Source organism: Rosa rugosa, chromosome 7 (assembly GCF_958449725.1).
Source record: "Rosa rugosa chromosome 7, drRosRugo1.1, whole genome shotgun sequence".
Classification (NCBI taxonomy): Eukaryota; Viridiplantae; Streptophyta; class Magnoliopsida; order Rosales; family Rosaceae; genus Rosa; species Rosa rugosa.
The window spans coordinates 7,961,262-8,033,001 of NC_084826.1; the positions used below are offsets into that span (position 1 = coordinate 7,961,262).

At 38.7% G+C, this 71,740-nt stretch overlaps 5 protein-coding genes and 2 long non-coding RNA genes across 9 annotated transcripts; 4 read left to right on the forward strand and 3 right to left on the reverse strand.

The window, feature by feature from the left end:
• The first annotated feature begins 1,327 nt into the window (after positions 1–1,327).
• On the forward strand, positions 1,328–5,642 carry LOC133720038 (uncharacterized). The gene is made up of 2 exons (XR_009851641.1): positions 1,328–2,850; positions 5,041–5,642. It is a non-coding gene; the product is annotated as an uncharacterized LOC133720038 (long non-coding RNA).
• Positions 5,643–7,387: 1,745 nt separating this feature from the next.
• On the forward strand, positions 7,388–8,850 carry LOC133720455 (senescence associated gene 20). The gene is made up of 2 exons (XM_062146756.1): positions 7,388–7,910; positions 8,098–8,850. Exon 1 carries the CDS (start codon positions 7,465–7,467, stop codon positions 7,897–7,899), a length of 435 nt encoding a protein of 144 aa, XP_062002740.1. The 5' UTR covers positions 7,388–7,464; the 3' UTR covers positions 7,900–7,910; positions 8,098–8,850.
• Positions 8,851–9,594: 744 nt separating this feature from the next.
• LOC133720454 (uncharacterized) lies at positions 9,595–17,816 on the reverse strand. 3 transcript variants are annotated; one of them, XM_062146752.1, is made up of 24 exons: positions 17,357–17,813; positions 17,141–17,212; positions 17,016–17,059; positions 16,820–16,931; positions 16,646–16,717; positions 16,464–16,526; positions 16,083–16,160; positions 15,890–15,982; positions 15,572–15,691; positions 15,314–15,400; positions 14,950–15,159; positions 14,815–14,862; positions 14,213–14,455; positions 14,013–14,119; positions 13,314–13,558; positions 12,771–12,839; positions 12,619–12,683; positions 12,327–12,496; positions 12,145–12,223; positions 11,344–11,599; positions 11,199–11,244; positions 10,655–10,763; positions 10,320–10,382; positions 9,595–10,004 (listed from the first exon to the last, which is right to left on the reverse strand). In XM_062146752.1, the coding sequence occupies exons 1-24, from the start codon at positions 17,699–17,701 to the stop codon at positions 9,894–9,896; spliced, it is 2,907 nt and encodes a 968-aa protein (XP_062002736.1). In that variant the 5' UTR covers positions 17,702–17,813; the 3' UTR covers positions 9,595–9,893. The 3 variants fall into 3 exon arrangements, with proteins under 3 accessions (XP_062002736.1, XP_062002738.1, XP_062002739.1); XM_062146754.1 differs by having other exon boundaries at positions 9,595–9,983; positions 17,357–17,811; XM_062146755.1 differs by lacking the exons at positions 9,595–10,004; positions 10,320–10,382; positions 10,655–10,763; positions 11,199–11,244; positions 12,145–12,223 and having other exon boundaries at positions 11,437–11,599; positions 17,357–17,816.
• A 5,929-nt stretch (positions 17,817–23,745) lies between these two features.
• LOC133723678 (uncharacterized) lies at positions 23,746–25,753 on the reverse strand. The gene is made up of 4 exons (XR_009853193.1): positions 25,564–25,753; positions 25,262–25,393; positions 24,692–24,755; positions 23,746–24,017 (listed from the first exon to the last, which is right to left on the reverse strand). It is a non-coding gene; the product is annotated as an uncharacterized LOC133723678 (long non-coding RNA).
• Positions 25,754–44,667: 18,914 nt separating this feature from the next.
• LOC133719865 (pentatricopeptide repeat-containing protein At2g38420, mitochondrial-like) lies at positions 44,668–48,589 on the reverse strand. The gene has a single exon (XM_062146053.1). It carries the CDS (start codon positions 48,459–48,461, stop codon positions 46,986–46,988), a length of 1,476 nt encoding a protein of 491 aa, XP_062002037.1. The 5' UTR covers positions 48,462–48,589; the 3' UTR covers positions 44,668–46,985.
• Positions 48,590–55,126: 6,537 nt separating this feature from the next.
• On the forward strand, positions 55,127–60,092 carry LOC133722323 (uncharacterized). Its single transcript, XM_062149205.1, has 2 exons — positions 55,127–55,836; positions 57,104–60,092. The coding sequence occupies exon 2, from the start codon at positions 57,602–57,604 to the stop codon at positions 58,493–58,495; it is 894 nt and encodes a 297-aa protein (XP_062005189.1). The 5' UTR covers positions 55,127–55,836; positions 57,104–57,601; the 3' UTR covers positions 58,496–60,092.
• Positions 60,093–63,762: 3,670 nt separating this feature from the next.
• On the forward strand, positions 63,763–64,642 carry LOC133722758 (uncharacterized). Its single transcript, XM_062149627.1, has 2 exons — positions 63,763–64,403; positions 64,615–64,642. The coding sequence occupies exons 1-2, from the start codon at positions 63,763–63,765 to the stop codon at positions 64,640–64,642; spliced, it is 669 nt and encodes a 222-aa protein (XP_062005611.1).
• The last annotated feature ends 7,098 nt before the right edge of the window (positions 64,643–71,740 follow it).

Sequence of the window (71,740 nt, forward strand, 5' to 3'; positions counted from 1 at the left end):
TGATGTTTGTTGAAGTTATATAAGTGAGACTTAAACAAAGAAAAGAGGTGGTAATTAAGTGAGCAGATCAAGCGCAAAGAAGTTAAAACAAGATATTCGACTTGTTACTTAACCTCAAAGAAACCAAAGCAAGCAAAATGAAATTGCAAGTCATTTCATTCTATGTCAAAAAAAAAAAAAAAAAAAAAATTGAAATCGGTATAACGACTATAACCTCCCGTAAAACAAGACTTGTCAATAGGATAACATGGATTTAGTGGACGAGAAGCTGTGGATTGGAGATGCCAAAACGTTAAAAACAATTAATGCATACATATCACATCAAATTGAAATTTTCCAAAACATTCCATATATGAACAGAGTCATCAGACAGCAAGATTCGAGAATCCAGAAAAATGATGGGTAGAAGACAATAAATATAAAATAGTTGGTTCAATGGTTCCCATCCCATATGAGTTTTGAGTTCATTGTACAACTCGATCAATAATTTTGCTTATGTGGGCTTCCCTTCTAGATTGGATTTTAATTTGGAGAATGTCTATCTCCATGTACACGAGGGCTTCCTTCCCGGTTGGATACAACTGGTTTTCATCAATGCGTGGCCTAGTAGTACTACTGTCAGTTGTCACTGAACATTTCCATCATTTTTCTCGTTAATTTCTTTTCCTTACAACTTTTTCAAGTCATGGCTAGGTTTGGTCTACACCTTAAGAAAGAGAGACTTCCACAATTTGGGATTTTGGGTTATGAATGATCACCGTGAATAATAGATGGATGTCCTGCAAAACTTTGTGTCGGTGAGCCTTCAGTAGTTGAGAATGATTCATATCATCATATCTATAATTAGTATAATTTGGATCCATATATCTATTTATAGACAAAAATTTTATTTATAGAAGACATTTTTTTTTTAAGAATAGACATTAGATTATAATACGTTTGATTTTCATGAGTCGACTTTCCCAAAGAGAGGAAAAAATAATGAGATTGAAAATTATTCGGTCATCTAATCTACGTAGAGTACTATATGTACTACATATACATAAGAAAAGACAACTTGAAAAATAAAATGAATAATTTGGTTTTTGCATTTCTTGTATGAGCGATCCTTGAAAATACTCTTAAATGTGAATGATTTTGAACATTATCTTAGATGAGGATATCAATACTTTAGTTTTTTTTATTTTTGTTATGCTCTAGTTAAATCCTTTCCCTAGCTATGTCTGTTTTTCTCTTCTTCTTCTTTTTGTAATTAAAATCATCTAATTAGGTTTTGATTAAGATAATAGATGGAGAAACGGAAGAGTAATTGCAAGATCTTGGCGAGCTTAACATGAGCCTAGCTCTAATAACTTATATGTCATATCACTCATATGTACGTACATATAAAACCAAATTCAAAGTTCCTCCGAGTTTCAGAAGCTCACTTACAATATGCAAGATCGATGGAACAATTACCTATAAATTAACGAGATCACGCATTAATGCCTGAATACACGAAGACGTCTAGTGGGTGAAACCGTGAGAGTGGCCCTAGTGGGACTGCATCGGAGGACATGCCAAAAGAACACCGACCTCCATATTTGAAAGCTTTAGGGTCCTTGACAAAGAGAAGGATATTTATGGAATTTCGATGTCACAGGCAGGCGGAAAGTGACGGCCGCAGCTACTTGCTACCTCCACTAGATAGTGGTTTCCTTAAAAAACGACGAGCCAATGGAGTAAAAACGGTCGGACTCAGACATACAGCTTGGCATCTCCCGACTCCTGAGCCGCCACCGTCAAGCATTCTCAATAGCAATTGCAGAGATGAAAGCAAATTTAACCTTCACCTTGGCTCTTCCAAATTAATTAAAATGGCTTTGTTGATCTCAGTTCAGTAAGCATAGACTGGCTGGAGTGCAAGTACTGGTTCTTGGTGGGTTGTCTCTTCATCGATATATATATCAACCTTTCGAGAAGAAGGTATACATGCATTCATGTCTGAGATGCAAAAACTACGGTGATTAGGGAGCCAGTTGCAATTTCAGAAAAGGAAGATGATTGCTTTTGTTTTCTTTCTACTAGGATTAAGGAATGCCATGGGATTGAAAGAAAACGATATAGCATACACTACAAGAAAAATAGTCTATGACAACATCATATTTACAACATGCTGTAAATGCTCGTTGTCATCTCTAATATTCTACAACATGCGCAGAAAGAGTGTTGTATTAAATTATTTACCACTACATGCGTCATTTGCATGTTGTTAATTTCGTTATCGATAACTCAGTTTGCACGTTGTTGTCTACTTGTTGTCAATTAATGTATCAACAAGTAGGAGTGCATGTTGTTAAATATTTTCAAAACAACAACGTGCAGCTAACGCGGTCGAAACTTTGAGATAAAAGATTAAAAAAAAAAAAAAAACAAAAGGGCCTGTTGACTAAAGTCAGTAAAAAAAAGAAGCATCAGCTCTCTAAATCCATCATAGACCCAAAACATATAAAATCCTGGGCTTGAAGAATTGAGCTCTGAAGCTCTCAATTCTCAAACCCTAAACCGCCCGAAACGATCGCTTCCCTCCGTCGTCACTCTCAATTGGATCGACGACTTCACTATGGAGCAAGACTGCTTGTCCGGCGTCGCCGCCGTCGAGCACGTCCTGCTTAGCCGACGGCAGGGTCGAGTTTGCCTTTGGCTGAGCTCCTCCAATCCCTCCCGTAGTCCCATACCTCCCAAGCGCCGCCCAGCGTCGGCTACGTCCTTACTAGTTCATCCTCTGCCTCGGCTCCGTCGACCGCGCCACTGACTCCGCCGACCTCGGTTGTCAATCTCTAATGCATTTCCGGCGTTACGGCTACGAAGGTACTTCTTTCTTTCTTCATATTACCTGTTCCACCGTTTCGCACCTTTAATTTCATCATCTAGCTAGGTTCCTATTTCATTCTAATCATCATGTTCTTGTTTGAAAATTGTTTGATGAACTCAGGTTTTAGTCTCGCAGATGCAAAACACTGTTATTCATTCGCTTGTTCATGTTTTGCTTGTTCTTCCTGATTTGGCATTTTGTCGAACACTTGGTGTGCATTGAAAATAAAGATGATTCATGCTAGATAGTGAGTTTTATGTAAAAATTCGATAGTATCACTAAATTGTAATGATTTATAGCCAATATTGCGACTTTCTCAGTGATAAAATATGTTTTGTGTTTCTTCTTGGGAGGATTAGATTTGCATAATGTATAAGGGTTTATTGGTTTCTTGGTTGTTGAGAAATGGTGAGAAAAGAGAACAATATGTCTAGCATGGAAGGTCACCAAGTAAAATATGTTGTAAGAGCATTGCTAAATAGGGATCTACAATTGTGTCACTACTCACTACTGTTTTCAGCAAATGTGGTGTTGATTTTAGAATTAGTATGAACAACACTTATATGATGTCTTAAGGTCGATCAAAAGTGGTTTATATTTGAATTAGTTGTGAGAATTTGTAAAACATATCCTAAATAAGGTACTTAGTAGGATTTTGTGGGTATCTCAGAAAAAGAAGATGAGAACCTGGGTATCTCATACATGTTCCACTGCTATTTGGTTAGTAGATTTCAGAAATAGTTAATTCGTTATACCTAACCATAGACCTCTTTACCAATTTTTTGGTCTGAAAAAGTGATGGCACTATATACATTACTATAATGTTGTTTGAGTGTTAACAGAAACATAAAGCCTTGGTGGTTAGCAAGTGCTATTTTCATACTTTTTTTAAATATTGACATGAGAAAAGAATGCAGCAGGGGATGTGATCTGAAAGCCATAGACACACCAAACCCTACATTAATTATATTATCAAAACAGATTATGCCACCACAAAGACAAAGTAGTTGGTTTTATTGCTTCTGAGGTCATTGCCAGAGAAGGAATTAATTATAGTTTTCAGCAATGTCACAACTTCAAATCAGTGGCACCTACTAAACTGCCAAAGTGATAGCATCCAAGACTCAAATTTGTATGATTGATCCGCTAATATAACCGAGGGAAAATTCATACCCTAAACCAAGGCTAGTTTCCTGATTCCTAAAACAAACTAGGATTTAAGCTATCAAACCTATAACGTGCACTGTGTGTCTATGTGTCTGTCATCTATTGCATTGATTCAGAACCCTTGCTGTAAATTCATTGTTTCTTTTCCAAGTCTTTTTCTGTTCACCATTTCCCTCCTGGTTCTTTGTTTGGATCACATTGTTTCCAACTTCTTATCTCTATGTGTTTGGGCAAGCATACTCTGAATCTATACACCCTTAACCTTGTGATCAAATAAATTTTTATTTAATCTCCTTGAGTTATCATTTTAAAAACCAAGTAGATATTAAACTACTTGAATGGATTCTTCTGTACATATTGATCCTTGAGTTATATGCTTTTTGTCTAAAAGGGATTGGGGGGTTTCCTTTCTGGGCCAAATTCCAACCCCATGAGACAAACAAATAGCTACTTCTTGACTACTCCTCAGCTTATAAAGTCTTTTATTGCTGTCAAAATCTTTATTACTCCTCAAAAATATATGATGTTTCATTATTCTGGCTTTCCTGCTGTGTGTAGTTTTTCATTAAGAGACTCTACAGAACAGGAATGCAATAAGTCAGCCATTCTCAGTCACTGGTATCATGTTGCATAATGAAATTTACAACTATTTATTGAATTTCCTTTTCCTTGATAATCTTTAGAAAGTTCTTATCATTCATATAATGTCCACATAATTTCCTTTTCATTAGTCTTCTTGTACCTTGTTTTACAGAAAAACTACCATCGATTCATGTATCTTGGTTGTTGCACTGAAACTTATTCTACAGATTATTTCAATTAGAATGCATGTATTATTATTTGTGATGACTGTAACTTGTGCTTCTGTATCTGTGTAGTTAATACTTGTCCTTGTCAAAGTGTTAATTAGATTAGAAGGAATAGCAATTGAGTGGTACTGTAGTAGTGGTTCTAAGTTCTAAGTTCTAAGTTCAGAAGGACTAATGTGCCTATGCTATATATGATTTCGTGCCTTCTAGTTTGAGGTACAGTTTCTGTCAAGATGGAGAAACAATGGCTGCAATTTGATAGAGAAAAGGAACAGACAAAGAAGAGGAAAAGAGGTGATGAAGAACAGAAAAAGAAGGGGAAAAAGAAGAGGAGGAAGTGGACCAATCAATGCTCCAAGCAATGATCTTGAAAATAGCAGATGTGCACTTTTGAATTGGAACAATTATGAAGAAGATGAAGTGGTAGCTGAAGGAATGATCTCTTCAACAAATCCAAGTACAAAAGTTCATTGTGTGCCTCTTGGACGAAATTGTTGGAAGGTTTGGGTTGATGTGGTGTTTGATGAGTATCAGACTATGGAAGTGTACAGATTAACCATGGATGCCAAACAACTTGGTGAAGCTATAGGAAGCACTCTTGCATGGCCCAAAAGCTCCATTGAAATGCTTCCTTAGTAGTTGAAGTAGCAGGTACATTTTGCTTTACTAGAGAATTTATGTAGGTCAGGAAGTACCATGCATGTTTTGTCAATGCTGGTGAACAAAGAATCCAGTACTTTGTCATGCATGTTTTGTAAAGAACATATGTATAAGAGAATGTGGCACTCCTAATGAAATGTATATTTTTCATACATGGTTAGTGTACGTGTACTAATATTGGCATGTGAATGTGTTTAAGTAATGGTGAATGTTTATAGAGGTACAGGAAAGCATAGCCCAACAAATTGGGTGCAATAATATATGCTGAAACGTTGTAACAACGTATGTAATATGACAACATACCATGTATGCTGTCGAAAACTAAAGACAACATGCTGAGAGTGTTGTTAAAACTTACAACATGCACTTGAAACGTTGTTGAAAATTTATGACAACGTGCAGAGCTCATTGTTGAATAATTACAACAACGTGCTTCACCTCTTTTTGACAACATGCAAAGCGCGATGTTAAGGACTCGAGGACTTTTAATGACTCTGGCATCTACAACATGCGCCAAACGTTGTCAAAAGTGATTGACAACGCTAATTGCATGTTGTTAAACATGTTTTTTCTTGTAGTGATATATATCTTAAGTGCTAAATGAATTGAGATAGTATAGTGATTAAAACATTATTTTTTAAGAAAATGTTGATAGAGGTTTCAAGTTTGATTTTTCTTCTTTCTTGATAAATGAGCATAAAAGATGTTTTGAGTTTATTTCTTCATAGAATGAATCATTGTTGGATTTATATTTTGTAGCTTGATATAAATTATTAATTGTTTTATGATATGTACTTTTTCTTTGTAAATAAGGTTTGGTAACTGTCCTTTCAAAAAAAAAAAAAAAGGGTTTAGCAGCTTTAGTTTTAGAAGGAAAAAGGAAGTAAAGCTAATGATATATATATATATATTAAAGAAATGTGGATTTCATTAAACGCATGTTAAGATAGTCATTACATATCTTATTGCTGTTTTCGACTAGACAGATCAAGAAGTTGTAGTAGAATAACTGTTGTGATACATAGAAGATAGACTATCTATATACTTGAACTAATCGCTCACTTATTTAAGTGAACTTATAAACTATAGAGACTTGTAAGACATAATATATAGACCCCTAGCTACCACACTAGGCATATTTTTTTCTTGCCTTTTAAGGTAGGGCTAAATGAGATACTTTATAGAGACTGAAAGTAAGAGAATACAACAATTAAACATGTGAAACTAATTAAAGAACACGTGAAATTAGTTCCGAGTCCCGCCTGACGAATTCGATCAATTAAATAAGTTTGATTGATACAACTAATATTCGGCAGAAATCCTAATCGAAACAAACACTACACATACACAATTTGATTAAGGAATATTGCCACCTCTTCCCAATTTTCATTCATGCTTAACTCTACTGATCGAGTAACTCTATACAGTTCTTTTGTATCTCTTCGTTAGCTTTAACTAGCAAGTTGTTGGTCTAATAGGTCTTGCATGACAATTGACAATGGATTGACATAAGATTTCAAACTGGTCAATTCTAACACAACGATAATATATATAGATATGCTCATGAATGATGCATAAGTACAGTGACGTGAGGAACCTTTTGGGTTTACAATGGTCATTTCAAGTTTCAACTCTTGTATATTTACAAACCCTACTTGTCATTTACCCCCAAAAACAAATTAAGCATAGAGCTTTACGATTACTATTGTTTTTTAAGAGAAGCTTTACGATTAATTTAATACGGCCCAAAAATATATATCTCATATTATTAAATGATCGAATTATACATCCATGCCCTTGGAGCAAATCCCCGCCATTCAATCTCTCATCCCATCAAGAAACCCAATCACCACCCTTAGTTTTAGCTCTCAGTTCTGCTATAAAAGGAACTCAAAACTCTCTCAACTCAGCAATATCATTAAGCATAAGCACACAAAAAGCTAGAGCTACTCATTCATCTCTAAGCTCCCGAAAATGCAGAACAACAAGGCTATTTTGGAGGCTTTGTACAAGGCATTGGCCCAAGGGCAAACCGAGACGGTGGCAAAGGTTCTAGCAACTGACCTGGAATGGTGGTTCCATGGTCCTCCGAAGTGCCAGCACATGATGCGGGTGCTCACAGGGGATTCCAGCCACGTTGGCTTCAAGTTCGAGCCGAGAAGCGTAACGGAGATTGGCGACTACTGTGTGATTGCTGAGGGCTGGGAAGGAGCTCAGGCTTATTGGGTGCATGTGTGGACGATCAAGGATGGTTTGATCACTCAGTTCAGGGAGTATTTCAACACGTGGCTGACAGTGAGGGATCTGAAGCCGCTAGGGTGGAAGGAGAGTAAGAGCTTCACTGTGTGGCAGAGCATGCCAAGGGACCTGTTCCACCGTTCTTTGCCAAGCCTTCTCCTAGCTATTTAGTACAAATTAAAGTAAGACTATTTTGTTGTACTTAATTAGCAAGAAAAAATATGAAATTAAAAAATAAGGGCGCTAGTTGTGGCCGAAAGTTCTTGGATCAACAATGAAATGGCAAAAGATATATACTTTTGCTTTGTTGAAATAAATACACATATGATTAATGGCACTTAACTTGAGAACAATTAATCTATGTTGCAGCCAAAAGTAAACTTCTATTAAAAGGACCCTATCTGAACCTGGATATGCTTATTACAATGGAGTTCAGACAGCAGTACCTGGCAAATCACTTGGTATATTCAATTAGAAGATCAATGGCAGTGAATCTGAAAAAATATTGAACTGCCGCTGAGACATCCTTACCGACAATATCCCAACAAGAGACGAATGAACTCACCGAGTGCGGGTTATGGTGGAGTTTTTCGATCGAGACTATTAGGGTGAGGTTCTTGGTGCTTTCTCCTCCAGTTTAGATATCCCAAGCTCAGTTGCAGCTGAAGTAATGGCGGCAATCCAAACTATTGAGTTGGCTTGGGTTCGGGACTGGAAGTATGTTTGGCTAGAAGTTGATTCATCTCTTGTTCTCACATTCCTTCGCTCTCCTCATATGGTGCCTTGGCAACTTCGAGTGGAGTGGGGTAATTGTCCTAATTGGATTTCTCAGATGCACTTTCGTTCTTCACATATTTATAGAGAGGGTAATCAAGTTGCTGATGCTTTAGCTAATTTTGGTGATTCTTTGTCTGATATGATTTGGTGGGATTCGATTCCTCCATTTGCAATTTCTTTTTGTGCTCGAGACCGTTTAGGTCTTCCTAATTTCCGTTTTAGCTAGTTTGTAGTGCTTTAGTTGTTCTTGAAGAGGCATGTCTCTTCAATCTTTCGAGGGGTAAGGTTGTTGCCCTTGCACCGTCTTGATGTACTCGTTTTTCTTTTTCTTTCAATAATTTTCCCTCGCTCTGTCGAGGTTTGCAAAAAAAAAAAAAAAAATCTCTTTAATTTTGTTACACAACAGTGTCTCTCAAATGCTTAACAGAGGATATTTAATTTGACAATAATAATGGGGATGCTTATAACCCATAATGCCATGTCGAGGCTAACTCCAGACATTGCAGGTCATTGTAATGGGATTATTTGTCCAGTAGATCGATTTGCGATCGAAGAATGATTCCTTATGTAATGTAGCAATCAAGGACTTCAAGCTACTTCCGGAATCGGTATGATCACAGGTAAATGTTTTCTTATGCGGGCTTTTGGCATCGGAGAGCATAGACTTATGGTAGCCAAAGATGTCTCCCACAATGTTTACTTAAATGTTCGGGGGGAAGTTGTATGTTACATCAATGTAGCAATATATCAAATAGAGTTCGATACAGAGATAAACTCGTTTGATACAGAAAGAGAGTAGTCTCAAACTAGTTTAACAATAGAGTCGGTCTACCACCGAATCAAATTACTCAAGTGAATGTATGTATTGATACATTGATGTATCGTGAACAAACCCATGTTTGAATATATCCTATTCAAAGGCGTGCTCATAAAGCATTTCCAAGCTATTTTGTCCATGTTCATGAGCTTGAAAGTAGTCAGCAAGCCGCAGACTCTTCTCGGCCTTGTCCTGCATAGAATTTTAGTAAAGGCACTCATCTGACAGGCAAGACACTCCTGAAACCTTTGAAAATTTTGGAAAAGTAGGTATGAAACTTTGAGGCAGAATCATCAGATCGGAGAATTAAGAGAAATTGAATGTTGGAGCACCAGCCAAGATGCCATACACTTTCCTCTGAATGGACAAAATAATGATACAACATATGGATTTAGTACAACATCGTTATTGTAAGGCTTTGCCTTGATTCTTTACCTCACTACATTACACAGCATGTCTTCTGCTTACTATACAACACATTACAAACATCAAGCGCTGACGGAATGGTGCCCCAAGGGCCAAGCCACCTAAAAAGAGTTTATAAAGAAAAAAAGTGGAGATATTGACAATACTAAGAAACGTATATTGTCCTCTCTGAAGCCAAATTAAGCAGTGTCCGGAAGAACTGGTGAGGATACATGGGCGGTTCCTCTGCTAGTGCCTGAGATGTACAGAAAAAGGTCTAACTAGTTATAAGTTCCTAGTAAGTGATGATCTCCATTGTTTGTGATGATCTCCATTGTTCCTAGTAAGTGATGATCTCCATCTGTGTGCTTTATGACATGTAAGCCAACAATAATTCTAAAGAGGTTCATTTGGTGATTTGGTCATCCTATTCAAAATTTCAAGTTTCGTAACCAAGTTTGAAATACCATATGTTTTTGACTACCAATAAAAGCTTTTATTATGAAAAAATATGTTTCCGTTAGTGCAATGCAAAACCAAAATGAGCCAATTCAATTTCCCCCAAAAGAAAATGTGTTTCCAAATTGAATACCTGATGAATCAGAACAGTGGAAGGTGTCATTCCAGGCACTGTATTGACCTCTATAACCAGCACCTACGAAAAATGAAATTGACAAAGGAATTTAGCAGAGTCCGGCATTGATACATACTTGTTTGAAGATAGCAAAGCAAAAGAAGTACATCATGAAGGATGTATTTTATTTAAAATTTGATACTATAGTAACAAAACAACAACCAGGTTGTGGACTAGTGTCAAGGAAGAAAACCTGATAGTTTCAGTTCACAATAGAAAAAATCCATATAAGCTTGAAAATTGCTCATGTTTCAGCATAAGAAAGAAGGAAAGATGCTTGTTTAAGATCTTACCTCTCCACTATCCACGTTGACAAAGGCATCAATTCGTGAAAATCCTTCTAATTCTAAAGTGTTGGCAATCATTTCAACGTGTTGTTTACATTTCTGCAAGGCCTCGTGGCTGAATTACGAAGGAGAAAGTACATTAGAACGAAGATTCCAACAAAGAAAGTATAAAAGAAAGATCCTTTAAGTCAAACATGAGACAGGTTTCGTACATTCTGAAACACAATAAGCAACATAGTGCCAAAGTTTCACTTTAAATGAAATTAAGAACGACACCACATCTAATCTCAAAACCTTACAACCCATGTACGGAACTTGTTTCAATACAACTCTAATACCCAACTTTCATTTATTTAACAGAATGCAGAGGAAACATGTCATGCATGAATGGTGTTATGAGGAACGATAAAGGGAAAAGAAGAATGGGGAATGAAGAGCCCACCAGCAATAATCTGGCTCCTTTGTATATATTGTTTTGTAGAACGTAAAAGTACTTATTCCTCCCTAGATAATACTCTTTTAACAAAAGGAAACATTTTTATTGACAAACCTAATGATCGATGACGGAGGTGGAGTAAGATTGATGCCAGTCCCACCTGCCATTGAAGTAATTTATTATAAACGAGATGTCTGCAGGAAGCTTAGAAAGAATAAACTGAACTATGGAACATACAATAACGAGAAAAAGGGCTTACCCTGAAATTTCTCCTCAAGTGATAAAATATCACCACTCTCCTTCACGGTGATACTGGGACTCAATGAGTGCATTGATCCTTGTTTCCCAATAACACCAACAGTTATTTCAACCCATCTACTCTGTCCATTCCACATGAGGTGATGTCCATTTTCATTCATGGACTTCAATGAAACAATTATATCATCCGTATCAATAAAAGGTTCAAAGATTAGGAGCTCTGGAGGGGGGTTTGGCATTTCGATCATTCCGTGTTCCTACAAGTGAAATACTGAGATCAAAACTCGAAGAAGGCATTTAGTTTCTTGTAATGCAATACTTGTAATGCAAAATACCAAAATATAAGGGTCACCACTCATCCCAGATGGAGAAGTCAAATTCAGTGGCAATACACCACTTTGTGAGAAGAGGAAACAAACAGATACTTCTAATGATTAAATATACATAAGGCTTATCAATTGCTTAAGGAAGCCATAGAATGGAAGGACAACTGAATTAGCATAGATCTCAATCACATTAACAGTTACTTGAAGGCACCTGTGCAAAATTTCATACCACTCAAGGAACATGTGACATTCTAATTTCTCGATTTCACTGATGCTATTTGAAGCAAAAAAAAATAATTATCTTTATGAAAAAATTAAATAAATTCAGTTGTGACTGTGGAGTAACAATACTGTTACATATGATTTGTTAAGAAAAAGGAGTTAAAGAACGTCTGACACAATTATACCTCAAACGAGATGCCATGAAAGGACAGAGGTCACACTAGCAAAAATCAATAATTAAGACCATTCTATACCTTTGACAAACTATTAGGGGGAATCCGAAGGAGACAGTCCTCCAATGCTTTTACATACACTGAAAGGTCTTCATCACAGCTAAGGAAACATAGGAAACATGATAATGAGTGATAAAAGAGTTTGTTCGTGTTATTATCACTGACCACTCATGGAAAGAAAAAATAAAAGTGGATAAACCTACCATAACCTTGCAACTCCAGTTGAGCATCCATCTCTTGCTGGTTTAACACATAATGTTTCACACTGAAGCTTGGAGGTCAATTCATGCCATACATTTGGTATTGGTGTATTAAGGAGCTCATCTCTTCTTCTCAAATCTTTGTTTATGGTAAGAACTCCCAAGTCCGATAGCTGTTCATTAGAAGATTTCAGAATGCTTTTCTACTGAGCAAAACATGCGAGTCATATCAAAACCAAAAAATATAAAAAAAAAAACCAATTCCTCTTGTTGGATGTGTACTATGTATTCGTACATGTTGAAGAGCAACTGATGTTGCGACTTTGTCCATACAAATCTTTGAAGCCAAAACACCGGGACCTTCAATTGAAAAATAAAAAAGATAGTCAGCAATGGAACTGAAATAAGAAAATCCTTGTAAACCAAGTCTTGATTTTAGAAAATAACCTGTATGTGGAATCCCTTCAGCCTCCAACAAAGACTGAAGTGTACCATCTTCACCAATGCCTCCATGCACTATAAACAATTATAAACAACATAAGTACTTTCAATTTTGATTCTGCTCTCCATGCAAAATTGTATAGAGCCTGATCACATGCTTATATATTGTTCTTGATTCTTACCAGTTGTCATCATAAAATGGTGAGGTATACAACTTGCAAGTATGGAAACCAATTAAAAGTCATACCTGCTAAGGCTACAATTTGAGGGGTTATGTCTATGCTACTAATAAGTTATAACGGAGAACTATTTGACATTATTCTGATAGAAACATTTGATTTGACGGGTTGTGTCTATACTACTAATAAGTAATAACTAAAAGCACCCTACAATTTCTGTCTGCAATGATATTCATGACCCGATAAACTGAGAAACTTTTTAAGACACTCACATGTGTCAGGCACTGGTAATGATGTTGCATAGTGTATGATGTACTGAGAAAAATTAAATGCTACTATTCAATCATGAGAATGGTTAAAAAAACAAAACCTGCAATAAATACTGTTGCCTTGACTTCCTTGGCTAGCTTTATCCACTCTTCAATAGAAAATTTAACAGGCAGTTCATCAGTGATATCAAATCCTGTAAACCAAGAATGTTTCTTGAAGCCTTCCATAAGATCATCAATAACTCTGTTCCGTAATTGAGATGTAAGTGCAGCTCGGTCTGGTTCTATTGCCTCTACACATGCAGCAAGAACTTCCTCCGTGGTGTGTCTTAGCACAAGAGAATAACTGTTCAGGAAGAAACCATATTAACTTGTATTAAGCACAATGTACTGGATGACTTCACAGGACTGTTTATACCCCTATGGTTCATATCAAAAGATAGTGAAATATAAGTTATAAGTAGCCATGGAACTTCATGCTCCCCCTGAAATGTTTTAATGCATCAATGCTTATTGTGTTGCGTTTTTAGATATCATGGTTTCAAGGTACTGCCTAGCAGATGATACAGTAGTAAATAACTCAAGATGTTGATAGACCTTCCAGAGATATGTAGAGGCACATGGAGAATTAAATGGCTTATATTTAAAGAAAATAAAAGTTCTCTATCTCACAAAAATGATTTGTAGGTTGCACTGACGGATCACTACAAGGGCCAAACAAGACAGCACCTCTAATTTTCTAAGCCTTTTGTCTCATTACACCGGCTGCACACCATCCAGAGAGAGAGAGAGAGACTTACGGTAATGACCAAACTGTTTTGGAAGTTGCATCAACTTCATTTTTGTCCACATCAGTACTAGATGAATATCCATTCATGGGGGCAAGCAAGCAAGGAAGCACTTCCAGCTGCAGCCAGCAAGATTGTCAATTTCAGGGTTTAGCATATCCAAACTGAGCCATATTTGGAAAATGAAGGTCCCCCTGAATTTGGATACTTACATCATCAAAAGCTTGCAAATTGAGCCAAACATTTGTTCCGCTCATAAGAGATACTTGCCTCTCTGACGTGTCTCCTCCAAAAATAACAAAAACTTTCTGAGTGCCTTCCCAATCATCTTTAAGCAGTGGGGATTTTGATGTTCTAGGCAAATCACTAGACACATCACAAGATGCAAGATGTGGAAATCGCAAACAAGCATGATTAATGATGCTCCGGAGAATATTTGCATGAGAAAACCCAACCTGGATCCAAAAAGGGAATTTTGAGGCAAAGTAGTGGCACCAAAAAGGATTACTGTAACAACTACTGTGTCAATGAAAAATACAGATGGGATGATTTCATGCACAAGTAAGATTTTCAATTCATGGTTTGTCTATTTGAATATATATTATGACTTGACAACAAGAGCACCGCTGTAAGTAGTCCTTAAAGGCATATAAAATTGCCACAACAATGCTGAAGATGCTGTTCTAGAAGTGATTGATGTAAAATACCAAGATACAATAGAATTTTTGACAACATGCAAAATACTTGAACAGTGACAAGCCATCAGTCACACCATAAACGACTTTCATTACAGACCAAATTACAACTGAAGTACCTTTGAGGCTTGCTGGAATAAAAAGCTGGTCTGCTCCATACCACTAATCTGAAATATTAAACAAAGATAATATGAAATCTAAGAAGAACAAACACCCAGCATGCAGATCATTGGGTGAGTAGTCACCCTTCTTACCAGGTTAATGTCAGTGTATAATATTGTGCCCATCTCAGTCCTTCCAAACTTGCTATCTGGCGATGATGGTACATGAATAGAATTAGGCAGAAACCATCCATCAATTCGAGCAAAGTCACGAAGGCCAAGCTTTTGGAATAACTGAGATGCTCCATCTCGAATATTTTGGATGACATCAATAGGAAAACGAGGTGGAGTATGATAAGCAACCTGTTTGGTATCCATCAAATGAAAGTTAGAAAGATATTACAAGAGGGTTTTGCATATCTCACACTTAAAGTCCTGAGCCCTTTCAGATAATACAAACATGCAGACATATACACCAACACAGTATGTGATTCTGTAAGGTCCACTGCTGATCTACCTGTTGTGTTGGAAGATATTTCCTGCGGTAGTTGAAGATTGCATCCTTCTCTCTAACATCTACACTACCAAGGAATTGAAGTTCCACCTGGTCATTTCAATGAATACTATTAATTATGCACATTACAGTATTTGCATAACTAGTGTGCCTACATCATTTCTACAATAGATGGTAATGATATCCACAATACTTCAACCCGTTATTTGTAATACACTAATACTATAGAATGAATCAAACAAAACCATAGAGCATGCATACCTCAGTTGGTAATAGTACAACAGGATGAGAATCTGTACCATACCCCACATCAAGAACAATTGCTGTAAATTCACTCCCTCCTTCAAGAAATATTTCAACTAGGACTTTGGAATCAATTCCCTGTCAAATAGCAAGAGAGAGCAATTTTCATAAGGGAAGGCTTTCCACTCTGAAATTTATAGCCACATCTTTTCAAAAATTAATTGCAGGTCCAACACCTTCCAAAGTCATCTCCAAACCAACATGTTCCAAGTTTATGCATGAATATAAGATTTTCCCGAACATTTGGGACAGTGTAAATCCAAGAAACAAAACTACCTCTGTAATAATTGCATTAGCCTTGCTAAGAGAATCAGCCAAGCCATATGCAACTGTAACACCAATGCTTGAACCTGCTCGTGCTGGTTTTACCTGGAACAAGTATTAAAGAGGGATATATCATAATCAGCCCTAATCAAAAAGCTATTGTACTGGATTTTTTTTTTCCTCAACAGCACTAAATATGCCTTACCACAACTTTTCCAGACTTAGGATCCAGTTGATTTTTTGCAAACCATTCCGACAGTTCAGGTTCATCTGCTTTACTTCCCTATAGGTCATTAAAATTAGAGAAAATTGAAAAATACATAAATTATAAACAACTAAATTGAAAACTATGGGAATTACTTTATCATCATTCCTCAATAAAATATCTTAGATATCCACAATTGGTGATCACAGACATCAAAAGATCAACTAATGATGTCAGATAATTCTGGGTATTAGAAATGTCGGGACTTATTCACACAAAAAATACATGATGCTGATCCCTAGTGGTTAGAATTATCTAGACAAAGAAAAATTTGACACAAGTGTGATGATTTATTAGCACACAATAAAGTTCAGATAGTACCTGTACTAAACAACTTGGTACAGTTACGAATCCATGTCTGCTGAGCTCCAATGAGGCATTGTACTGCCAATAACTCAAAAGCAAAACAGTTAGAAACTTATTATCGTCTTCTTACATTTTCCATATTTTATACTATTGATAAATAATATAATAACAGTCACTGTCAATCAGACATCTCATACCTTGTCGAATGCTTGACGACACTCATTTGATCCCGTGCCAACAAATGGAATGTTATACCTTTCCAACACCTCCTGAAACATCACATTTTGAGATATACATAAGTGAAGGAAAAAAGAACAAGAATTTCATGCATGCTTGTTGTCATGGTAGTAAAAGTTTATACTATGCTACACCTGAATGCCGCCATCTTCACCAAATTGACCATGTATGACTGGAAACACTATGTCCACATTGACAGCAAGATGGTCCGCAAAGTCAGACCAAGACTTGAAACCTTGAGCAAGGCTGCATAAACACACACTTACACAGCTAAACACACTTCCTTACAACGACACAGTAAAAATTGTGAATTCGAAACTACTGACATACCTTTCCAGTTTGAAATCAAAATCCGCCGGAGTGTTGGAGTACACCTGTCAATGCTCAAACTTTATAAACGGGAAAACGAAACGATTCAGGCAAATTTGGAGCAAACGAAAGCTACAGAAACCAACCTGAGCAGGGGATATTGCAAAAGCGTTGAGTTCAGAGTCAATGTAGTAGCAACTCACATGCAAATCCTCTCCCTGATTCAAAAATTCAAAGCAAAACAACTTTCTTACTCTTATCTATTTCACTTTTGCAATCCAAACACAACCAAAACAAAATCGCATTTCGATTTCGCTAAATAGTAACCAGCATAGGCCATAGAGAGTGAAGAAGAAGCTCACTTGAATATGATCGATTACTGATCTAGCGGAGTTGAGAGAGATTCCACGCTCGGCGGAGGGGCCACCGCAGATGACCCCGACTCTCAGAACCCTACGATTCTCCTTGTCCTTGTCCTTGTCCTTGTCCTCTCCCTCGACAGCTACATCCTCCACCACCACCTCCGCGGCGGCGCGTGGAGCTCGGACGCCGCGGCACCGCGTCGACGACGAAGCGTGGGTTCTGAGGCTGTGGTTGAATCGGAGAGAGTTGAAATTGGGAGTGTAGATAAGAGGCTTATTCTGTGCGGCGTCGTTTTGGTTGGCGCGAAGTAAAGTGAGGCTGGAACCGATTGCGAGGGTGGCCATCGGGAAATGATCGGCGAGGAGAAAAGGAGGAGAGAGTGAGGTGGAGGAGTAGGAGTGGTGAAGAAGAGCATTGGGCTTGTTTTTATTGGTTGGGTTTTGTTTTAAAGAATAGTTTCAGGCGGCAGAGCAATGCCAAATTTGGAGGGAGTGCGTCCTTTCCCTGTGGCCGTTGCCGCTTGTCTTTTCTGGTATGAAACACCAAACACTACCAAATTTCGTCGCTTATTCTTTTTCTTTTTTTTTAATTACGTATTTCGTCACTTATTTTAACTCTAACCCATTATTTTATTTTTATTGTTGTCATTTTACATTACAGATCAATAAATAAATAAGTCTAAGCTTTGGAGTTTGGAGGGATCGTCTATCCGTTATAATTTTTTTAATTTGATTCATTTTCTAGAACTTTTCTTTCGCTTTGTTACGTCGGAGGAGTTGAACTATAGCTAATTTTAAAGTGCTGGTTTAGGATTAATATTTTAGGAGATGTGACCATTGTAGAAAGAGTTAGATAATTCAAACTCAATTTTCTCTAGTCAACAAGTATTTTGCATAAACAGAGAAGCAGGCGGAATCACATGGTTAAACCTCCATTTATATTTTATTTAAAAAGAAAGAAAAAGTAATGTAAATAAGGAGGAGATGACATAAGACCTAACTTCTCGAGAAAAAAAATAAAAATAACTATATAGATCAAAACAAAACAAAATAGATGACAAACAGGTCAGCCAGACTAACGAAAGCGGAGATTGGGAAGCCCCAAATAATCCCTCCGCCAAGTAGAACGAACAAAGTCATGGGGAACATCCCACTAAGTCAAACCATGTGAAGAGAGCCTAAAGTTAACAAGGGTACCTGAGACTTGATTTTTCTCTCTAGTTAACGACTTAATAGTTGATTTAATCATAAGTTTTGTTAGACTATAATGAACTTAATGTCCCACAAATTTAAAGACTACATCCATATTTGGTGGTAACGAGTTTATTTCTCTCTATATCTTCATAAAAATTTTAGGAAAGTACTAGTTGCTAAGCTCACGCGTTGTTGCGCGGTTGATTTTTGCCTTAATTGTTTGGCTTGGCTGGGACTAAGAACGAAATGGTTTTAGAGAGAGAGAGAGGATAAAAAGATAAATCCTACAAAATATAAGGGCAAAATCATCTCATCACTATTCATTAAATAGTAATAAACACTTAAACAGTATTTTAGAATTTACATTTTAATATAGAGTATAATAACATAGGAGCGAACTAGGCGCCTAAGCAAAGAGTAATAAAGGCCCAAAGTTTGGTCTTTCTCCCCAGTGTGGATTAACAGTCCGGATTAGTTTGAAGCCCAATTAATTGGGTTTACTTGCCATGGGCATAGGCTTTGCTTAGTCCTAAGATCGGCGACAGTGTGGATTAGTTTGAAGCCCAATTAATTGGCTTTATTTGCCATGGGCATAGGCGTTGCTTAGTCCTAAGATCGACGACAGTGTGGATTAGTTTAAAGCCCAATTATATGGGTTTATTTTGCATTGGCCTGTCCAAATATCTGGGAAAGTGTTGTGGTCAGCTTCTGCACGCCCAACGTCGGACCTCAGTTTCAGGCTCAAAATTAAGAAAAGTTGAATACCTTTTATAGTGTGTTTGGATGAGGGAAAAAATGATGGAATTTAATTAAAACTGAGGATTTCGTAATTCCTAATAGCCAATTCCCTTGTTTGACATTATCTGATCGGAAATTTTGAATTTCTTTGTGGAAGAAAACGAAAGAATTCATTTTTTAAATTTCCCACTTCAATTTCCACCAAAATAGGTGTCATTTACGAATTCTTTTGCAGTATTCAATTTTCATTTCCAATTTTTTAAAAACTTTCTTAATTTATTACACATTTTAAATCCTAAATAAATACAACCAAACAACAGAAATTGCAATTAATGAAATTTTAGATTGATGGAGTTAAGATTCCATCATTTATAAATTTCTATGGATTTCATAATTTTCTCATCCAAATGCACCCCAAGGTAAACCATTTCTAGTTGTTGCTTCATCAATGTTCTTACTCTTCACTAAACCTTCAACCACAAGCAAAAACCAAATTCTGAAACAAAACCAAAACAAATTAGAACATACAATAACTTAGTGACCAAAGATTGTGGTCAAAGTAGTAGCAAAAGCAAAAGAATTAGCTAGTTTCTTTTACTGTTGACCAATAGTATCTCCCTAGCTCTAATTGGCTATAAGATAGATTTTTAAACAAAATTAGTATATCATGATCCTGATTCAATCTAGTGTTTTGATTATGAGTCTGATTAGTTTTTGTCCTACCTAATTACCAAAATTATGGTTAACCAGGTTGGGACCATCAATAATACACCAACAAACCTTACATTAATTGATCGTGAAATCATAATTAAGTCAGAGTAAGATGTGATCATGTCACACTGTACATTCTAAATATACACCGTAATTAGTTGTAATATATACCAATTGTCAATTGTCCAGTACTATAGCCATGGATGTACGTCTCTACCTAAAATATGACTAATCAATACCTAGCTAGCAGCTAACAACCATCAAATCCTGAATCCTGATTAGAACATAGAGCTAATAACGATGTTAATCAAGGCTTATATACATGCAAAATGGCTTTATAATAAGCTGCTTTCGTTCACCTGCATGTACGTAACTATCAATTTAGTCTTCTGAGTTGTAACGTACCATGATATCTTAGCTTTAGCTAGCTCGATCATGCATGCTGTTTCCCTAACACCCCCTCAATTATTTGGAACTCTTAGAAAAAGGGACCACTCCTTAATTATCTGATTAGTCCTAGTGATGGTTATAAGGCACTAAGCTAGCTGTGTTCTTAGAAGTAGTACCTTGGTTGGTGTCTTTGCTATTCGATCAATCCCAGTCATGGAAGGCTGGCAAGCTTTATTTATCTTTCGAAAGGTTTTGGAAAACGACTACATACTCGTATTATAGTCTTATGTTTCTTTCTTTCAGGGTATAAGCTAATCATGACTTTTCTCCATCGACCCTTTTTTGGTCTCACCTTTATCTGGTCTTTTTGTTTCTTCTTTCATGCAAGTTCAACTTTTCAAAGAACAGGATCGATCTCCCTTCATGTCTCTATTTAGACTTAGAAACAGTGTGAGATCGATATCATATATAAATGTATGTATGCGCTACAGCTTTGTTGATTTGTTCTCATATTTTTTTCACAGAATGTGAGCATTAAATTACAAGTTTAATTCATCAGGATCGACATCACTTAATCACAAGTGTTCTATGTTTCTAATTTATTGATGGGATAGTTTTGTTTATCCTGTTACAGCAATATGTTACCAGTCCACTTGGTGAATAGAAATATCCATCCCCGAATCCCTGTTCATTTGATTGATGTACAGTTGTACACAACTTGGCCATAGCTTTTTCATCAACCACTTGAGGAGAAACAATAACAACAGTTTTAAATACACACCCTTAATTATTTAATACACACTCCATATTCAATACATTATTAATTTAATTTCTCATTATAATATTTTACTAAATACACAATAAAAAGTACCTTAAATATCCTTTTTAAAATAGAAGTTGAATTCATTAGATCAACAACCAAAATCTAGAGTCTACAAAAACTTACATAAGAAAGCCGGCAAGAAAATTCAGACTAACCTACCTAAGCTAAAGCAAACCATTAAAGATCACTAATACTCTCACATTTAAGCAAGGCTATACAAGAATGAAAGAACCTCGCCTCCCATGGAAAAGAAATCTAGTTGAATGTCTTTACTTATCAATCACGCAATTGTGGTACAAGCAAAAAACTAGAAACGTCATAGAGGACTCATAAAAGTTTACCCAAACTTACACAGACTTAAAACCCTAATAGATCATTAGAGCCCAAAAACAAGCCCAACTGGCCTAGACCTGAGCCTAAGCCCAAGTCAGATTTTGACTAGCAGAAGGGCTCCCCTGCATCTCCACCGTTGTCATGGTTTCCGGCGGCTTGCATGTCTACCACACCAGCCGTTGAACGAAACAACCGCTTATCCAACTTGAGTAACCCGACACTCTACAACAGCGCCATGGCTTCCCGAAACAATCCACAGCGCAAACACCACATCAATCTGCACTTCTGCAGCACCAGATTAAAAAAACTCTCTCTCCGATCTGGCAATCTAACAACCCGCCGCCGTAACAGAAACAACGACCTTGAAGACCAAACAACAACCAAGAAGTTCCACAAGAAAACCAACATGAGCAGCCACCGGTTATTAAACAAGCTGCACAGTTGAGGAAAAGCACCAGAACACACAAGCCTTCCACAAAATATCCATCTAATGAGTATGTTCTTCTCTTAGATGAAGGTGAACCTGAATGCTTTCAGGATGTCCAAGATGATGCTGACAAAGACAAATGGCTGAAAGCTATGCAAGAGGAGATGGATTCTTTACACAAGAATCAAACATATGAATTGGTGGAAAGGCCAGAAGGAGGACGAGTGCTCAAGAATAAGTGGATTTTCAAGCTTAAGACATCTGAAAATTCACAACCAATATATAAAGCGAGGTTGGTTGTTAAAGGCTTTGCTCAAAAGAAAGGTATTGATTTTGATGAGATATTTTCTCCAGTGGTGAAGATGAATTCCATTCGTGTCGTGTTGGGATTGGCAGCAAGTATGAACCTGGAGATAGAGCAACTAGACGTCAAAATAGCCTTTCTTCATGGTGACTTAGAAGAAGACATTTTCATGGAACAACCAGAGGGATTTGAAGTCGAGGGCAAGGAGCATATGGTCTGTAAGTTGAAGAAGAGCCTCTATGGACTCAAATAAGCTCCTCGCCAATGGTACAAGAAATTTGAGTCATTCATGATAGACAATGGATTCAAGAGGACAATCTCAGATCACTGTGTGTTCATTCGAAGAGCATCTGAAGACTTTATCATGTTATTGTTGTATGTTGATGACATGTTGATTGTAGGTCCAAACTCAAGGAAAATTGAGGAGTTGGAGGAAAGGTTGAATGAATCCTTTGATATGAAGGATTTGGGGCCTTCAAAGAAAATTCTCGGCATGCAGATCACTCGTGATAGAAAGAAAGGTCAGTTGTGGCTATCACAAGAAAGTTACATTGAAAAGGTGCTTGAGAGATTCAACATGGACAAAGCAAAATCTGTAAGTGTTCCTCTTGCTACTCATTTCAAATTGAGTAAGAAACAAAGTCCTTCAAATACAAAAGAGAAGGAAGAAATGGAGAAAGTTCCCTATGCTTCAGCAGTAGGATGTTTAATGCATGCTATGGTCTGTACTAGACCGGATATTGGTTATGCAGTAGGTGTTGTGAGCAGATTCCTTGCAAATCCAGGTAGAGAACACTGGACAGCAGTTAAATGGATTATGAGGTACCTTAGAGGTACATCTAAATTGTGTTTATGTTTTGGCAATGAAAGGCCTATTCTTCAAGGCTTTACTGATGCAGATTTAGCTGGAGATGTAGACACAATGAGGTCCACATCTGGATATTTATTCACTTTTGCAGGGGGAGCTGTTTCTTGGCAGTCAAAATTGCAAAAGTGTGTGGCTTTATCTACTACTGAATCAGAGTACATTGCCATTGTTGAATGCTGCAAGGAAATGCTATGGATGAAGAGATATTTCCAAGAGCTTGGTCTACACCAAAGTGAGTTTGTTATCTACTGTGATAATCAGAGTGCCATTCATCTCAGCAAGAATCCTAGTTTTCATTCAAAGTCCAAGCATATAGATATGAGGTACCATTGGATTCGAGAGAAATTTGAAACAAAGCTGCTGATGATAGAAAAGGTCCATACCAATGAGAACAGAGCCGATATGTTAACAAAGTCTCTTCCAAAGGGCAAGCATGAGACCTGCACATTCTTTGCAGGTCTGCGAAGACAGGACCCGACCCAGAAATCACCTCGGATACTTGGATACGAGCCTGCGGCGCCCACATTGAACGAAATCCTACCGAAAATTCGGCAGAACCTCCCCCGAATATGGGCTACCCAAATGATCACAAACCTGGACATAAATTAAAACCTTAACTTTCACTCAACCCATCATAAAAGATTTACATTCTAAACATAATATTACATGTGGAACAATTCAAATCCCAACATAACTTCAACAACAACAACAGTTCGAACAACAACATCCATCAATTGGAAAGGGTTATCAGAGCAACGCTAATAAGTAAGCCGATATCATACAAGGTAGGTTAAGTAATAACCTACGGACAAAAACGGAAGCGCTGATGCCACAGTCTTTAGAGCCTGGACGCGATCTCGGCAAATCTGAAATCTGGGCATTTGAACCCGAAGGGCCCAGGGAAAAACATATAAAATCCATTAGAGTGAGTGGACAAAACCAAAACCGAATCTGAAACAGTTAATGGAATGCCTCCCCATTTCTCTTTATACTAAAACCGTCATGCAGCGAGATTCCATAAAATCCCAACTTAATTCTTTTTCTGAAAACTCTTTTGATGACTAGGAAGGACTGCTTCCTAGGCATCTCATGCCATCTGGGAGGGACTGCCACCCAGGTGACGCATCGGAAGGGACTGCCAACCGGAATAGGAGGCGGTGGTTAGTTGGGACTGCCAACTAGCCACAGGTAGTAGACGGGACTGCCGACTAACTACCTCATGTCATCTGGAAGGGACTGCCAACCAGATGATGCATCGGATGGGACTGCCAACCAGATGATGCATCGGATGGGACTGCCAACCGGCTGTAGTCTGGACGGGACTGCCGACCAGGCTATTACCTAGAAGGGACTGCCAACTAGGTAAGTTACGCATGCGCCAAAACTGGCCTCCTTGTCAACTGCTTTTCTTTAAAAACCTTTACTTTTCACAAATCGTATTTTCTCAAATAATGAACCAACTGAAAACTTATTTTTATGCTGCATGCATCATTTATACAAATTTGAACAAATTTATACTACTTTATACAAAATAAAAGTCCACTCACAATGAGTCTCGCAGCTAATCCTGCTGCCTGCCCGTGTCCTCCTCGCTCGAGGGCTCAGTACGTCCTGTAATAATTGGGCAGGATATAATTAACCATAAAGAGAAAACAATCTCAAAATCAACTCTTATTCCCTCTGAAGTTAGTATTCGTTACTCATAAATTCTTATAAAATCCCACATCCCATTTTGGGATTAAATTATTGAATATGGAACTTCCTTAACAATTCAACATCCTAACCCAATCTTAAATCATCGCAAGGATCGTTCCGATAACTTAGTTAATTAAATTTCAATTCCTTCACCATAAATAACCACTAATTTATAACACAAATCCTTTCCCAAAGTTTCCACATTCCTTCATAATTTTTCTTTTCAATCCACAATCCACAATCATTTTTCCTACTTTCCAACACATTAATTCAATCTTACTCTATAACCAAAACCAATTTTAAACCATAATATTCAAGCAACCTAAACCAACAACAAATTTCCAAGAAACCTCAAACCAAACAACCTCAAGCCCAAAACAAGTTCAAGATCATCTTCACAACACACCCATCAAGTTCTATACCTGCAACTACAATCAAAATCAAGCAGAAATGGCCGGAGAAATCAAACAAAAACCAAGAACTCGACAGTTACTGTTCATGGCACTGTTCACCCGCCCAACACCTTCCAATCTTCCTCCACAGACCACCACCAGCTGCAACAAGGTTAGGAATACATTCAACACCTCACCAACAACCAAAATCCTCAAGGAATCCGGCCGAAAATCACCGGAACCCGGAGATCAAAGCAAGAACCCGATTTTTCCCATTTCTGCAATTCCCTTCAAATCTCAAAAACTAATGAAACCCAAGGTGAAAAACTTACATAATTAGGAAGAGAAGGAAGAGAGGATCAAGCCAAGATGAGCGGTGCACGTTGGGGTGGCCGGACGGCGACGAATTGCCGGATTTTCTCTCTCTCGGTTACTGTTCACGCGAAGAAGAAAGGAGAAGGGGGGGGCAGCTCGGGCTTGGCTCGGGTTGTCTCGATTTTTCTGTTTTTATTTCACTTTCTCTCTCTTTCCCAAAATGGAAAGCCCTTAAATAAAACCCAAGCTAAAAATAGTAACTCCTAGTTTAAGTCATAACTTTCCCGTTAAAATTCCGATTCAAACAAACTACGTGTCCACGAACTCGATTTTTTTTCGTATACTACGGCATTCTCAAGGAAATTCCCAACTTAACAGACAAAATAGAAAGTCAACTCCTCGGTCAAAACCGGTAAATGTAATTAGTAAAAATTTTAAGGTACGGGGCATAACATGCGATCTTAAGCATGAGTCAGGAAGGGGGAGATTGTTGGCCGATTCCCTCCTCATGCTATGATAGATATAATTATTAGATGTAATCATGCTAGGCATTTAATTATGTTGGACATATGCTCATTATAGGTTGGACTTTAGAGAAAAGAAAAAGTAGAAACAGACATGTTGTCTGAGAGAAAGGAAAGAGAAAAGCAAGCATGCGGCAGAAAAGAACAAAAGAAAGCAAGTTTCATGGCAGAAAAGAAGGTGTGCTGCCGGCACCTTGTGATTCCTTTCACAATCCTTCATAAGGAGCTGGAGAAAGAGAAACGAAGAAGTTCCTATCATTCTCAAATTCGGCAGAATAGAGAGAGAGAAAAGATAGAGAGAGCTAGAGACAGAGAGTTGTAAAAGGAGAGAAAGAAAATCCTGCTTTTACAATATCCTTGTGAGAGTGTATCCAAGAGTGTTTCTCTTGAGAGTTTTTCCTCTAGTGTTCTAGAGAGATTGGTGATTGTAATCCCATTTTCATAGTGGAAGTTTTTCGGAGTTTGTCCCGTGGTTTTTTCCCTTCACCTTGAAGGGTTTCCACGTTAAATTTGGTGTCTCTTTATTGCTCTTTATTTGCTATATTGCTGCGTACTCTGTTAACAATCCCAACAGTTCTCATATTTTTTTCACAGAATGTGAGCATTAAATTACAAGTTTAATTCATCAGGATCGACATCACTTAATCACAAGTGTTCTATGTTTCTAATTTATTGATGGGATAGTTTTGTTTATCCTGTTACAGCAATATGTTACCAGTCCACTTGGTGAATAGAAATATCCATCCCCGAATCCCTGTTCATTTGATTGATGTACAGTTGTACACAACTTGGCCATAGCTTTTTCATCAACCACTTGAGGAGAAACAATAACAACAGTTTTAAATACACACCCTTAATTATTTAATACACACTCCATATTCAATACATTATTAATTTAATTTCTCATTATAATATTTTACTAAATACACAATAAAAAGTACCTTAAATATCCTTTTTAAAATAGAAGTTGAATTCATTAGATCAACAACCAAAATCTAGAGTCTATAAAAACTTACATAAGAAAGCCGGCAAGAAAATTCAGACTAACCTACCTAAGCTAAAGCAAACCATTAAAGATCACTAATACTCTCACATTTAAGCAAGGCTATACAAGAATGAAAGAACCTCGCCTCCCATGGAAAAGAAATCTAGTTGAATGTCTTTACTTATCAATCACGCAATTGTGGTACAAGCAAAAAACTAGAAACTTCATAGAGGACTCATAAAAGTTTACCCAAACTTACACAGACTTAAAACCCTAATAGATCATTAGAGCCCAAAAACAAGCCCAACTGGCCTAGACCTGAGCCTAAGCCCAAGTCAGATTTAAATTAGAAGGGCTCCCCTGCATCTCCACCGTTGTCATGGTTTCCGGCGGCTTGCCTGTCTACCACATCAGCCGTTGAACGAAACAACCGCTTATCCAACTTGAGTAACCCGACACTCTACAACAGCGCCATGGCTTCCCGAAACAATCCACAGCGCAAACACCACATCAATTTGCACTTCTGCAGCACCAGATTAAAAAAACTCTCTCTCCGATCTGGCAATCTAACAACCCGCCGCCGTAACAGAAACAACGACCTTGAAGACCAAACAGCAATCCAACACTCTGATGATGAGAGACTGCTAGAACCGACAAAAAGGGTCTGGTCTTCCACCGTTGTTCTTTTTGCTCGTTGTAGTCTCTGAAACCCTAGGTCGAAGAAACCTAGAGAGAGAAACTAGCGCTTAAGTACCTTAAATATCCCTAATCTCAAAAACCATTTTTTTCTTTTTCTTTTTTATTGAGTTGAATGGTGTTAGACTTTATGGATAACTGATAAACAGATTAAGGAATACATTTCTCAGATTCTATTACATCTTGAGTGAAGGAAGGAATATTAGACCAAAAGAAATCTTGGTCAAGATCTGCAGCATGAGCTGCCAATTTGTGCGCAACCATGGCCTCTCTTTTAGCGTGAATAATTCTGACTTGGTTCACCTCTTCCAAATCTTGTTTGAGCTCCTCATATAACCTTCCAAGAATAGAAGAATTATGCAGCTTCTCCTGACACACTTGTTGCTTCAAAACCAAACAATCAGTTTCCAAAATTACTGTACATAGACCATGTTCCATCACATAACCAAATGCTTCCTTACAAGCCAAGAGAGCTCAAAAACCTTGAAATATCATATCATATGACTATATTAAGGCAACTATTTAATATGATTGGAATATATTAGTATATTGACGTTTTATAAATAATCATATTGATTATTTGTTCTAGTTATTGAAAAATCCATAAAGATTTATTATTATTTCGTTCAAATAGAGGCCTAGAAATAGGTTTTGTATTATTTGAGTTCTCATCCACCAAACATCTTCGATCCGCATTTGGGACCTAGGTCGTAATCAAATCCGGATCTTGGATCCGAGACAGCTGCTCATTTTGATCTGGTATTTGTTCTGGTTCTTGGGAGTTCGATTGCTAATTTACGAGTTTCTAACACCCTCGGTTACTTTCGAACTCTCGGTGAGCGAATCACCTCTCCTAGGTGATCATATCATCGGTTACGGTTACGGCTACGGTTACGGTTACTATTACATTTACACTGCCCTCGTGACATATGCAGTGCAGCGATGTCGTTCGGCATCAAGTCACATGGTTACCTTTCATTCTAGATGCGTCTGTGCATCTTGTTATCTTTTATTGTTTCCCTACATTATAGATGCGTCCATGCATCTTGTTATGTTTTTTATTTTTCTTTCGATGTTTTTTGCATCACTCCATGTACTTCTCAGTTTCACTTAATATAGTTTGTCGTCTTTCCCTTCAAAAAAAAAATCCACCAAACATCTTATTGATCAAGTATAAAATTTTTAGTTAAATATTCAACCAAAATATTAATAGTTTCTCCACAGTGCCAGAACTACGAAGTTATCATTGGAGGAGCCAAACAAATTAACCATTACAAAGTTATCTTTGTTCACCATGTTTGCTCATTACACCCTATATTTTAATTTCAATTATTATATTTACTTATCTAACTCATTTCTCTTTCCAGAAATATCCTTCTATGACATATTCAATTATAGAATATTTTTTTTAACGAAAATCTCTCATTTAATTTATACCAATAAACAAAATAAAATATATTAAAGTTTTCTAATAAAAATCTAATCTGATTTACTTCCATTTTTTTAAAAAAATTTTCTCTCAGTTAAAAGATTAGTAAGTTAACAACTATGAGCAATGAATAAGAGATTGATTTTTTTTTTTGTGTGTTTTACAAAGGGTATTGCAAAGATGATGAAGTTAACACTAATCATTTTATTAATTGAGTCACGAATTACAATGAGGAGACAACAAAAAGATTACAGAAAAAATTAATAAATTCAAATTTGGGTGGAGAATATGAAGATTAATGTTATCCAATGAAAAATTAAGTAGCCTTTGTATTTAATTAATTGGTTATATATTTAGTTTTCCTTACAGATTAATAGTGTGCTTATTAGTCATTTTACACTTGAATAATATAGTCTTTCAATAATTTAAATGTTTGTAGGGTGAACTAAGAAAATGGTAGGGTGGCAATAGCCGCACCCTAAAGTGATTAATCATAACTTCTAGAACAAAGTAAGAAAATTAAGTAAAAAATAGGAGTAAAGTGATCCAATTAAAAACATTTAATGCCATTGATTCTAAAATTCTAAATTATATGGTTTCTCACCACATTTAATTACAATTTATTTAAAAAATATTTAAATTAGATAGTTTCTAACTTTATTCTTATATTAAATGGAGAGGCCATGTATAGAAATTTATTGCGTTTATCTAACTATTCATACATAATTATTTAATAAAATAAAGAAAATATGACTATTTTCTTCTTCTTCTAATATATAGATGTTTTTTTTTGTCATTTAACCTACCTATAAAATTTTATTTGAAATATAAAATCATAGAGTTGTGTATTAAGTAGTTATGGATGTATATTTAAAAATTCTCAAACATTAAAGACATCTTAGAACTAGCTGGGAAAAAATTAGTGGCATGTTATTATTATTATTATTATTATTTATATGTTCATGAAATGCTATTCTATATTATCATATATCGCTAATGGTGTCTTTGATAAATCTTTTTTTTTTTTTTTTTTGTTTAGAAATAAAGAATTCATAACAATAAAATTAATATAACCAGATTTAGGTAAGAATTGGTACTTTGAAGTTAAGTACTTTTACAAAGGCTCGTAGAAACACCTTCACTAGCATAGACTAGACACAAGGCCGGCCCTGAGGGCTGCCACCTGAGGCAGCCGCCTCAGGCCACCGGCTCCCGGGGGGCTCCTGAGCTTCTGTACATATGTTAGACATAGTATATATATAAACAGTTTCCTCCTACTAATAGCAAATTGTGCGTTGCTCCAGCGGTGGTGTAGTCAGTCCGTGTCTGTCCCCACCAAGGTTCGAATCTCCTTTTTGTTTCACTTCTATTTTTGACCTTTTCAGGTTTCTTATTGTTTGTTTTTTTTGTCCCCAATCACTTGAGCTATTTTTTCTTGGACCCGCTGGCCCAGCCATAAAAAAGAAATTATATTTAACTAGTTTTGTAATTCAGAAATTTATGTAGAGAAATAAATTCATATACTTTGGTTTTGCTATTAAAATTTAATTTACTCTTTCAAAAATACATGATTTTATATTGTTATTTGCCATATGTATATATATATATATATATATATATATATATATATATATATATATATATATATATATAGACACACACACGGAGGTTACATTTTAATTCTTCGCCTCAGGCCGTTAGAATCTCAGGACCGGCCCTGACTAGACAAGACAAGACAAACCAATCGAGCTTATCATGCTTGTCACCTATCTAGAGAAAAATAAGACGACACAAAAATAAATGCCTAAACCGGGCCGAAACCCCCTAAAAAAGGGAATTTTTGCAAAGGAAAAAAAAATAGAACAACCAGCCCAGAAGGCCCATAAGACCACCAGCCCTCAAGGCCCAATAGGATAGGCCCATCTTAGTCCAACCTTCCTTTTTGTGCAGAACCCGAGCCCTTCCCCCCACCGCCGTCACGAACATGCTACCGCCGTCTCGCCTGAAGGAAGCCACCACCATCACGATGCCACCAGAAAAACATCGGCGAGAACAGACCGTACAAGTCATGAATCCTACACCTCACACTGCCCGCGGTTCCTCGCAACGTCACCAACCCGTCACCGCCGCCCAGATCAAAGCTCAAACCAAGTTCGAGCGCAATCTGCGCCGCCAACGCCCCCTCCAAATGCATGGTCCCACGACTGTCATGCCACAGAAGAAGCAGACCCAAACTATGTCGTCCACCACCGTCAAACTTCAGAAGCTACAGTCCCGAAGCCACATGGGCACTAGACGACCATTCCCGTCCGGCAGCGACACAACACCGACGACGCAAGCGCCAGCGCCAACATCGGCTGCCACCGGACGAGCAGAAGAAGTACGAGATTGAACATTTATTTTTTACATTATTAGGATTTATCATTTAGAATTTAATTACATTAGAATTTACAGTTTACTTCTCACATTCTCGACTATTGTTGACCAAATCAAGGCATATTTAGCACCATTTATATACTCTAAATGAACAGTTCATGTCTTGGATGCATATCTTGATGAAAATCATCTCTTACAAATTAGATGACATTAAAGTACTTAAAATTTTGATTATTGATAAAAGACCATTCTTTGTTGGAATGTAAATGTTATTGGAATCACTCCCTAAAATGGTACTAGGCATGATTATTTTAGTTACTATTCATTTTATCTTTTGCAAGAATTTTTTAAAAAGTAACATAGAAATGAATTCAAGAATCTAATAATCTAGATTACGCACCATTAGCAGAAGTGAAAATATTGAAAGAATCAAATGGTACTAGACATGATTATTTTAGTTACTATTCATTTTATCATTTGCAATAATTTTTTAAAAAATAATATAGAAATGAATGAATTCAAGAATCTAATAATTTAGATTACGCACCATTAGCAGAAGAGAAAATACTGAAAGAATCAAAGAATAATGGTGCAAACACATCTTTAGACTATAGTAAAATAGTAATTATGTTACCATAGCTTAGGTCAAACCATTTGAGTGAAGACAAGAAAGTAAGATGGACGTCTTAGAAACTAATTCCTGTTTTTCCGCTTGATTAGACAAATTAGCAGACTATTACTCCCTCTGTCACTCACTTATTAGTCGAATGGTGCTCTTTGTCAAGCTTTACCTTATGTCCTTATGAGATTCATTAAATCTATGATCTTAGTTTTCTTTTTTATCCAGATTCAACTTAATACATCTCTATGTGGCTATGTGCCTAAATATTAATCAATTAACAATTGGGTAAGTTTAACAGTCTAAACTAGACCTTACGCCACCATGACGATGGTTTATGCTCAGAAAATCAGGCTATAGTTTTTGCATATATTATAGACTCGATAAAGTTATGAATAGAATACAGATTTTGTGGCAGATAACACGAATGGCCCCAGTTTCAGATTACAGGAATTTTTTTTTTATGGGCAATGATAGCTCTCAATCGTATAAAAGTTTAAAACTGCAGCTAGCAATGAAGAAAGCGCTGAATACTTGGTTTTCAATCGGCCACTGTCAGCAGAATCGGAAATTATAGTGACTAACAACATTTATCTTTACGTTTGAAGATCTTAGGTTTTAATTTCCCTCTGACGATATTGTATGACACAAAAGAATGTCCTCCCTTGCTAGCTCAAAGATATGGAAATTGGAAAGGCAAGACACTTCTTATATCAATTGATAAGGTGCGGTTGGATTTTCATGTAATTACATCATAAATAAACATGATGAGTGCCATTTGAAAACTGTAATCTAGAGACGGCAAATTTAAGAGTTTCAATTAAAAAAGTGATCCTTTGTTTAGCCATTAAGTTGGTATATAGTTCAAATCTTCCGTCTAAGAGAAATGATGCATGTAGGTCAGAATATTGATTTCGTGTTTTTGAGTGTTTATCCAAAATATGTAGCGCTTATATGTATTGATTCTTATAATACAAAAAAGATGAGGCCACTTAGGTAACAATCTTTTTTTGATAGCCTTAATAAGACGAGTTGTTAAGTTATAATTTTATTGAGGAACTAACTAGAGAAGCAAAACATGTTAACTTGCAAGTTTTTTTCATATCTAGCTCAGATATATAAAAACTTTAGAATGACCACCAACTATGTAAGTACCTAAACTCCGTTATCAATATAGAGTGTGATAGGTTTTACAGTATATTTATCTGATTCCATTTGAATAAACAAAATTATGTAAATCATATTGGAAGGATATGGTGCAACTGTGCGAGTGCATGTAAGTGAGATGTCCATTACAGAAGATGAGTAAGTGTTTAATGGCAGCTTGCTTTACCTACTTCCATACTTGTCTCCTCTTTTTCCCGTGAACCCACCCCAATAGCCACTCAGTGCTTAAACTAAATTATTGTGTTAACACACTGCCCTTTCCCCTTTTAATTAGTATTTCTTTTGGCATGTGATGTCAAGTATAGCTTACAAAATTGACGTGACTGGATTAATTTAACCCTAATTCTCAAAAGACATTCCAAAGTGTGTCTTACCTCCACTGCTTTCAGCTTTCCCATCAACTAAATTTTTATACTTCTTTTTAATTATTTGTTTAGATTTGTCTCTACTACTCACATCTCTATCAATGTCTAAGTGGAGTGGAATGCCAGGTCAATGGGCTGCATCTTCTAATTAATATTTCTTTGATAAGGTCCAAAATGCATTATTATATGATTCAACGATCCAAAACAATATTATGCAACAAGACTATCCATCAATAAAGCAGTTGCCATGGTTGGACCAAATAAGAAATCAATAATGTGTTTAATGTTTTACATTTTTACGAGCATAACAATTAGTAGTTGCTATTCACTCCTTCAGAAGGTCATTCGTAATGTTTTAACCATCATGAAACAATTTCAGAAGTGCAAGATGACTTCCATGAAGTGTGGCCGGATAGCATTGCTTTTTAACAAATTTCGTAAACCAGGTCATAGCAATTTCATTTTCTTTGGTTTGGAGAATCATATGAGTGCATGACAAGGATTATCGATGAGCTTTAATGAAAGAGAGAATTCTACAAATAGTCACTCAGCTATGACTCATTCGACACTTTAGTCACTCAAGTTTCAAATATATCATTTTAGTCACTCAACTATTACACTGTCAATCACTTTAGTCACCCAAGGGGCATTTTATCTCACTTTGATCATTTCTCTCAATCATTCTAATACATATTTCTCAATTTTCACAATTGGTTGGACGAAAATATCATTAATATTGTGGCAAATAATTTTTTTTTTGATGAAAAAATTAACGAAGTGACTAAAGTGAATAATATAGTTAAAGTTGAATGACCAAAGTGATATATTTAAAAGGTGAGTGATCAAAGTATCAAATATGTAAAAGTTGAGTGACCATTTGTGATATTCTCCGTTAATGAAATTGAGTTCATTACTAGGTGCATTACTATTCATATGATCATACATTTCACTAATGGATCATTTGGCATAGAACTCAATGTTCGTGCATTCACTACTGCAGGCTGAAGTAGACGCACTCGCTCTCACCATGTCTGGTTAAAAGACGTTTTGCTTTTGAAGGGTTATCGATTGTTGATATGTGAGAAAACTTACCACATTTGTCTATTGCAACTAATAAAAGCTATAAATCTTTGTGTTTTTAAAGTGAGCAGTCAGTCAATCATCTAATTTTTTACTCACCCATAATATATGGACATGCATGCGTTAGGCATCTGCCTTCATTCTTTTTTGTTCTTTTTCGATCTCCATATTTGGCATAAGTACTAACAAAAAAGTCTAAAAATTTTACATTATTAAAGTTTATAGATGTAAAACTTAATGGAACAATTATTTGAGGGATAGCTATACCTAGCCTACCTAGCAATCAAAAGCCAAATTAAGAGATGTACGTGCATATATATATATACACACACACACATACAGATCTAATCCAGAGTGAGACATCCCTCTGAAATTAACGTATGAGGTTTGAAATTAACGTATAAGGTTGGAGTTTAGGATCACTTTTCGATCTCATATTCACATCTTGACCGTTCAGTTTTTAGGTACTAATGTATAGATCATCTCTGCAAATTTAAACGGCCATCAATTTGGCTGAAATTTTGCAGAGATGATCTATACATTGGTACCTAAAAACTGAACGGTCGAGATGTGGATATGAGACCGAAAAGTGACCCTAAACTCCAACCTCACACGTTAATTTCAAGGTGAGGCCTCACTCTGGATAGGATCTGTGTGTCTATATATATAGGGTGGTGCTATTCACACACCCCTATATTTTTCTATTACTTTAATTCAATTTATTTATATAAATTACCCTAATTACCCTCTCTTGCAATTCTGAATATTTTTCTTTTTTCTTTTTTCCATTTGACAAGTCAATCATGAATCAATTATCATCTAAATTGCAAAGTTTGTCCTCATACGAGTAGGAGGGGTAAGACACATGCTTTACTCCTTTGTTGTCTGGGGTTCCAATATTGCACCTAGCTTATTAAAGTTTCTCGTCTCTTATAAATTGGCAATAAACCATTTTCAGACTCAGTCTGCAAATTTGGAAAATTTCTAGGTACAAAAATAAAAATAAAAATTGTAGTATAGTTCAAAATTAATTGAACAAGACTTACCTGAGGGGTTAGACAAATGCAGACACACGCATAATCAATGGTATGAAACTTTTAATATAATGTATTTTAGATAACTGTATTGAAAGAACACTCACTCATAAATAAAAGTTCAACTGTAGGTTGAAAAAAACACTAGACTTTGGAACATTATTTTCAGTATGTAACAAGTACATCCTATGCAATTATATCTCAAATGTTGCAAAATAGCATCCAAAGAACATACAATAGCAGTTCAGTCAAAAAATTGTTGTTACATAATGGCACTACGAATCTGCAACAAAACATAAACAGAAAGAGCACAATGTTAGTCAATGCAGAGTTTTATAATGGATATCAGTAGTCACAAAAACTTTCTTGATTGCTTCCTCATCAGTCAAAACTTAACTTCTTCATGCAAAATCTAAAGATCATGGTCAAAATTCTGATGTAAGCAAAAAATTTGAATCACCAACCCTACATAAGATTTTAAGAACATTAGCTAATGACATAGAAAAATAGTTTACCTCATTAAAATCGTCAATGTTCAAGAAGCAACAAAGGTGCTCCTCATTTCAGTTAATATTTTAGTTGCCCTGCAAAAATAAATAAGACAAAACACTCAATTTTCTTGATTACTTCCTCATCACTCAAAACATAACTTGTTCATGCTAAATCTAAAGAGAAATTAGGAAATTTGATACCAACTTGTCACACTCCAAACTCGGGGTATGACTTAAGGGGTTCTCAAGCAAGAGAAATTTAGAATAAGACCAAATTTAACACAATTTAAAGTGGAACCTTAAGGCAGAAACAGTTCAACTTTGTAGATTTACTAAAAATTCATTTATGCAGCAATGAACTTGAAATTTTTCAGAATCAAAGTAAACACATTAAGGTAGAGCATGCCAAAATTTCATGGAGTACGGAGTTTGGGAAGTAAGGCAAAACTTGAACACAAACTGACTTGCAAAATAAGGGTTTTGAAGTCCTCGTCTGCGGGAAAATAAGAATTTAGAATTTGGCGATGATTGACTTGCAAAATAAAAAATAAAAAATAATCATAATTGCAAGGGATGGTAGTTAGGGTAATTTGTAAAAATAAATTGAATTAAAGTAATAGAAAAATAGAGGGGGTGTGCGAATAGAGAAAATGAGTGTGTGAATAGCACCACTATATATATATATATATATAGGGCCCTGCTAGTGAGGAATTTTTTTTTTTTGTCTTTTTTAGGGATAGGGCATTAGATTAACTTTTCGATCATATTTTGACATCTCAACCGTTCAGTTTTTAAGTCCTAATGTGTAGATCACCTCTTCAAATTTTCAGCCAAATTGATTATCGTTAAGGCATTTAAAACTGCGATTTACAATTATATGTATGAACGGTTCAGGTTGGACATATTCGGTTCGTCAATTGATTTAAGGATTAAATTATGTTTAGTCTCTGTACTATGACCCTTTTTTCGTTTCAGTCCCTGACATTCTCAATTAATCTGAAAATTCCCTAACGTCAAAATTTCTGTCTGATTGGTCCCTCCCGCGTCAAATTAGGAGTTGGCCTTAGGTGAAATGTCCAATATACCCCTCTGTTATTTCTTTTTCTCCTTTTTTTTTTCTTTTTCCTTTTTAATTTCTTTTTTTCCTTTTTTTCTTTTTTCTTTTTAATTTGTTTTTTGCTTTTTCTTCTTTTTTTCTTGTTCCTTTTTAATTTCTTTTTTTCTTTTTTCTTTTTAATTTCTTTTTTGCTTTTTCTTCTTTTTTTCTTGTTTCTTTTTAATTTTTTTTCCTTTTTTTTTTTTACCTTTTTAATTTCTTTTTTGCTTTTTCTTCTTTTTTTCTTGTTCCTTTTTAATTTATTTTTTTCCTTTTTTTTTCTTTTCGTTTTGCCTACTTTCTCATTTCTCAACCCACCAATCCCATTCCGATCAAACTCCACAACCCATCTGTTTCTCTCCCCAAATTGAAACCAAACCCAGCAAAGACCTAGCTTGGCGGTGCAGAGATGGACATCGAGCAAAAGCAAGAGGTTAGGAGCTGATCGATCACTTCTTCACCTTCTCTGAAGCCATCTCCCTTTGTTGGGATCCGCCCTCGCCTCCATCTCCCAAACACAAGCAGATCCCAATCAGCTCGGAAATTCGCCGCTAAACCACTCCCCTCTTGTTTTCACAGCCTACTTCTCTCTCTCCCACTCAAATCTCACTTTCTCTCTCCACATCAAGCCTCAATTTGGAAAATTTTCACTGAAAACTACCATTTATTCAGATCTTAAGGTTTTTGGGTCTTGCTCAAAATGGTGATTTGGATTTTGGGTCTGGTTGAAATGATGGTTTTTGATGGCCAAGTTGACCAAAACCAGAAGTGAAGAAGAAGAATAGTGATGGAAAAGAAAAATGGCCGCTGGCGTGGAGAACAATAATTGGGGTTTCGGGTCGATCTGGATTGGTTCGCCGACGTGGCGCTACCGATGCAGCAGGATACGATGGTCATTAAAAAGAAAAAAGGAAAAAGAAAAAAGAAAAAAGAAAAGAAAAAGGAAAAAATAAATTAAAAAGGAAAAAAGAAAAATAAAAAAGGAAAAGGAAAAAGAAAAAATAAAAATAAAAAAGGAAAAAGAAAAAGAAAAAAGAAAAAAAAAGGGCCACCGGCGTGGAGAACAAGAATTGGGGTTTTGGGTCGATCTGGATTGGTTCGCCAACGTGGCGCTACCGATGCAGCAGGATACGATGGTCATTAAAAAGGAAAAAAAAGAAATTAAAAAGGAAAAATGAAAAATAAAAAAGGAAAAAAGAAATTAAAAAGGAAAAAGAAAAAAGAAAAAAGAAAAAAAGGAAAAAAAGAAATTAAAAAGGAAAAAGAAAAAAAAGGAGAAAAAGAAATAAAAAAGGAAAAAGAAATAACATAGGGGTATATTGGACATTTCACCTAAGGCCAACTCCTAATTTGATGCGGGAGGGACCAATCAGATGAAAATTTTGACGTTAGGGACTTTTCAGATTAATTGAGAATGTCAGGGACTGAAACGAAAAAAAGGTCTTAGTACAGGGACTAAACATAATTTAATCCTTGATTTAATCTAGTTCAATACCTTAACGATCACCGATTTGACTGAAAATTTACAGAGGTGATCTATACATTAGGTCCTAAAACCTGAACGATTGAGATTGCGAAATATAATCGAAAAGTTGGTCTAATGCCCTATCCTTAGAAAATACCAAAAAAAAGATCTCTTAGTGGAATGACCCTATATATATATATATATACACGAATTTGATATCTGCCTATTTAGCTATTACCTTTTCTCTTGGGAAATGGCTTGCTCTACAGATTAGGTATTGGTTTTGGTTGTTTTCTCATAGGCTGCTCGAGATTTCCACGATCCTCTGAAAGTGAGCATGGATCTCTCTCTCTCTCTCTCTGAGTCATAATCCCTAGTTACCCCCACATGGTCCTGGTCCCGTTAGGGTAATTTGTTAGGGCACGATCAAACGCACTCACTGTTGATATTATTGATTAAATATACAACGGCAACCAGAAAAAGAAAGCTGGAAATGCTGCGGTGCCTAGTTTTGATATCCTCAGGCGTATTGTGCAGCAGGGTTGTTGATAAGGCGTGCATGCATGAGACCTACAATAAACAATGACACATATATTCTATTTTCCGGCATAAAAGTTGGAAGCATGGCGTATTAGAAAATTCATCTTTTTTTTTTTTTTTTATATTTACATGATTATCATTTTTATACGATTACATATTTATCTTTTTCATCGCGTGTTAGGTCAAACATTCATACATAAGTTACATAATAAAAACGATCTTAAAGTTTTCAAATCAATTTTAATATATTCTAAACACGTTAATTAATTGTTTAATATCAAAAACCCAGTCTATTAAAAATGTGAACACAAACTTTCTACGTCTTTTATCTACCATAAAGCCTTTTTTGACTCGCAACTAATTTTTTCTTTGAAAACACAGAGGAGTTGTACGTGATTGAAAGGAGGTTAGAAGTTACCAAAAAAATTCAAACTCTTAATTCTAAGCATCTGTTTAATTAAGACATAATGAGAAGAAAAGCATCTAGGAGACTAGGACATAATCGATCACATAGGGAAGTGCACTTGGAAAGAGACTTGGGGAGCCAACTTGATGGGAATTAGTTGGGTCTACAATTAGATTAGTACAGTAATGTTTTAAGGATAGTTCTTAGGTTCACCTCTAGAGTGAACGAGCATATTAATCTCCATTGTCGATTAACATACTTTTACTTAATAAATTTATAATTTAACGGTCCGTATCTTAAATTAGCCTTTAAAGATCATCTCTGTAAAAAATCAATCAAATCAGAAATCGTTTAATTATCTAATTGAATCAAACAAATGGATGGTTCCAACAACACTTACTACAATCATGATGAACCGTCCATGTATTTCATACAAATGCATAACTAAACGGTCTTTAATTTGATTAATTTTTTACAGAGCTAATCTTTATATTACGTTATACAACGTGAATGATTGAATTAGAAAATTATAAAGTTATTATGAATTAATCGCAAGAGATGGTGAATATGCTCATTCACCCCTAGGGGTGAACCTAAGAATTGTCCATGTTTTAATTAGATTAGTACAGTCATGTTTTAACTTATACATTACTCGTTATCTACTTCAACAACGAGAAAAAAAAGGTAATTATAGTTTAACTGAAGAAAACACAATGACTATTCAGAACATTCAGAAATTAATTAATTTGTAAAATTGGTTTTAGTTAATCAATTAGTTAATTCCAATACTACAGATCCATTTATTCCTGAATTAATTTTCTGTCTTTCTTCACCGACTGTAATGTTGACAAAAATAAAATAAAAATGCCTACAGTCTTTGTTGTATCGGAAACGAATTTGTCGCATGAGTTGAGACAGGTGTAATGTTGTTGATGATTAAGCATGAGTTGAGACGGGTGTAATGTTGATGATGAAGACTGACGGATAACACACCCATGTTCTGTGGCAAAGCAGCAGCCCTCTCAGGTAATAAGGACCTCAGACAAACCACTGTCGCAAATGTCATGGAATCTTGAAATTGATGTAAGGTCCCTCTTAGGATTGCAACAGATATGGATGTCCATTTCTTAGTACTATGCAGGAAAATTCAGGTTTCGTGACGCTTTAGTAGCGTTTTATATCCGATTACGTACCTTCCTCTCCCACCTTAAGGAAAATTTGGTTAGAGCAAAACATTCACGACGTCCTAGCTAGTACGTTGCGCAAGCTACACTGATTAGAAAATTTTTGTTGCCGAGGGCGATAGACTCAATTTGCTCTTATATAGATTGGCCAGTGATGATAGATAATATTTACTCCCACGCCAAGTCAGTTCTTCCCGGAAACACTAAAGGTGGCTTTCTCCGGTAGAGTCGATGCTCATTAAGTTCACCTAGCCAAGTGTAAAATATCTATATATATTATTGGGTGGACTTATTTACTAATTATCGAGGGGATAATATTCAGATGGAAATTAATCTGACCTAATCAGGTAACTTGTAGTGGAGGAGCTAAGACTGTAGAACAGCTGCGGTAGTTGAATGAAAGGCAAGAAGCCTGTGATATCCATTGCAGCCTCTTGTGCAGCTCGGAGCAGTAGTACTGTTAATGGCGCTGAATTGCTCTAATAAGTGCAGGTAGTTATACTATTAATGCAGCCAGTACCCCTAAGATCTTAAAACTAATGTGAATACCTACTTTGTTATGTATTAATAAAAATGATGACAATGACAGCTCTAACGCACTATCCCTTAATTAATTGTAACTTTGTTAGTTTCATCAAATTAAGAGTGAACTAGTTGAGAGTACAGAAACACACTTTGCTAGGGCTTTTTTCTAATATTGATTTTGTGTATCTGGTTGGAAAGGTACTGTCTTATGTGCATATATAATCCAAAATCTTTGTTTAAAATAAAATACAAAGGGTTTCTATGGACAGTGATCATCATCCCATATTCTCGTTAAGAAATTTGGTCACAATGTAAAAGGCAAAAAATTAAGGGTACTGCCAAGGAAATGCACTGGTGATCACCATTGTTGATGCAAGGTGGTATCAGCATAGATAATTTAGAGAAATAGCTAGTTTGTTACCAATACCAGATGCACTATAATTAATTTTAGTTTCTGATCATATTGGAAAATATTGTAGTAATAGCTAGGTAAGTGATGGGGTGGTCCTGTAAGGTTTCACAAGCTGTTTGGACCTCAAACCTAAACTCATATTAGAAAGGGTCCCACACCCAACTAAGATTTGCAATATTTTCTTGCTCTCTTTCTCTCCATACCCACCCTTTAACACACCTCACTCATTTGCCTCTTGTTATAAATGGGTGTGCTACCAGGACAGCCAATGCAGATCATGGGTGTCACAAACTACTCACCATTTCTTCCTCTCTCTCTCTCTCTCTCTCCCCCCCCCCCCCCCCCCCCCCCCAGGTTCTGTATGAGAAGAGAAGGGGAGAACAAATCTGAAGGTGTGAACTGAGCCAGATGAGATAAATATGAAGGTGTGAGTTGAGCAAGATGGAGAAGCAGGGCACGTGCATTTCTAACTCATGCGCATTCTTTCTTTACCTGGAATTAAAAGTTTCCCCACTTTTAGTTTGTTGATATGGGAAATCATATATATGCATGATCCTGCAGTGAGTTAGTTCTTCATGTGCCCCCCTTCCCCATCATGACCACTACACCTTAATTAGTATGAACGCAGAAGAATCATGCATGCAGATAATTCCATTCAAATCGAAATGCAGAAGCTTCGATCAGTAATTTCAGGTGGGTCATGATTTATGAGTTTTCTTTATTAACAGTCTGATCAGCTCTGTAGTAGCAGATAAATACAGCCTCAATATACACAAATAAAAAAAAAGTGGGTAGAATATATATTGGTGTGGAGAAACTAAAATCCCAAGATAGTAGGATGGTTATGGTATGGTACCGATAAAGAGACGAAGAGCTAATGCATGTGTTTTTGCAGGTGAAGGAAGGTTTTGGTAGAGTAACTTATGATTTTGCCAACAAATGATGGCATATAATTAACCACTGAGTTATGAGCAAATTGCTCTCTCTCTCTCTCTCTCTCTCTCTCTCAAACTCCTCTCCATCCCTCAAACTCGTTTTGATGCTGTCGATACATATATTATCAATGCATAGAATGCTTTAATTTTGGGTTCCAACCATGATCTAACAAGCAATCTGATACTTCATACCTTTTTTCTATAACATGTCATCGTCCCGAGTATGAGGATAGCTTTCCACATGTGGAAATGCATGATGCTTTTGAAAAGGAGAAACCATGGAGCTAGCAGATGGATCTCTCTACAATGGCTAATACATTAATATCATTATCAATGATGGTTTAGCAATATTAACTGTTATTGATTATTTTGTTGAGATTTTTTTTTTTTTTTTGAGAAGTATTATTTTGTTGAGATGAATTAAACAAAGAGGAAAAGAAAGTGGATACTTTCACAGTTCTCACTGGGTCTAACTTTATCTCTTCATTTTTTTTAATTTTTTTTGGTTGGAGCCCTTGATATTGTTTATGGTGGGGAGAGGCCCCAGGGTGTGTGGGGATTGCATTGCAAATTCAGTGCTGTCAATTTTGTGCCAATAATGATGAGAGCTAAGCAAGAGCTGAAAGTTACATTACCGGTCGATGGTTTTCCGAGGACAGTTGCAATGAATTGACAACTTAATTGCTGCAACCACCAGAGAAAGACCGGCCTTTATGAGTTCCTATTATGTTGTAGTGTTGTACAACATGCATGCCATCTTAATTTTCAGGCGATACATAGTCCTACTATGTTGTACAACATGCATGCTATTGATCGACACCAAACTCGCGATGCTATTGATCTACTTTTAATCAGTAGAATCAAGTTTTTGGTAGGGTGATCATTTTCTTAGATAAACAGGTTCAAGTTTTGGATAAGTTGCCGAAAAGTTGATCAACTTTTACCAAAACTTGAACATGACATATGTTGCGTGCAGCATAGCATCTACAGAAGCATGATAGAAATTTCCCATACTATCTGTCTCTGTTTAGTCCTTTGGGCACTTCCTTCTGTCCAGTTCCTGAACCACAAACAATGTTTAATCTAGCCGCTCCTGAGTACAGAATTTTATTACTTTCAAGAACTAAAGAATTTTAGGAGTTAATATATGGTCACTGCAGAAAGTTTTGCCCACCGCAGAGCTAAACCCTTTTGACACCGACAATATTTTAAATTTCTGAAAAGAAGACACCTCAAGAAGACAAACAGGAATCTTTTGATGCCTCAATCATATCACTGAAAAAAGTGTTAAAGCGAGCAAATTGTTTCTCTTCCCTTTTCATTTATTGGTTTTTTTTCTGAGTAAACCAAATGGCTGCAATGCTTTCCACACAGAAGATAGACTTAACTGAGCAAATCATATCCAGCACCGCTTTCTCTGAAAGTTTTGAAGATCATTGACTTGAAAATTCAGATTGAATCAGAAAGTAGAAGATTTGGTTCCTATGGGCCATGCTTAACTAGTGATTAAAAGAAAATCCATAACAGTGTTTTGAACTCGGGTGAAACTTATCAGAGGATGGTAGCAAACTTAAACAGATAAATCTTATCTTCTAAACTTTATTTCAAGTAATTTTGGAACAATGTGGTACAAAAATCAACTCGATATTACCCAACAAGGCGATAGATTCGTCACTTTAGTTGGAATTTTCTACCAACTGATCTATGTCAACTAAGCTATCACTTCAAGCAAAGCGGTTCTGGTAAAGAAAAAGCCAACAGCTACAAAACACCAACATAGGCACATAGCAAGTAAGGACAGAAGAGACAGTGATTATAGGTTGGTAATGGTAGAGATGTACTTACAAGTCTCTCTGCCAAACATTCTTGGACACTGAAATGAACAAACGGCCAGCAAAAGTGCAGTGAGCTAAGTCAGGCTAAATTGCCCAACTTCAGAAAAAGGATAAAAGAAAAGGCATCTGATGCACATGGAAGGAGCAACTTCATCTTCACCTTTGCATTGTATAGTTGAAATCAATCACCTCTTGTTATGGATTCACTACACCAACTAAAACCAACGCATTGTTTTCACTAAAAGAACCAACGCATTGTCTTGTATAGGTGGAGTCAATAACTAGCTTCAATGGGCTTTTACCAAACTAGGCCAAGTAGTCTAGTGATGAGATCCTGAGCTAAAGACTAGTGCTTCCCAAGGCCTTGCCCTCAGCGCAATGTTCTTGTCAACCACTTTCTTCAGTAATTCCAGTACTTTACAGACCAGGCCCCCTTTGGCACAATACATGAATTATCTCATCATTTGTCGAAATGCAGAACAACTGAAGTCGCATTTCCTCCGTTGAAATACAAGCTTTGTGGGCATCAAGTTTACGAAAGAGACCATCCAGCATACTCTTATGTTTTGGCAAGCTCACTCCAGCACCCTTTGGAGTCATATAACTCATGGCCTTGAACAAAATGTTATAAGTAATTAAAACCCCTACTCTTCCATACAAGAAATCATCTCCAATTCAGTTTCCAAATTATTTTGCTTACACTAACCATTCACATACACATTGTACAAACATCAGGAACCAACCCGACACATATAATTCATCAAACAATTCAACTGCTTTCCTTAATTCCCGTCTGCAATAACACCTTGTAAAACCATGGTATAGGCGTATATACACCAAACAATATGAGGTTTAATTCCCTCCACTTGCATTTAGTACAAAACATTTGAAGCATCCAAGTAGTACCTTGTTTCACCAAAGTGGTCCATCATACCAGGACAAAACCCAACACAGTGATGACATATCAACTAAAAATCCTCACATCTAAACCATACCCATTACTGATCTTGTAATTCTTTATCCCAATAGCAATAACGTCTGTTCCTTTGCATTGTGTATGTGAACTTTAATTGTGGATTCAGTTCAATACACCAGCTAAAACTATTGCATTGCACGTGTAACTGAAGTCCATCAACTTCAACTAGTTTTACCAAGCTGACGCAAGTAGTCTCTACTAAACAAGTTTCAGACCCTGAGCTACAGAGTAGTGCTTCCCAAGCCCCCAGGAAAAACTCTCTTGTCAACCATTTTTCTTCACCAAGTTCATTGCTTTACAAATCAAAGGCCTTCAACAGAACCCATTGATTATCTCATCAAAAGTCAAAACAACATTTCCTCCATAAAGAGACGAGATTCATTGAAGTCACCTTCACGAAACATACCACCCACAATATAATCCTACATATCTGCGAATTTTCAACAGTCAACACCTTTAAGGTCATTGGTGTCATTGATGTCACCTTCACGAAACATACCATCCGGCATATAATCCTACATATCTGCGAATTTTCAACAGTCAACACCTTTAAGGTCATTTCCTCCATAAAGAGACGAGCTTCATTGATGTCACCTTCACGAAACATACCATCCAGCATATAATCCTACATATCTGCGAATTTTCAACAGTCAACACCTTTAATGTCATTGGGCTCACAACCCCCTTCTTAGCTTACCATTTTTACATAATGCCTTCAACAAGATGTTATAATCATATTAGACTTGCACTCAAATTCCATGCAACAAATCAACTTCCATACAGATAGTAAGTATGAACATCTGGAATCAACCCAACACAAGTGATTCATCAAGCACCTTATCTGCATTCTTGTAATCCCCATCTGCAATAACACCATGTAAAACTGTGATATAACAAACAGCTCATCTGCTCTCCATATTTATCTTTCACAAATACACCGTGTAAAACCATGTTAGGAGGTGTAATTCCCTCCACTTTCCTTCTTACCCATCATAATGAAAGCATACAAACCCTTGCCTTGTTTCACCAAAACTTAATCATATTAGAATAGTCCACCAGTGTCAAACCCAAGTTTATTCGTTTTTTCCAGAAAACCCAAGACCACAAAACCAGCTGAATCCTTTTGTTTACAGAGTGGAAACAGTATTAAAGATCAAACTTCATGTCTAAATGTACTCATTATTGATCGTACAATTCTATCTCAATAGCAGTAACGTCTGTTTCAGCGTCCATAGTGGAGGTGAAAAGAATAAACTATAGTTGTGATTACACAATGTTTGTGTAGGTGAAGTAGTGAAGTCAATCGACTTCAATTGGGTTCACTAAACCAGTCCAAGTAGTCTCTACTAAGCAAGGTCTAGTTCCTGAGCTAAGAAGTAGTGCTTCCCAAGCTCTTGCCCCGGGCGCAACGTTCTTGTCAACCATTTTCAGCAGCAAATCCATTGCTTTACAAACCAAACCCCTCTGGCACAACCCAGAGATAACATCATCATATGCCGAACAACAACGACAGAGAAACTTATCCAACATTTCCTCCATAAAGATACAAGCTTCATCAATGTCACCTTTACAAAACAAACCATCCAGCATAATTCTATCTGTCTGCAAGTTTACCCCAACATCCTTTAAGGTCATCTCACTCACAAGCTCCTTCGCCCGACCCAGCTCCCCATTCTTACATAACGCCTTCAACAACATGTTATAAGTAATCAAATTCGGCTTGCACCCCAACTCTTCCATACAAGTAATCATCTTTATTCCAGCTTCCACATTGTTCTGCTTACACAACCCATTTATATACACATTGTAAGTATAAACATCAGGAACCAAACCCAACACAAGCAATTCATCGAACACCTTATCCGCATTCTTGTAATCCCCATCTGCAATAACCCCATGTAAAACCATGGTATAACAAACAACATCAGGCTTCATTCCCTCCGCTTTCATCTTCCCCAAAACCCTCAAAGCATCCAAACCCTTCCCCTGTTTCACCAAAAACCTAATCACATTTGAATAGTCCATCATCCCAGCACAAAACCCAACTCTCTTCATTTCTTCCAAAAAACCCACAACCTCCAAACCAGCTAAACCCTTTTGCTCACACAATGATGACAGCACCAAAGAGCAAATCTTTACATCCAAATCATACCCATTTCTGATCATGCACTTCATTATCTCAATGGCATACCCAACCCTTCCAATTCCACACAATGCAGTGATTAAAATCCGAAAGCTCGACTCTTCAAGCCTAATCCCCATAGCTCGGCTGTTCAACAAAATCTGGGGCACCATTTTAAGACCTTCACTACTCCCACAAAGCACATACAGCAAAGAATTGAGTGAAACCGCAGAAGGGTCACACCTGAACTTGGGAATCCTGTAGAAAACATCAATGGCATCCCCAATTCGATTGGCACTGCCATAAAATCTAATCAGATTGGCGAAAATCGATTCGGGTGTGTGGAATTTTTCTACAGATTCAAGGCGGTCAAGAACAGAAGGGATGTGGGTCAGTTGTGAGGTTTTAGTTAGGGTTTTGAGGACAAAGTTGTAAGCTTCAGGGGTTGGGTCAGAGTTGAAGGTTTTGAAGGAGTGGATGAGTGTGGAGAGAAGGTTTTGGGGTGGGTTTAGTGGGGAGTGTTTGAGGGTTTGTAGTGCTTGGTGTTGATTGAAGAGGGTGTGCCATTTGGTGTTGTAGGGTGAGACTGGCCATTTTCTGTGTTTTCTTATGAAGAATTTGCTTCTGGGTGTGAGGGAAGAGGTTCTGACCATTTTGTGTGGGATTAGAGATTGTTGGGAAAACTAGAGTGGAAGGTTAATGGGGATTATCTGCTTGTTTCAGTCAGAGTCTCTTTGGATTTTGTGGTTCCCGCAATTTCTTGAATTTCTGGTCTGAGCTTTGAAGCAGGTTCAAACACACTATAAGCGGAGCAAAATAGGTTCGGGTCCGCGGGGTGGGCGGTCTCTACCCGTATTTTTCTTTTTTGGCAAATGAGAAGATTCATTAAGGGACAAGCCCAGCAAGCCCGGAAAACCGAAGCCCAAAAACAGATACAAAGAAATAGAAGGCATTAGCATCTCCACCTAGTTCCTAGTGAAACAAGGCATCAGAGAGTAAAGAGCCTGGACATAACCAGGATTAATTGTTTCTATAACAGGAGGACAGGGGAGTCCATCAGTCTTAAGAACACGAAGCAAGGATGGTGGTGGCATACTAGCCCATCTGTGAAGACCCACCATCCCTTTGGCAAGCGAGGCCGCAGCATGGGGGGTTGCATTCGCTTCACGGGAAGTCCAACTCCAGCAAATCTCAGAGAATAGAAGACTCCTCCTCCTAATTTCTTCAATAAGAGGATAGGTAGTCCAATCTCTACTCTTCTTTTTTGATTGAATTTCTGAAATTATTTCTAAAGCATCAGATTCAACTATCACCTTTGAAAGGTTAAGATGCAATGCAGAATCAATTCCATCTAAATTTGCCTTTGCTTCTGCCAAAGATGCAGAACCACAAAAAAAGAGTAGCTTTCATAAAAAAGAGGGAATCATCTGCGAAGAAAAGGTGGGAAACCACAGGGCCCCTTCTACTCAGTTTGACACCTTTAATATTTCCAATAGATACAGCCTTGGTTAGTCTTAGTGAAATAACTTCACTAACAATCAAGAAAAGATAAGGTTAGTGAAATAACTTCACTAACAATCAAGAAAAGATAAGGTGAAAGAGGGTCTCCCTGTCTGAGACTCCTGCTAAGCTTGAAAAAAGATCCCAGGCTTCCATTCAACACAATAGAGAAAGACACAGTAGTAACACAGTTCATCACCAAAGTAACCCATGTCTAGGAGAAACAAAGCGAAGTAAAGCAGCCTCCAAGAAATCCCATTCGACTCTATCATATACTTTGTTCATGTCTAGCTTTAGGCCAAATTCATGATTTTCACCCTCTCTCTTTAAAAGAAGATAGTGATATGTTTCGTCTGCTAGCAAGATGTTGTCTTGAATTTGGCGATCCGGGACAAAAACATTTTGGTTTGTTGAGATGATCTGGGGGAGGATTGCTTTTAGCCTGTTAGCTAGTAGCTTGGATAGTATCTTGTAGGAGTTGTTGCATAGGTTGATGGCCCTGAAGTACATGGTCTTCTCAGGGTTTAGGATCTTAGGAATCAGAACGATGTGCGTTTTGTTTAGAGCCCCAAGTCTAACTCTATTTGCCTCAAAGTCCCTGGATGTCGCCCAAACAATCTTATTTACAATGCTCCAATACTTATGATAGAAAAGACCCGGGAATCCATCGGATCCTGGTGCTTTCAAAGCTCCAAGTTGGTAGGTAGCCTCTTTTTCTTCCTCAAGGGTGAAGGGACATGTTAAATTGTCGTTCATATCATTGGAAACCAATTGATCAACCCCCAAAAGAGCATCACCCCATGGACGAGTGCCCTGACTGCAGAAGAGATTCTTAAATTGGACTTCAAATTCTCTCTTGATATTCCTTTCTTTGATCACCCAAACCCCATCATTGTTCTAGACCCGAGAATTTGATTCCTTTGTCTAGATGAATAGTAAAAAGGTGGAAAAAGCGTGAGTTGGAGTTGCCAGCTTTTAGCCAGTGTACTGATTACACGCATTTCTATGCATGTAATTGTATCTAAAACACTAGAAATAAGTTAATCCTCAAGTCAATTATTATGTAATTAATCCACTTTTATTTATTGTGTAGGAAATAAGCGGAATTGAGGAAATCAAGAGAAAATGTGGAAAATTATGCAAAATTAGAATTTCTGAGAAAAAGACAAAATAGTGGCTCCGGTCAATGTCAGCGAGAGAAGTGAAACCCGACTACTTCCTTGATGATTGGTGTGAAAATATATTGAGATCGTGGAGAAGATTATATATATATATATATATATATATATATATATATATATATATATATATATATATAAGAGAAAATAAAGAAATAAAGAAAAACAAAGAAAGAAGGTTTGGAATGCTGCACACGTGTTGGCCTACCAATTAAGCAATTGGTCATTTGCTTAATTATGCCTTGCTGACCAATTTCAAACCATGGTTCCTTTCATGTAGTGCCACGTACCCTTTTCTTGTCTCCATTTTCTTCAGACGAGGAAAGCCACCTAGTGCGATTCTCTCTCTCTTGTCAACGGTAGCTTGGAGACCAGCCATATATATATATATATATTGTCATCCCACTCTCATTCTCTCAACCCTAGACACCAGAGCAGCGCCGCACTACACCAAAAAACAGGGCAGCCCTTTGGGCTGCTCTCCTCCTCCTCCCTTTTCCATATTTTTGTTAGTTTTATTTTAGAGAATCGAATGATTTACTCACCCAAAGCTTAGAGAATCGAATGATTTACTCACCCAAAGCTTTGAGCGTTTACCCCATTTCTGCTTCTTTTGTGGTTTGTTGTCGCACACGGGAAGGAGTTGCCCTAGAAGAGAGGTGGGAGAATTAACGGAACAGGTATATGATGCGTTGCTTAACGCGAAGAGGAAAGAGCAGTGGCTATTGGACCAACGACGACCTAAGCATCAAGATGTGCCCTCCTCGAGTGGTGGAACTAGGTTTGGCCTGACGCCTAGGAGGAAGACGGGTTGGATTATGCAGGCACCTGAACTGCCGGTGAGTGGACTGACCAGGACTAGGGAGGAGCGGGATGAATGTTCGATGCTTAGGGAAGGGGAGGACGGAGGTATGGAAATTGACTGTCCCTTGGATCAGGAGCAATTGGTGGAATTCCGAGCAACGAAGAGGAGGAAGTCCGCCATGGATGACGACCGGAACTTGTCTCCGACGTCGGTGGGTGGTGACGGAGGATGTTTTTTGGAGGTTCCTGTTTTGGAAGGCCCTGATTATGCGTCTGCCTTCATGCCACATTCAAGGCGGGAGGATTTTTTGGGAAAGATGGCGGAAGTCAAACAGAATTTGCTGTCTAGTGTTAATCTAGATCCACAGTCTCCGCTTCCAAAATCTCGGGGAGTTATGGAAAAAGATTCAAAACACAAACAGAGGGAGTTGAATCCGCCTCAAATAGTGCCTCTACCAAGTAGTGGGCCGGATGAGAACTCTAGTGCAGCTGGGCCTTAAGGAAAGGGAACAAGAAACATGGTGGGCCAGGGGATTGATGGGCCTTTGAAACGGCATGGGTCTCCAAAACAGAAACGTGGGAAGAATGCTAAGACTGGTTTCGTAATGCATAAGGTTACTGTGTCTCCTAAGAAAAGTCCAGGGCGAGCTGATCGTCCCTCCGTGATGGGTCCGGTATCGACCCATCACGAGTCATGAATATTTTGTGTTGGAACTGCCAAGGGATCGGGAACCCTTGGACAGTGCGTGGACTTAAAGGGTTGCTTGCCCTCAATATTCCCGATTTGGTGTTCCTTAGTGAGACTCGGGGTACAGTACAAGAGATGGCTCAACTACGTTATCAGTTAGGTTTGCAAAATGTGTTACCGGTGGCATGTAAAATAATAACAAAGCCTAATGGGAAGAAGACAAGATCAGGTGGGTTGTGTCTTTTCTGGAAGGATGGGATTGAAGTAAACCTTACCACTTATTCGGACCACCACATTGATGTTATGGTGGGAGGGGTTAATGATCAGCATAGATGGAGATTCACAGGTTTCTATGGTCATCCTAAGGTGGAATTACGGGCTCAAACATGGGAGTTGCTACAACAGCTAGGGCAAAGTAATAATGGCCCGTGGCTTGTGGGAGGGGATATGAATGAAGTATTGCGATGCATGGAAAAAGAAGGGGGGCCACCTCGCTGCCCTAGACAAATAGAATTGTTTCAGAGATGTATTGATAGGTGTGGTTTACATGACCTAAGTTTCATTGGCCCCCTGTTTACTTGGAGAGGGAAGAGACACGGGGAAGAGATAAAAGTCAGGCTTGATCGTTTTCTGGCAACTCAAAACTGGTCTGACAAGTTCCCGGCCTCACGTGTTACACATCTAAATCCATCCAAATCTGATCATTTACCTTTACTGAATGAGATACGTACCTGCAGACCGAAAAAGAAAAAGAAGAAAAAGTTCTTTAGGTTTGAAGAGCAGTGGCTGCTTGATGGAGCTTGTGAAAACGTGGTTAAGCAAGGCTGGGAGGGAGTCTCTGCTGATGATCCTTTCATGAAGTTTTGTAACAAGTCTGAAAATACTCGGCGGGTGTTGCTAAGTTGGAGTCGGAGTAGATTTGGAAGACTGAAGTCAGAGATTGAGGAAACACGTGGAAGGCTAGCAGCATTTTAGACGAGCTCATTGTCGGCACCGTTGGAGGAGGATAGATTAGCTCTGGAGGCTAAGCTAAATGACTTGTTGCTGCAAGAGCATCACTAATGGAGGCAGAGGTCTAGAGTTATGTGGTTGACTGACGGGGACCTAAATACTCAATTTTTTCATCAATGTGCTTCTAACAGAAAGAAGAAGAATCTGGTGAAGGGTTTATTCAACAAAGATGGGGTATGGTGCACGGATGACGCAGAATTGGAGAAGATAGTTTTGGACTATTTTGGTACGTTGTTTACTTCCAATAGTCCAACAAACTTTGCTATTTTTTCTGAGCTTTTCCCTCAGGTTGTTACGCAAGAGATGAATAATATGCTTACTAAAGTTTTTGAGGAGGAAGAAGTCTTTTTAGCATTGAAGCAGATGCACCCAAGTAAAGCTCCCGGCCCGGACGGTTTCTCACCCTGCTTTTACCAACGTTTTTGGAATATAGTTGGGAGGGATGTTACTGCAGCAGTAAGTGCTTTCATGAGTTCTGAAGTTTTGATGAGAAAAGTGAATAAAACTCATGTAACATTGATCCCAAAAGTGAAGGAACTGGAGCACATGTCGCAACTTCGTCCAATCAGCTTGTGTAATGTGATTTATAAGCTGGGCTCCAAGGTGCTTGCCAACCGTTTAAAGCCCCTTCTTCAAGCCATTATCGCGCCTAACCAAAGTGCCTTTGTTCCCGGAAGACAGATCGCTGACAATTCCCTTTTGGCGTTTGAAATTTCCCATTTTTTAAAACGTCGAAGTGGAGGTTCTCATGGGTTTGGTGCATTGAAATTGGATATGAGTAAGGCTTACGACAGGGTTGAGTGGAGATTCCTGGAGATAGTCATGCAGAGTATGGGATTCAGCCAGGTTTGGATCAGATGGATTATGAGTTGTATATCTACGGTGTCCTATTCGTTTTAACTAAACGGAGAACCTAGAGGATGCATTCGCCCTTCTCGGGGAATACGGCAAGGAGATTCTATCTCCCCCTACCTATTCCTCCTATGTGCAGAGGGTCTCTCAAGGTTGTTATTGTCGGAGGAAAATCATGGTAGGTTACATGGGGTGTCAATAGCTTCGGGAGCTCCTTCTATAAACCATCTCTTCTTTGCCGACGACTCCTTTATTTTCATGAAAGCAGAAAGGGAGGAATGTGAGCATCTGAAGGGAGTATTGCAGCTATATGAAAGTGCATCCGGTCAAGAAATAAACTATCAAAAGAGCAAAATCTCGTTTTCAAAAAATGTGGAGTTGGCCGTACAAGAGAATTTGGCGATTGTTTTTGAGGTGGAGAGGGTTGATAAGCATGATAAATACCTAGGGTTGCCAACCGAGGTTAGTTACTCTAAAACTGAAGCATTCCAATTTATTATGGAGAAGACAAGAAATAAAATGAAGGGTTGGAAGGACAGAATGTTGAGTGCAGCTGGTAAGGAGGTTATGATCAAATCGGTGGTCCAATCTGTGCCCACCTATGTCATGAGCTGCTTTGAGTTACCAAAGCACCTTTGCGAGGAGATGCATAGATGTATGGCGGAGTTTTGGTGGGGTGACACGGAGAATGGTAGGAAGATTCATTGGATGGCTTGGGATAAGATGTGTATCCCTAAAGCTGACGGAGGACTTGGTTTTCGGAACATGGTGGATTTCAATCATGCCCTTCTGGCGAAACAAGGGTGGAGGTTAATTCGGTACCCAGATTCATTGTTGGCAAGAACTCTCAAAGTCAAGTACTATCCACATTCCGACTTTATGCATGCAACTGTTGATCCGGGGGACTCCTACACCTGGAGGAGTCTAATTAAAGGCAAAGATGTTTTGGCAAAAGGACTGCGTTATCAGGTTGGTACAGGTGACAGCATATCGGTGTGGCTTGACCCTTGGATTCCAAGGCCTCATACCTTTAAACCGGTTACACCTGTGATGGAAGGCTTAGAGGAGCTTCGAGTTGCAGACCTTATAGATCAAGAGTCTAATGAGTGGATTGTGGAGATGCTTGAGGAGTTATTTTCTCCTGATGAAGTTGCGTTGATTGTTAAGTGATTACACGCATTTATATACGTATAATTATATCGAAAACACTAGAAATAAGTCAATTCTCAAGTTAATTAATATGTAACTAATCAATTTTTATTTATTTTGTAGCAAATAAGCGGAGTTGAGAATTTTAGAGGAAAATGGTGCAAAATTGGAGCTAATTGGAGTTTCTGAGAAAGAGACGAAATAGTCAATGCGGGTCAACCGTAGTCAACGCTATCAAAGGAGCGGAATCCAATTGCCTCCGATAATATATGTGGAAATGCATTGAGACAGAAGAAGAAGGAGAAAAGAAAAATAAAAATAAAAGAAGCAAAAAAAGTGTTAATTAAACAAATGTTTAATTAACAATGGTGGCCGGGCACGTGAAGAAGCAAAGAGAATCAACAACATGATGATTAATTAAACCATAAATTAATCAATGGTTTGATTAATCATGATTGAGCCTAATCCATTCTACCTCACAGACCACCACGTGGCATTTAATTCAAAAAGAAGAACAGCCACGATTCCGTTTCTTCTCCCTCTGGCAATCATCCATCCATCCATTTACTCACACTACTCTCCTTCCTTTACGAAGACCCAGACAGCCACCACATATATATATATATCCTCATATCTCATCTTCGGAAGAGAGAACCCTACAGAAGACAGAAGAGCGCCGCACAACCATTTCCAAAAGGGGAGGGCTGCTGCCCTCTCCCATCAATCACCTTCCCATCATCTTTTCTTTATTATTTTCTTAGTAATCTTTTGGGATTTGAAGGATTTACTCACCCAAAGCTTCAAGGATTCATCAAAGATTTCTCCTCTACAAGATTCAAGACTTGGGTAATTGTGGGAGTTGTAAATCAAGATTAGTCATGCTAGCTTTTTAGCTATTTGTAACTATTCTTGTTTTCTCCTACACTTCTATACTCTTTTCTCTTTGAATTTTGTATCTTTGATGTTCATAATTATGGGTAGTGAGTAATTTTCTTGTTGGGTTTTAGGGTTGTGTCCCTAACCCAAATTTTGTGTAAAAGATGTTTAATTTAATGTAATGATGCAATTTTCATATGATGGATGCTTATATCTATTTTTGTTGGGTTAAAATGCATGTCTAGGAGCCTAGTCAACTCTAGGGTGTGTATTTTGAGCATGTCTAGGATGGAGTTAGGGGCTTGACCCCTTCTAATTCCTAAGCTAGAAACCTTCAATTTCGTATTCGAGGGGTTATAAGCATGGTGATTTACACCCGTTGCGTGATTGCGCGGGCGGGTCGCTTAGTAGTCTAATTCCTCAATCTCTACGCCTCTTGATGTGAATTAGTGACCCTTGAACCGGCTCTAATTCATGCCAAGTGAGTCCCTACGGCCCTTGAACCGGAGTAGGAATACCATGAAAGGGAATTTAGGTCCTTGAGCCTTGAACCGCCTTGGATACGACTACCGCCAAAGTAGGAAATTTGCATCTATATTAGATTAGCTTCCGACACATGAAATTGGGTGAAGGAACCTCCCTAACACCCGACATTCCCATTTATTTGGTTACACTTTTATTAATTTATTTGCATTTTTATTAATTGCTTTACATTTCATTACATTTTGTTAATCTAAAATCAACTCTCAAAATATTGAACTCCAACTCATTGTAAATATTCATCACTAGGCTCTTAGTTTTGATTAGGCTTTGGTGAAAATCAAAGCCGAGCATTGATAAGGCTTGGTGCCTTAGATTAACATATTTATTTATTTTCTTTTTACTTTTCTTTATTTGCTTGTGACTTTAGTTCCGACTACCCAAGGATTGTGGGTTAGCCACTAATCCCCGTGGTACGATAACTTTGGGCATTATACTTCCCTATCTTGACAACGATACGTACGCTTGCGTAAATATGTATCCAAGTCAATGGCGCCGTTGCCGGGGATTAGGGTTTAATAGCCTTAATCCCTTGGTAAATCGGTTCTAGGTCACTTTGGCATATTTTTGTTTATTTGTTATTAAAAAAAAAAAAAAATTTGTTGTTATTTTAATTTAGTTATTTATGTTTTGTGTGCTCATTTTTCTATTTTCTTTTTAAATTTTGGTTACTAATTTTATTTTTGGGAACTCATAGGTGCTTATTTTCTTATCATATTGAGCTATGGATCGATGGAACTATGGATGAGACGATCCGAGGGGATATGAGCAAGAAAGTTTCTATGGTGGAGGTCATCAAGTGTGGAATTCTCATGCGGTTGGTTCTATGTCCTCTTGCAATGAAACTTGTGCTTTGTGTAATTCTCCATGGCATTCACGTTTTGAGTGCTCTTTGAGATTTGAATGCCCAAATTTTAATCAAGAGCGTGAGTACATTTATCAAGAGACATTTGTACCCGACGCATATCCACAAGATGAAGCTCATGAGCCTAGTAAGGAATTCGTTGAATGACTACTAGCTCAATTGCAAGCCTCCCAAGCTAGGATTTCACAAGAAACCATGGTTCCCCAAGCATATCCTCATGAGCAAGCATATGAGTCTAGGAAGCCTTCCCTTGAAGAATTACTAGCTCAATTGCAAGCCTCTCAAGCTCTATTGCAAGCCTCCCAAGCTTGATTGCAAGCTTCTCAAGAGATGCTTATACATTCCAATGAGCAACTTGAGACTAGTCTTGCACAAGAGCCACCTTTCACCATTTATGAGCATGAGTCTTTCTTTGACCAAGAGACTATTTCAAGAGAAGAAGTACATGTCAAGCATCTTGAGCAAGAGTCTTTTATGCAAGTTGAAAATAATGATGGTGATGTTGACGTACAAGAAATTGAGCTTGGTTATGAAAGTTTCAATGCAAGTGAGGTGAGAGACTACACTTCGGAGGAATGGGTGCAATATTGGAAATCTAAGCTTCCAAATGGAGTAGAGATAGTTGAAGATGATTCCGAAGAAGAGGATAACTTGTTTAGTGAGGAGGATGTGGAGCATGAAGACTTACACCATATTCCCTTAATTGTTGAGGCCGATATTTCCAACGAGGAAGAAAGTCCTTCAATACCTTGTGATGATGAAGAAATTGAAGAGCCAAGGACTTTCTCTCCTCCCACATCCAAAGAGTTCCATCATGAGCTTCCCAAGGTGGAGAGTAAAACATTGAGCACTTATGTTCTTAATGAGAGGGTTGAGATTAAGGTACTTTTACCACTCAATCCACCATTAAGTGGCCAATGTTTCTACAATGAGGTGATGGATTGGAAAGGAAATGGAGCACTTGCACTCACCCTTTCCCATCACTCTCAAGAGCTTCTACCACCTATTGTTTCTATGGGCATCATTTCTACACCACTTGAGAAGGAGAAGGCAAGGATAGCTCCTAGAAGAAAAATTGAGAAGAAGAGGAAGATTAAGAAGCTATACTTTTGGCCATCAAATGGAGTATTCTTATGTAGCTCTTGGTCTTGTCTCTATGATACATTAAAGAGTCCCTTAGCCCCAAACAATAGGGTGGTCGTACTTGAGAAGTATCCACCTTGACAAAAATTACAATCTATAGACCGGCTTGGGGTCTTTAAAAACAAGCGCTTCTAGGGAGGCAACCCTAGGTGGTTTTGAAATTTCCTGGTTTATTTTTCATCAATAAGGCTATTTGGCCATCTTTTTGGGTGGATGGGAGGTGTCCGGAGTTGGAAATGTGAAGGAGAATTAATTTGGTAGTGAGCAGTTTCTGTCCTGAAATTCAGTTGAATTTGGGTGACTATAGATTCCATTCTATATGCTATTTTCAGCTGAAATTTTTTGGAGCTATTCTTCTATATGTCTACTGTCTTGTGCCAAAATTTGAACCACTTTCAGTCCTTGGAGCTCTATTTATTTAATGGTCAATGCATGAAGTTCAGAACAGAGGCAACTACTGTAGAGTGACTTTGGGAAGCTACACCTTCTACATCCTAAGCAATTTGGAGCTAAAAATTTTCAGAGATGTATTTTCTCATGTCCTCTATATGCAGAAGAAACAGTTTTTGATTTGAACCTTCTTAGCTTCAGATATAGTGTTCCAAGTAACAGAGGTCAGAAACAGGGCACAGCAGAAACTGCAGAACAGATCAGTGAGTTTGGAGGCCAACGATGTTTGACTCAGATATGATACTTTCGTGAAATTTTACCTTCAGATATATTCATGAGTCTAATTTCGTATCCAGTTGGTCTCACCCTCTTTGCACCTCTGGAGCTTCAGATATTACAGTTTTGGTGACTGAGGGTCAGAAGAAAACTTCATGACAGATTGGCAAGTTTGACCAGCTTTACTTTTCATTTCAATTGGTGATAGGTGGCTAACTTTATATGGATAGAAAACTCTCTGAGTCTACTTTCCATTTCAAGTGGCCTCACCTGATTATCACTTTCTGAGTATGAGATATGGGCATTTGAAGACAGAAAGGTCATTGCTGGAAGTTTTCTGCACTCACTAGTTTGTGTTCACTCGGGGTGGTTGGACTTCTTGCACTTCAATTCTTCAATGGAGGTCATTATAGGGCTGTTGTGAGGTGTTTTGGAGGTGGTCAAGGCCATATGCTTAATGGAGGACCTTGTCCTTATTCTTTGGTGGCCTATTTGTGACGCATTGCTCAAGGACATTTATGTTCCAAATGGAGTCGATCTTTTCATGAGCACCTAGAGCTAGCTTGGAGCATACGTTAAGGAAGTCAAGGCCTTGTGCCTTGAGGTTGGTGTCTCATATTGGTCTTCTCCAAGGGTCGTGAGCAATGGGTGTCTACAAAGGGGGTTTTCTGTATCTTTTCTCCGCATTTAGATTTTCATTTAGATAGTTAATTTTTGTGCCCTCGCCCGGACTTCACTTTCATACCTAAATCCAACACGGATTTTGGCTTTCAAGCTCACTTTACAACATTGAGGACGATGTTGGTTTTAAGTGTGGGGGTGAGGGCTCGGGCGCCTAAAAAAAAAAAATTAGATTAGCTTTATGTAATTATATTTTAGTGGTTAATGTCTTTTCCAACCCCAATGACGAGATATGGACTTAACTTGTTATGATTGTGGATAGATTAAGCATGATCTAGGACTTTGAATTTGTTTTGTGATTAAGTGTATATGTGATCTATGCTTGATTATATGTGTGCACATAGCCTATGTTAGGTTCATTCATCATAGTTAGAGAAGCATATAGATTATTTGATTAACTTGCATGCCTTATTTGTGAGCTTTTGAGCCTAATATCTATAGTGTATGCATCGTTCATTCACTTATTTTTTCATGTGTGTACAATTTCATGACATTGCGTATCTAGAACTTGCTTGAGACCTCTCAAGGCTACTTTTAGCTTGCGACATGATAGAAAGGATTGAGACATTATGACTATATACCACCATGGCCAAAGAAGCATGTGCCCAAAGATATTTACCACAAGATTGCCACTTTGAGCCTATGTATATTGTTAGCCTTTTTGTTCATTCGCACCACAAATTCCTACCTAGCCTATACACTTTTATCCTACCATTCCATGGTAGTTGGTGAAGCGATTCGAGAGAATGACTTTATATTTGAGTGCTTCAAAAGAAGAAAAAAAAAGTCAAAAGTGTGAGGTTACAAAAGAATAAATGTGGGGGTGAGCGATTTTGTTTAGAAAGGAAAGTTTCAAAAAAAAAAAAAGAAAAAAAAAAGAAGAAGAGTTGTTTGAAAAGAAAAGAAAAAAAAGAAAAAGGGTTAAAAAAAAAAAAACTCAAATAGAAGAAAATCCAAAAATAGAAAGAAAGTAAAGTATTGTATATAGTTTAGTGTGGGTTGTACATTGGGTTTAGAGTGAGTGAGTTAGCATTTGAAATCAAAAGTCTTAAATCTCTACAAGAGAGAGTTGCTTTATCGATTTCTATGGACTTTGTATTTCCTTATCCTTCATTTCTTATAGCCACTCGCCCTTAGCCCCATTACAACCAAATAAAAGACCTCTTAATCTTGAATGTTGTGGGTTACCTAGCGGAGATGAGATCGAAGAGCAAGCCTATGGCGACGCATGTTGTGAAATTGCTTTTGAGTGAAACACATATAACCCCTAAACACTTGAGTGGTAATATTTAGTGAACCTTTGTGAGTTTAGTGGGTTATATCGGGTCTTCTATATGCCTATTTGATTGTGGTGGATTGATTTGACACATGGTCAACACATGCATATACTTTAGCATTTCTCACATGTGCATCTTAATTGCCTTACAAATTCAAAAATCTTATGTTGTGCTTTGTCAACCTCATGGTCATATACATAATTAGTTCTCCGAGGGTTGTGGTTGGAAAGGCTAATACTACACTTCCTTTATGTTTGTGAATTAATAGATTTTCGGATTAGATTTCATTTAGTTTGCTTGAGGACAAGTAAAGTTCAAGTGTGGGGGTGTGATTACACGCATTTATATACATGTAATTATATCGAAAACACTAGAAATAAGTCAATTCTCAAGTTAATTAATATGTAACTAATCAATTTTTATTTATTTTGTAGCAAATAAGCGGAGTTGAGAATTTTGGAGGAAAATGGTGCAAAATTGGAGCTAATTGGAGTTTCTGAGAAAGAGACGAAATAGTCAATGCGGGTCAACCGTAGTCAACGCTATCAAAGGAGCGGAATCCAATTGCCTCCGATAATATATGCGGAAATGCATTGAGAGAGAAGAAGAAGGAGAAAAGGAAAATAAAAATAAAAGAAGCAAAAAAAGTGTTAATTAAACAAATGTTTAATGAACAATGGTGGGCACGTGAAGAAGCAAAGAGAATCAACAGCATGATGATTAATTAAACCATAAATTAATCAATGGTTTGATTAATCATGATTGAGCCTAATCCATTCTACCTCACAGACCACCACGTGGCATTTAATTCAAAAAGAAGAACAGCCACGATTCCGTTTCTTCTCCCTCTGGCAATCATCCATCCATCCATTTACTCACACTACTCTCCTTCCTTTACGAAGACCCAGACAGCCACCACATATATATATATATCCTCATATCTCATCTTTGGAAGAGAGAACCCTACAGAAGACAGAAGAGCGCCGCACAACCATTTCCAAAAGGGGAGGGCTGCCGCCCTCTCCCATCAATCACCTTCCCATCATCTTTTCTTTATTATTTTCTTAGTAATCTTTTGGGATTTGAAGGATTTACTCACCCAAAGCTTCAATGATTCATCAAAGATTTCTCCTCTACAAGATTCAAGACTTGGGTAACTGTGGGAGTTGTAAATCAAGATTAGTCATGCTAGCTTTTTAGCTATTTGTAACTATTCTTGTTTTCTCCTACAATTCTATACTCTTTTCTCTTTGAATTTTGTATCTTTGATGTTCATAATTATGGGTAGTGAGTAATTTTCTTGTTGGGTTTTAGGGTTGTGTCCCTAACCCAAATTTTGTGTAAAAGATGTTTAATTTAATGTAATGATGCAATTTTCATATGATGGATGCTTATATCTATTTTTGTTGGGTTAAAATGCATGTCTAGGAGCCTAGTCAACTCTAGGGTGTGTATTTTGAGCATGTCTAGGATGGAGTTAGGGGCTTGACCCCTTCTAATTCCTAAGCTAGAAACCTTCAATTTCGTATTCGAGGGGGTATAAGCATGGTGATTTACACCCGTTGCGTGATTGCGCGGGCGGGTCGCTTAGTAGTCTAATTCCTTGATCTCTACGCCTCTTGATGTGAATTAGTGACCCTTGAACCGGCTCTAATTCATGCCAAGTGAGTCCCTACGGCCCTTGAACCGGAGTAGGAATACCATGAAAGGGAATTTAGGTCCTTGAGCCTTGAACCGCCTTGGATACGACTACCGCCAAAGTAGGAAATTTGCATCTATATTGGATTAGCTTCCGACACATGAAATTGGGTGAAGGAACCTCCCTAACACCCGACGTTCCCATTTATTTGGTTACACTTTTATTAATTTATTTGCATTTTTATTAATTGCTTTACATTTCATTACATTTTGTTAATCTAAAATCAACTCTCAAAATATTGAACTCCAACTCATTGTAAATATTCATCACTAGGCTCTTAGTTTTGATTAGGCTTTGGTGAAAATCAAAGCCGAGCATTGCTAAGGCTTGGTGCCTTAGATTAACATTTTTATTTATTTTCTTTTTACTTTTCTTTATTTGCTTGTGACTTTAGTTCCGACTACCCAAGGATTGTGGGTTAGCCACTAATCCCCGTGGTACGATAACTTTGGGCATTATACTTCCCTATCTTGACAACGATACGTACGCTTGCGTAAATATGTATCCAAGTCATTAAGATACTGCTAAGTGTGCGAAACCCTCCTGATCGGATTGTTTGGCATTATGACAAGCGTGGGATTTATAGTGTCAAGAGCGGATATCATGTCACTAGAAGACTGTCCTCTCCTGTTTTTCAGACATCTACCTCGGCGGGATAACCAGTCTTGATGGCGTTCTGGAAGAAGCTCTGGAAGGTACATGTCCAACCTAAGGTACGTTCTTTTATTTGGCGGTTAGTGTGTGGAATTATACCTACCAAAGAAGCGTTGAGTAAAAAAAGAGTCCAACTTCCAGAGTTGGTATGTGTTTTGTGCAAATGTGAGGTAGAAACTGATTTACATTTATTCAAAGACTGTAATGTGGTAGCATGCTTTTGGCTATTCGGTGCACTTGGTCTGCGAGCAAGGAATCATCAATCAGCTTCTCTTCTTGCATGGATCTTAGATATGGTGGACGTACTTCCCATGCAACAGGTGTGTACCTTTTTCATGTCTCTGTGGACCATATGGGTAGAAAGGAATCAAATGGTATGGAATGGGAGCACATTTAATCCCATGCATGCTTCTGCATGGTCAAACCAACTTCTTTTGGAATACCAACGTCTGCATCCAATTAAGGAAGCAAGGCAGCCTAGGAGAAGGGAGAAAACAAAGTGGGTCTTCCCTCCCAGAGGCAGGCTCAAGTTGAATATTGACGGGTCATTCCAGCGAGATGGGGACCGAGGTGGCATAGGTGTTGTTGTGCGGGATTCCAGTGGTAAAGTTCATGCCACATGGTCCAGGCTTCTACCAAATGCAGGTTCTGCATTTCAATGTGAAGTTGAGGCCTGTAGGGCAGCTTTACTCCTAGCTATACACCAAGGATGGCGAGAGATCGAAGTTGAGAGTGACTCGTCGGTTTTAGTAAATGCTATGAATTACCAAGGAGAGGACAACTCAGAGGTTAGTCGAATTATCGATGATTGCAAAGATTATGTACATGCTTTTGATGCTATTGTAATTCGACATATCTTTAGAGAAGCAAATAGTGTGGCGGATAGACTTGCCCACTTTGCTAGCTTAGGTCAGGTTACTGATCTATATTTAGGGGAGGCTCCTGATTACTTACAGGATGTCCTCTATGAAGACTTTTGTAAAGCTTCTACATGCAAATGCTCGGGGTACAGGTATTACGTCCCCCCCGATGCGTCAATCTATTTTAAATAATAATATGGGCGTGGGGATGAGCCTCCCAGCTTGACTGGGTTCCAAACCCCTTTTCAAAAAAAAAAAAGTTTATCATGCATTCATTTTACATCTATTTAAACAAAAATTACAATTATTTGAATTAAAATTACAACATTGAGAATAAAGTTACTATATTCATTTATGTTGTAGGAGAATGCAATTGTGTGTATATTATTGATAATAGGAGCCCTTTAAATAGGGAGTTACAAGGTACCCAAAAAGGTAATAGAATCTGATTACAATTGAATACCTAGAACACATTCCTATTACAACTCTAACCCTAGTTTGTAGAGGCACACATTATGTCGATATCCTTCAACACTCCCCCTTGTGCCGCTCAAACTTGGTGATGACGCTTTAATTGTTGCCTCGTTAAAAACCTTGCCAGGTAACAAAAACCCTGTGGGACAAAAATAACCCTGGTCGAAGGACAAAAAGAGCACAACACGTCCTTCACTCTTCGAGATCGAACATGTAGACATCATGCCTCCCCCTGATGTCAATATCTCCCCCTGATTGCTACAATCATGGAAGTTCGGATAACTTTCTTAATCCGATGCTTTTCACATGTTTCTCGAAGGTGGATTTTGGTAACGACTTAGTAAATAAGTCTGCTACATTATCCTCAGATCGGATTTGGTTCACTTCAATATTTAGAAGTGCCTGTTGTCATTTTGATGGAGGGGAGGAGGAGCACGGAAGGTGGCATTTTGCCTTGTGGGGTCCGATCCCACACTTCCGTTATCTCTTTTCTCTGTAGGGATAGAACAAGCCCATATCAATCGTACCTCTCAAGTATCGAAAGATTGTCTTTATACCAATCTAATGGCGTTGCGTTGGCGCGGGGCTATGTCTAGCCAACAAGTTCATAATAATTGAGGTGTCCGGTCTTGTATTGTGCTAAGTACAATAATGCGCCTATTGTACATAAGTAAGCACTTCTGCTATTAACACGTCTTCGTCATCATCCCTGGGACGAAACGGATCCCTTTTAGGGCCAAGACTACGGACGACCATGGTGCATCTTTGAATTTATCAAAAAATGTCTCTTGACACGGTATACAAGTTCTGAATTTAGACAAAACCGTGTTCTCCCAAGGTCATTCCTCTCAAACTCGGATTTCAAGTGTTCAGCGGTTTTCCTTAACCCACAAGGGTTCCAATTATGTTTATCAACATAAACCACGACAATTGCAAATCCGGAACTTGTCATGGAAAAGCGTGGGCATAGTTCATCATATCCCTTCCCAATCAAGTAGTCACTTTAGTGAGCATTTCAACCTCGTTGCAAACGCGCTCCGTGGTCTAGAGCCACTTAACTTGGGTAAATGAAGTTCACAAGAACCTTCATTATATTCCGTATCTAGATCCCCATAAAGATATGTAGTGACCACATTTGTAAGCTGCATGTTCAGTTATTTGGAAACTACCAAACTGACAAGGTAGTGGAGTGCAATGACATCCATTACGAGAGAATATGTCTTCTCGTAGTCGATTCCAAGGCGTTTTGTGAGAAGCCTTGAGCCATAAGGCGAGATTATCATCTCTTTTTCTCATCACGCTATCTAACGAAGACCTATTAATGTCAACAGGTTTTATGTTAGGAGGCGTTGGCATATCAGGCCCGAAATCCTTCCTCTTCGTTAGTGAATCCAATTCAACCTGGATCGCATCTTTCCATTTAGGCCAATTTTCTCTACGTTGGCATTCTTCAACGGAGTAAGGTTCGATGTCATTGGTCTCAATAATTCCACGTCCTCATGTACACTAGTGTAGTTCGTAGAGATCTCTATATTTTCAGGAATTGGTTCTAACATTGAGGCGTCCCCCAACGATGTCTCTTGGACATAACCACAATCCAAAATATTCTCATGAGACGGATTTTGAGTATCAATGATCAATGGATCAAGTTGTGCCAAACTCGCTCTCCTCTTAGGGCGAGAATCCATCGAACCTATGGGTCTCCTACGCTCTCTAGCGGAACCCATGGCCTATGACGCCATTATGCTACCTTGTGGCGTCACCATACCACCATCCATGGTGGTGGTGCCGTACCCATCTTCTCTGGGTGACACCATGTCCTCTTATGGGGACATCAATCCTTGCAGGCATGTTTGCAGCAGGTATATGTGATCTCGTCACTTTTAGGGGATCAAGATGAGACATAGTGGGGACAGACCACGACAATTCCTGTCGTTCCTGTTGAACATTGACGTTCTAATCTCCCCCTAACGACGAGAAGACTGTCTCATCAAAGTGACAATTCGCAAATCCAGCGAAATAGAGATCGCCTGTCAAGGGTTCTACGTAGCGGACTTATATATATATATATATATATATGCATTCGTTGCAATGACTCATGTTGATGCGCTGTGGCGGCGCAATTGGCACATGAACCGCACACTCAAATATGCATAAATACGAGATATTAGACTCGAACCCAGTCACTAGCTGTAATGCAAATAAAAGTTGAGTGGCTGCCATGAGTCGTAGACGAATTAGCATAGCTGCATGCGATATTGCATAACCCAAGCGGAAATATTGGTGCGCATTACCAGTGTCCGGGCTACCATCGTAGTCGTTTAATGGTGGCTTTTCCGAGAGACCAATTGGGTGTGTACATGGGAATATGATACTTGATATCAATACCCAATGACATGCAATAGTCATCGAAAATTGTCGATGTAAACTCTCTAGCATTATCAAGTCAAATTGACTGAATGGGATGATCTGGGTAGTGAGCCAGTAACCATATGTTATGTGCTAGGAGTGTAGCATAAGCAGCATTACGAGTGGATAATGGCATAACACGTGACCAGCGTGTTTGCGTATCAACCAACACCATAAAACATCTATACGGTCCGCAAGTTGGTTGATCAAATCCATGGAATTCCCTTAGATTCTTTGTAAGAATGAAATTATTTCCTCAATCTCCTTTGCATAGGATGGTCTCAATCCTAAATAACAGGCTTTACAGAACGAAACATGGGCTTTATAATCAACCAATGAGGCTTTTGGTTAAGCCATAATGTCACAATAGACTTGAGAAGTAGAGAGAGGAGTTTATGGCGTCAATGCCATGTATTTGCCGCAGGGGGTAGGCGGCGCCGGCCATGTATGGCCGGTCTTTGCACAATCATGGAGCCATGAGGCGCATGTGCAGCTCCTAGAACCAATTCTTGGTTCTTACTTTTCTTCGTTCTGAAAATGGATGTCCGTGTAAAGTCTTTAATACACGGATCATCATGTCAAAGCCTATATGTGTCAGAATCCCATAAGTCGTCTCTCATGACATGGTTGGATTCAATAACTCAAATAGTGGTTGCATACAACCCATTAGAGCGACACATAAGTTTCTTTAATACTCGTTTATGTCCATAGACATTAGAGGTGATGCAAAGGAACTCTGTCCATTCTCATAATGTGTTTCCACATGAAAACCATTGGCTCTTATATAATTGTTAATGCTCAAAGTCTGGCGGTAGCCAAATCTTCGTTTAACGCGGGTCCGGTGGACAGACCGCTACTCTGTATACTTGGTGATCCTTGCTGGCTGCCAAATAAAAGACAGAGCGTCAGAGGGAGACCGCGTTGGGCGGTCTTCACTTCTCCGATGCCTAAGTCAGTTGATACATATAGGCAGCACAATAATAAATGAGTAGTTAATGCATAATAATGAAGAGAGAAGAGAGGACCTTTTATAGGTGAGGAGAGGTTTGATCTTCTCTTTGTTTTCGATGTGGGACTGATGTGCTTTAGTTCCCAGTTTTAGTAGCTTCTGATGCCGTCTTGGCAGAGTACGTGGCGGCGCGTCAGCGGTGATCCTGGGGAACTCTTGTGCTCAGGCCGTGGCCCGCCTGGCTGCCTATCCGTGGGTCACTCCTTTGACGGTAGTTGGTACCTCTGGCGGTACGATGAGCGTGGCTGATTATAGCTAATTATGCTTTGCAAACGTACATGTAGGTACAAGTCCCCCGAGTCCCCAGTCAAGGAGGGCAATCTTGGTTGGGGAGTTGATCGGCGGTTTGAAGCGTTTTCTTCCGCTAGACTTTGCAAAAGCATAATTAGCGTCAGTGCGTTGTCAGCCACGGATATCACTGAGCAAACGCTTTATACCCTTTCGGGTGGGCCCCTGCTAGGCCCCCCAGGGAGTCCCCCGCTCCCCGGCTAAGATGGACCTCCGGATGGTCGCAAAATTTGTTTGGTGAGGGGGAGCTGCACGGAGCAGAGGGTGTTGGGTAGCGAACCCAATCTTTAGTACCCGAGTGACGGGGGTCAACGTACCTGATCAGGGCCGTCGTAGATTGTTGACTAGTCCCCGTGTCCCGTAGGGACGATCTGACTGTAACGCCGCGTGGCGGGCATTTGTCAGAATGAGGCGTGGCCTCGGGATCCGCCGCTGGCGGGTGTCCCCCCGCTGGGTTATAGCAGTAAACAGCGTCCAGTGGACGTGCTTGGCGTTACTTTACTGAGCGGTACCGCGCTGAATAAAGTACGCGACTTGCTAGATAAAAGAGGTTTCCGCTAGAGGTGTGTAGCGGAAGGCGCCCCGTTTGTATGATGACAAGGGAGAAGTTCCGCTACTGGGAGACTTCGTGAATAACAGCGAGTGAAAAGTTCCGCTGGCGGGGTTCCGCCCAGCGGAGAGACTTGGAGAGGACAAGTGAGAAGTTCCGCTGGCGGGGTTTCGCCCAGCGGAGACCGTCACTTGGAGAGGACAAGTGAGAAGTTCCGCTGGCGGGGTTTCGCTCAGCGGAGACCGTCACTTGGAGAAGGGCGTACTTTTGATTGCTTCCGTGAGACGCCTCGTCTGACGGCGGTTGACACGTGGCAAATAACTAGAGGGTTAGCGTGCGGAGACGCGTCTCCTCAGTCCGGCCGTCTTCTCGTCATTAATGCGAGTAATGATGAATTTCGTAACCGAGGCGACGCCTCGGTTAACCCGGAGGGTTAATGCGAGCAGGGGACACGTGTACGGCTGGGGTGTGATGTCGTTTTCTAGCGGACGGCCCAAAAGCCGCTGATGTTGACATAAAAGGGGGGGAACGCATCGAGAAGGGACATCACAAAATCCATTCGAACCTTAGTCGTCTTCAGGCTCTGCCCTTCTCAGATTGCAGAGAGAGAGTGTCGCGCGTTGGTGGAGTTCTCGTGGTCGGAGAGACGAAAACTTCCGTCGTCGGGGCACAGCGAGCATCAGTACGCCAGAGAGTTCACGACTGAGGTTAGTGTTCTGGTTATCCTTCTTTTTGGTTTCGTGTTTTTGTCGATTTATGGGTTTGGTGGTTGTTTCTGGGATTGGTGTGTGAACTGGGTTTCTTGATGTTCGTCGGGGGTGTAAGATGAGATTTGGGGGTAGGTTATGGTGTTTGACAGAGAGTTGTCAGTTAGGGTTTTGCTAGATGGTTGAATCTGGGTTGAGGGGGGTTTGTTCATATTTTGGTATTTTCTGGGTAGCTGTTCGTGGTGTTCTTTGCTATACCTGATATAGGGATATGTTAGATCCTTCTGTGGGCTAACTGATTTGGGTTTTAGGGTTTTGGGATGGCCAACGTCATAGAGATCTCGAGCAGTGAGGACTCCGGGTCTGACGTGTCAATCAGTGCGGCGGATAGGGTTTTTATTGACTCGTTGCGTCCGTCTGCCCGTGCAGGAACCTCACTGCCAGAGCCGCTAGACATCGAGCCGCTACAAACCATACCCTGGGAAGTAGTCATGGGCCGTACGTCGCGTTCGGAGAGTTCTAGGGCGGGTGAGGATGCTGCTGCGCGGGATAGGAATGAGGAGCGGCTAGCAAGTAACAGCGCCGCCAGTGGTTCCGCTGACGGGGGAAACGTGACGGGGGAGGAAACAGAGTCGGCGTGGGTTCTCCAGGATGGGACCCCCGTTGACGAGGCGGGAGGGCGGATGACTGCCGCCGCTGTCAACTGGATGAAGCGGATATACCGGCTGCCGGGAGTGGTGAAACTTCGTCAACCGACGGCGGACGAGAAGGCCTCAATTCTTCCAGCGGGGTTCGCCGCTGTTCACGAGGCAATATTCCGCCAAGGAGTGACACTGCCGCTTGTACCCAACCTTCAGATCTTGGTGTGCGAGTTCGGCGTCGCCTTTGGGCAGATCTGTCCCAACATGTGGCGGTTGATGCTGGCGATGAACTCCTTGTGGCGGCTATCCGGCTGCGAGGGGCCGACTGTGGCGGAGGTTTTGCACTTCTACGAACTGGTGTACGTGAATCGCCAAGGTTGCAGAGGGCAAGTAAATTTGAGCCGCCGGCAGGGAGCGCCCAAGCTGATAGAGAATTTGAGGGATTCGATGTCCTACTGGCGGGGGACGTTTTGCGTGGCAACGACGGGGTGGGAGTATCAAGCGGAGTCCAACCAGGGGGAGCCGACGTTTAGGATTAAGTCGGAGTTTCAGCCAATCCGAGGTTGTCCGTCGATCTCCGCTGAACATAGTTGGCGGTTTATTGTATATTTATTGCAATCGTTTGACTGACGCCTTGTCTCTTGTTTTGCAGCGGGACTGCGTTATAACCTGACGCGTGAGGAAGAGTGCCGTGTTGCGCGTATCAAAGGCTGTTGGAAGAACCGCAATTTGCTGGACTTCCGTCTTCTCACCGGCTGGGAGTTGTTGGTTGATCTACAACTAACGCGCGCTATTGGTAAGAGATCTCCGCCATATTGTATCCCTCGATAACTTGGTTAATGCTGACGGGTGTTTGCATGTTCTCAGAAACTCCGCCAGGCAACAAAGCGAGCCGCGACGCCTTTGACAAAGCCATGGATCGTGCGGAGATAGACAACTTCTTGGAGGCGATGTACGCGTCAGGGGAGGCGGCCCAAAAGACAGTTGTGAACCCGGAGACTCTGGAGATGAGTGCATCCGAGGTTCCGGTGGTGCTGCCCATGCCGCACCACTCCCACCTAGGGGCCGACGGTCTGCCCAGCGTGCAGGCGGATGGGACTGCGGGCGGGGGAAAAAAGGGGTCCTCTACCGTGCCGCAGAAGGAAAGAGTGGTTGCCACTCGACGTGGGCCACAGAAAGAAAGAGTTGTGGCGCCGGCGGGGGCTGCTGCTACTGCGGTGGGGAGACAACCGCAGAAGGGGTCCAGGGCTGCGCCCACTGAAGATGCACGGGGGATCCTGCGGAAGCGGCGTCAGTGTGACTCGGCCGGGGAGGAGGATGATGACGAGACCCTCGAGGTCCACAGGCAGAAGAAGGGCCGACAAGACCCGTCGAAGGCCCCTGTGACGGCCGAGAGAGAGATGCCCGTGAG

Coding starts and splice junctions, on each gene's coding strand:
- LOC133722323 (XM_062149205.1), top strand. CDS start 57,602: ATGCTTATACATTCCAATGAGCAACTTGAGACTAGTCTTGCACAAGAG.
- LOC133722758 (XM_062149627.1), top strand. CDS start 63,763: ATGGTATGGAATGGGAGCACATTTAATCCCATGCATGCTTCTGCATGG. Junction 64,404..64,614: donor TGCAAATGCTCGGGGTACAG/GTATTACGTCCC, acceptor TTTATGTTGTAG/GAGAATGCAATTGTGTGTAT.
- LOC133720455 (XM_062146756.1), top strand. CDS start 7,465: ATGCAGAACAACAAGGCTATTTTGGAGGCTTTGTACAAGGCATTGGCC.
- LOC133719865 (XM_062146053.1), bottom strand. CDS start 48,461: ATGGTCAGAACCTCTTCCCTCACACCCAGAAGCAAATTCTTCATAAGA.
- LOC133720454 (XM_062146752.1), bottom strand. CDS start 17,701: ATGGCCACCCTCGCAATCGGTTCCAGCCTCACTTTACTTCGCGCCAAC. Junction 12,840..13,313: donor GGCAACAGTATTTATTGCAG/GTTTTGTTTTTT, acceptor AATTGTTTATAG/TGCATGGAGGCATTGGTGAA. Junction 10,383..10,654: donor TCAACGTGGATAGTGGAGAG/GTAAGATCTTAA, acceptor CATTTTTCGTAG/GTGCTGGTTATAGAGGTCAA.